The sequence below is a fragment of the Saccoglossus kowalevskii genome, chromosome 2, assembly GCF_978046115.1.
Source record: "Saccoglossus kowalevskii chromosome 2, keSacKowa6.1, whole genome shotgun sequence".
In the NCBI taxonomy this organism is placed as follows: domain Eukaryota; kingdom Metazoa; phylum Hemichordata; class Enteropneusta; family Harrimaniidae; genus Saccoglossus; species Saccoglossus kowalevskii.
In genome coordinates, this window is record NC_140642.1 from 31,318,092 (window position 1) to 31,379,039 (window position 60,948).

The 60,948-nt window shown below is 37.5% G+C and overlaps 2 protein-coding genes across 2 annotated transcripts; both read right to left on the minus strand.

Annotated features, from left to right (window-relative positions):
• Nucleotides 1-6,167: 6,167 nt before the first annotated feature.
• LOC100376903 (uncharacterized) lies at nucleotides 6,168-12,938 on the minus strand. The gene is made up of 3 exons (XM_002741136.4): nucleotides 11,759-12,938; nucleotides 9,906-10,075; nucleotides 6,168-7,708 (listed from the first exon to the last, which is right to left on the minus strand). The coding sequence occupies exons 1-3, from the start codon at nucleotides 12,402-12,404 to the stop codon at nucleotides 7,523-7,525; spliced, it is 1,002 nt and encodes a 333-aa protein (XP_002741182.2). The 5' UTR covers nucleotides 12,405-12,938; the 3' UTR covers nucleotides 6,168-7,522.
• Nucleotides 12,939-23,069: 10,131 nt separating this feature from the next.
• On the minus strand, nucleotides 23,070-59,848 carry LOC144342251 (cyclic nucleotide-gated channel rod photoreceptor subunit alpha-like). The gene is made up of 21 exons (XM_085494301.1): nucleotides 59,563-59,848; nucleotides 56,718-56,817; nucleotides 51,483-51,548; nucleotides 42,959-43,036; nucleotides 38,901-39,008; nucleotides 37,343-37,448; nucleotides 35,536-35,580; nucleotides 34,971-35,052; nucleotides 34,453-34,552; nucleotides 34,016-34,080; nucleotides 33,742-33,820; nucleotides 33,021-33,139; nucleotides 31,736-31,828; nucleotides 31,018-31,114; nucleotides 30,051-30,197; nucleotides 28,908-29,087; nucleotides 26,817-26,899; nucleotides 25,961-26,109; nucleotides 25,721-25,791; nucleotides 24,872-24,907; nucleotides 23,070-24,157 (listed from the first exon to the last, which is right to left on the minus strand). The coding sequence occupies exons 2-21, from the start codon at nucleotides 56,805-56,807 to the stop codon at nucleotides 23,510-23,512; spliced, it is 2,442 nt and encodes an 813-aa protein (XP_085350427.1). The 5' UTR covers nucleotides 56,808-56,817; nucleotides 59,563-59,848; the 3' UTR covers nucleotides 23,070-23,509.
• Between the last annotated feature and the right edge of the window lie 1,100 nt (nucleotides 59,849-60,948).

Here is a 60,948-nt window from a genome sequence, read left to right on the forward strand (position 1 = left end):
GACTAAGTATGAATTTTAATATGAAAGTTTTGACTCGAACATGATTTTTTTTCAAACGCGAAAGTGATATATAAAAGTTAATTTTAAATCACTATTACTACTAATATTTTCAAGAGAAAACAGATCTACTGTTGGACAAAACGAGCGATGTGATTAAACTGTCTTGAAACGGGAACACGCCTTCTAACTGTATTATAGTGGTATGTTTTAATGCGGTTAAGGAGAACAGTAGTGGGTGGCATTTGTCACCAATGGCCCGGGGTTCATCATGATGTGATCATGGAGTTTGCTCATATAATTTCAATTTATGCTGTATAATAAACACATAAATCATAATAAATAAATAAATAAACAAACAAATAAATAAATAAATAAATAAATAAATAAATAAATAAATAAATAAATAAATAAATAAATAAATAAATAAATAAATAAATAAATAAATAAATAAATAAATAAATAAATAAATAAATAAATAAATAAATAAATAAATAAATAAATAAATAAATAAATAAAGTGTCGTTGCTTACTTACTTGGAACACATTGCGCACTAGGCAGAATTCGATTTGGGTATTAAATATTGTGATTTTTTGTGTGAATTCGAAACATACTTATCAATGTCACACGCTCTGTTTATTTGAGATGATACTTACTGGCTGACTGACTGACTCTGACATCGTTAAGCTAATTGCGTAACACCAGAGACGTTTTCTATATCAATGTATTTTTTATGAAATATAATTTAACTAGGCCCTTTTATCTCAAATGTTTCGTGACAGCGGTTTTTAAATGAGTAACTACTTTAAAGCAACTTACGCTGCATAGCGTGATTCCGTACACTATGCCCGTGTTTATGGTACATAGTCATTCCCACGTGTTGTTATCGATATCCTGTACATGACACAGTGCGCATGCTCGAGCCGACCACCTGGCATATTACCGGTAAGTCCCGCAGGACTATCAGTTTTAGTTATTTATTATTAGAACACGTGGTCGTAGAAAATAAAACAGTATTGTACATCTTGCAATGTTATTTGTTTTGTTTTTCCTAATGAAAGACAATTCGATAGCTGCTAATTCACCAAAGTAGGTCACAAATATATAGGATTTCAGTATAATCCGTTTCTAATATAAAATACTATTTTTCATACATTATATAGTTAAACACGTCATATTTATGCCACGGATGATGCAGGATGATAGTATTTTTCATTGAAGTCCGAAATTTGTGTTAAATCTCGCAATGATGTCTGGCGATGTACTATTTTCTAACATTATAAAAAATTCACAATTGTTGTCATATATTAACAGAGAAGTCTTCGGTTAATGTTCTATTGTCGTGTCCGATATTCTAAGCGCAGACAACAAGCAAGCTAATCATATGGTACCGAGGGATTCAAGTTTTCGCAAGTCGCGTGTCACAATTCGATCGTGTGCATGTTGATTCTATTTGAAGAAGAAAAACAAACCAACACGGTGATATTTTACCGTCAATTTCAACAGTAAATTGAAGACAGCAATCAGTGTAATTGCTGAAATATGCTTGCCAATGGGTATATTACATGGCGATTACGTGGTTAAAAAAAATATGTGCATTTAATATATTGTGGTAACGTGATTACGGGCGAAGCCATCGGCATCATGATTCTGACTGCACCGTACACGAACGTAACCCCCCCCAATAAAAATGAAGCACAAAACACATCCCCGGCAATGGATGGTTAATTTGCAAAACAATGTCTCGAACACAACCAATCGTGCGCAAGGGAAAATAAACAATAAACACGAATATTACATCGAATAATACATGTATATTTAAATACAGATACAACAATTTACAAGTCATTGCATTGTCCAAGTTCACGACGTCCAACACGAAAATGTGTTAAGCAATCACACGCGACTCTACGCAAAGACGTAGCTCAAAAATATGCAAATGGGAGCTACTCGACATTCGACGTGTTATCAATGGCAATATTTCAGAAATACGAAAAACGATAGACTAATCCTTTAAGCAAACACATTTCTGCGTTCGATATAAGTACATGATTGTACCGCTATGAAAGGACGCGGAAAGAGATTTGACATAACGCTATTTTAATTCGCACAATGTAAATTAACCGTTGATAAAAATCAATGTGATTAGAACAGGTCTACAAATTGGGTACCATTCTCCATCAGCAATTTAACGTGTTCTTGTTAAGCAATTATTGACCACGAGGTCACAATTAAGTACATATCTTTTATGTCATTAATTATAAGATGCGACCCTAGTCCGGATATTTTCAAATTAGGATTAGTTAGTCTTGATGAGCGCAATTTAACTAGTTTCAAGAAGCTGGCGTATTTGGAATCTGTTTAATTTATTTTTTCTCTCTAAGTTCTTGGCAATGGTGATCCGTCGATGTAATGCGCCATAATGAATGACGGCGGTCTAACAGACATAACCCGTGTATTAAATATTCGAATATACCTAAGCATTTTAAAATAATTTTGTTAGAAAATGTGTCTTCGTGAAAACAATTCAACGTAAAACTGTGAGGCTGATTGGACAGTAAACATAGCTGTATTCTTTCGATAAAATGATGAACCGCCGACTGTGCGTGCGCTTCGAATCCTACCTGTATGTGTAGTGCAAATCCCGCGTAGTTTACAAAACTTCATTATTACGTTTTCTGCTGAATTGTGCGTTAAATCACACTCTGCTGTTTCTAGCAAAATGACTCATCAAACACGACTACTTAAATGTATGATCCACTTAGCGCGTCATCGGTACGGTTGGCGTTGAAGACGACCATCGCTGAACACAGCGCGTACGTAAATATCTAAAACCCATATATTTTGTTATTCAAAATTTAATTTTAGTTCAATAAATTATCAGTTTATTTTTTTATTTTGATAGATCATGATATCACGTATTTTTCATTAATATGAATTAAATAGTATGAAAATATTAAAGAAGATTAATTTATTAGTGTTATGATTTTAAATCACAGAGTGGTAGGAAAGTTTATCAGTTTCCATTTTTCGGAACTAAATGATCGTGCTCAGATGAGACACATGTACAAATACACCACACCGTTAAGGACAGTATAATTATTATCAACGACGACAGCCTACACGTCACACGCACAATGTCAGTTACATATATGTATATCCACTCTCACACAGACTCTAACGCGGCTGCCGCCTTCAAATGTCTGTCTGTATGTCCAGCTGTTTAGAGCTCGAAGTTTTTTTTCTGTAGACACACTCGCACCGGCATTTTAGCCCCGTGGTTGTTACGCTGTCAAAAAAGACCCAGTAATCGTGTAAATGTAACGAGTTAATCGTTGCCGCTGCTTTGTTGCTAATCATTCAAACAAATGGTTTGTGCCCCTCCCACTTTTCTTCTCAGTCGCTTAGCGACTGGCCGACATCGTGACGTCACCCGATGTCTTGGATTGCAACTGATACAATGACTAGCTATTTACTTTTGGGAGAGAGAAAACAACTCCAGTTTAAAGCTATAGAACAAATAATGCACAGCGCTTTTCGAAATCGTTGATGCAGAAGGAACAGCATGGGCTGAATTTTTTTTTTCTGGGGCCGTTAATCTCACCACCCCCCTTTTACCGATTTTCTAATGGCCTTATTGTTGCTCTTGAAAACCGACTTATTGGCGTATTTATGTGCCGCATTGAGCCCTCCTGTCTTAAGATAATTAGGCAAACAGAAGCAGCCCCCTTTTTACTAATTTGAACTAAACTTGTCTGCCGCACACAGAAGAAATAACTAAAGTCCGCCGGGCTTGTAATTTTCTCCAGGGCGTGTAATTAGGGTATCAGCCTAGAAGTCACAGGCGCTGTCTGCTGGTAATGACGGAAAGCTGTCTACGGCCTGTTAGAACTATGCCACCCAAAAGCGATGATATATATCCTATATATATATGTTGCATGTAAACACGCTTTCATTGGTACCTTCTAGATTCCAGTTGGTTGTATATATTTACATACAGAACATACAGCGGTACTTAACGCCTGTAGTGCAATAGGACAACAATTTCTAACTATAATGTTAGTATTGTATTGTCCAATTTCTAACTATAATGTTAGTATTAAAAGTACCCATTTCCTCAATTAAATCTCAATGTTTTCATTTGAGATAGCGACGGTTGAATTGACCACCACTATTATCAGTGTCATAGTTCCCCCCTAAGTCCCAGACCGTTACTCTGGAATAGTGATGCTCGTACTTAATTCTTTACATCTGTCTCCTCTCCCCTCCAACTTTATCTCATTCCTAGCTATATGTATAATAGGCTCTTTCACTGAACTCGTAAAACAGACTAAGCTTGATGAAGTTAATTTTATTTCAATGAAAAATTAGTGTGACGTTAATAATAATGAAAAAAAAAAAAACGAACAACAAAAGAAATTAGTATATTCACCGGTGGAGCATTGAGCATTTGCACTCTGCACATTCAGAGAACATTTCTTATTGAATAAAACGCGACAATATCACGTATATAATTCCCGTGGGAAAACGATGAGATTTTACGTCTAGGCCGTACTGTAGCCGTACCTCCCCTGAAAAGTTCATCTCCCCGCGTATAAACTTTGCTGACTGTAGCGGCCAATCCCAGATTTGTACCGTGATAGTCTCTTCATTGCAAATAAAATATATCGAGGTACATGCATGGTATTAATGAAACCCTATCACCTGTGTAAGAAGTTAACTCCAGCGTGCCTCTCATCCATACACAGATTGTCCCTTTTTCGTTGACCCGTTCTCGCCTCTAGGCTGTAAATCAACGACAATTGAACTGTATTGAATACATTTGAACTGAAGATTAACCGTTTTTTGTATGAAAACATACAATACCTACGTCACCATAACTGATTCGCGTTATGATTATGAATTTCAATATTTATATACTTGAAGTTATGTTATATTTGAATGGCTTTTGATACAAAGTATCGGATCTGAGTGTGGCGGGCCGGCCCTTCAGACACGCGTGGGAACTCCCCTCTGGTGTCACGTAATTAGCTCGAGTTCTTAACGGCGTCAGTCAGCCAGTCATTCAGTCTGTCAGTAAGTAACATCTCAAATAAACAGAGCGTGTGACATAATGGTGGTTGAGTCAGTTTCAAAAATCTCAAAATAAAAAATCATAATATATAATATCACCACTATAATAGTGTATAGTATGTCCTGTATCAATAATTGTTATATCGCATTTTTAACACATTTCAACTATTTATTTATTTATTTATTTATTTATTTATTTATTTATTTATTTATTTATTTATTTATTTATTTATTTATTTATTTATTTATTTATTTATTTATTTATTTATTTATTTATTTATTTATTTATTTATTTATTTATTTATTTATTTATTTATTTATTTATTTATTTATTTATTTATTTATTTATTCTAACTCAAGTGTCCGAAATGTGAAGAAGAAAACACTTTGACAGAATATAATATAGTTTTATGAAAAAAAACAACGCATTAAACACACCATTCCAATCCAGGTAGGGAGCGCGTTTCCGTTTCAAAACTGTTTACCTACATCTAGCACTAGATTTACTGCTTTTAATGAACAAGCATATATTGGTAAATTTGGGGGTTTGAAGCTACACCTCCGGCGGAGACGTGATACATCCGTATTATCGAAACGCCATCAACACCCATAGATTAATCACCAGCACTGCGTTTTTGTAACTCAAAGCGCGAACAATCACATCGATATTTATGCGCCCAAGTCCCCATATTTGACGATCAACATCCGTGCTACAGTACACAGTTCTAATCCGGAGCGGTGTGATGGACTCTCCCTCGACGTGATCGGTAATCATTTTCCATTGAGCTGATTTCAATATCAAAATCCATTTTCAAAATTGGCTGGGGACACTAACCAATTGCTCCCAGGGCTCTCCTCTCCGTATTTCTTACACACGCGTGTTTTAATAACAAAACTCGACGTCTTTTTTGCAATTATCGGTCTCGTTTAATATGTGTATTATTGTTGTCTTTTGAAACCTTTCGTCTACTGTATCTGAAGCTACGCGTCGAGGTAAGAAGGAGACAATATTTTCCTGTTCAGCTATCATTTATACATAGTACACGCAATGTACTCGCACATACTCAGTACACTGAAGATCAAACTCTCGAGGCAATTTCTGATTAAAAAGTCAGTATATATTTCTTGCAATCAATCAGAATACTAGAAAGAACACAAATAACTGAATGAAATCGCGGTATTTGTTGATGAGGCGGTCGGGTTGAACACCGAAGAGATGAGTGAGTATATACAATCAAGTGAGGTACTTCTTTAAGCAGAAAACCCACAAAAGAAAAAAAGAAAAATGTGTACTGACAAAAAAAAAAGTCACAATTTCGCTTTTATTGTGATAAGTAGCTGAAGGACGAGTGGGCTTTGAATGGTAGCTTTGTTGTTAGTGAGAGATTTCAATTTAGTAGAAGTTTAATTTAAACTGTAAGAAAAATTCTATAATGAAAGAACTCTGCGATGATGATGGTATTACAGAGTAATGCAGTGATTGAAAAACAGGGGGAAAAACGCTAATTGAAAAAGGATGTAAGCTTATACAAAAAATATTACATGTCTAGCTATCAATATGCAATGGTTCGCAGACAAGTGTATATTACAGTTACTTCTGTGGTAATATGCATCTCTAAATTAGAAAAGGTAAACTAATAACTAAAATAAAATAAAATAATAACTAAGAACATAAGGCTGTAATGTTTTTATTCTTTGCTACAACTTTTATTATTGCAAACAACCAGCTGAGTCTGAGCAGAAACAAATAAAAGTAAACACACAGACTGGAACGTGTTCCCGACGCCTCATAATATTTTTTTTTAAACTTGAAATTATGGTTGAAGAACAAAAACGTAAAAATCACACTAAAATTATAATATTTCAACACACGCATATGGATATTACGTTAAATATATAATATATCCGTATTTTCCTTAAATTGATTTCATCACGATCTAATATAATTTACAATTGTGTTTATTTCAATATCAACAAACACAACATGTGGAACGTCTTTAAAACATATATGGCTTCATCGCCATCATCGAATTATGCTGATCGTCTTCAAAACAACTGCATTGTCTGGGCTCGACATTTTTTAATTGAGACTTAATAAAGGCTAATTTTACCAGATGCACAAGTAACGAATCATGAGTCACCGGACAAAAGCTATAGATAGAGTGGGTTTGTTGAAAGAGTCTTTGTATACAATGGACTGGCTGCTGTTGATATAGATTCTGCTCACTCCCACAGAACTGTCGATTTCGGGCGGGGTCGTATACTTGGGTTGTACAGCGCGAACTAAACACGGCTGTTTTTGACACTATTTGTCCTCTGCTACGAATACTACACCGGCCGTACGCTCATATTTAAATCACGCCGGGTTCTAACCGTTCCCACGCCATGGAAACCCCCGCTTAAATTAAATCTACATCCAAGCACGATGAAAAATTGTTTTTTTCTTTATATTCAGTAGTTGTACGACACAGGCGTGAACGCTGAAGTCCCTTCCTGGACGGCTTGGGAAAACGGTGGGACAGGATTTGCACTGGCACCCTGGCCGCCTGTCCAAGGTATCGCTCGCGTGCCAGACTTCTCCATATTCTCCCGATCTCGTCGTTCTCGTGCTCGGCGGTTCTGAAACCAAATTTTTACCTGAAGGAGAAAGATAAGAGAACATACGGTTAGATACAATGATATGTATATTGAATTACATTTGTTTTTAAAACGTAAGTAACGGATAAACGCGACGAAGAATCATGACACCTGTTGCGCGTATTTACATTCCCACTACATGAGAAAACTTTTTGTTATTTTAAAAACAAATGATTAAACCTTCGATGGAAGGAACACTTTTAATTTAGAAAGGTAGCTTATTTCGAAACGTATTTCGTGTTATCGAAAACGAACATTCGAAGACCATTTCACATAAGATAATCGCTCTCACGTGCGTCGCACACGCCGACGCCGCTCGAGTAAAACCACGGCAAAGCGCTTATTTGTTACTCCCCATGACTCCTTCGAGAAACATCACTCACACAGGGGACAAAATAAAAATTGATATTGTATGTGTGCGGTAGATTAATTGAATCCACTGCGCGAAATACGTGGGAACAAAACCGTCTGAAAAAAACAAAAAAACGCCTTTATTTATTGGACTTCTGCAGAGGTTTCTGTGTTTTGTTGCGGACGGCATCGGTAGTTTGTATTTAACCTCAACGCCATGGGGGCGATGCTAATAACCACAGTGAGAATAACAATCCCGATAACAGTCGTTTATTGTGCAATTATATATTTAGAAAAATAAATTTGAATTTAATAACTTTGGATTACTGAGAAACAATAGAAATTTTTTCCCCACGATTTTTTTTAACACGAGTAAAAACAATGGAATCACGACAATACGAAATGTTTAATAAATTTATGTTCTTCATTAAGTGGGTTAATTTGTATTTATTACAGTTATTTGTGAATCAACTATCCTTGTTTTCAACACAATCATCAAATGTTCCCTCGCCGACTCGAGAAAGAGTCAAATTCGTTGATTAACTAACAACTCCGAATCAACAGGTTGCAGGGCGTCAACTTTAATGTTTCGTTATTCTGTTTTGTTCGGCCGTTTTAGTCAAAAAGAAAGAAAATGCGACAACAAATAAATAGAAATAAAAAGCACGCGCCACTTTAAATACGAGACAAACCACTGTTCACCCTATGCGCAAAATTCGCTTTACCACCACCAGCAGCAGTCAGTAGCATAAATATATCCGCCAACATCGGTGAGAGCTTATCACAGCTAGCATGGTGTATATAGTTACGCGAGTCTTTCTGTATTACATTGTTAGTAGTATAGTCTAAGTAATATCAAATCAAAGTCCCCTGCGTTAACGTGTTGTTTATATCTTTCCTCATAGATTTATAAGTTCACTGTAAATTTCACTACCTATTTATTGTTAGATCACGATTACAAATAAACAAAAAACAAAACAAAAAAACAAAACAAAAAACGACACTGTGGTTCACATTCCCGGGAACGTCATTCGAAAACTTTTTTTTTTGAAATATACTCTTATCAAATTTAGTGACACGTTTTCAGAAAGTAACAAGACTGGAACCCGATCGATACACACATATCGTAAAAAAGGGACGTAGACCTTCCCGTTACAATCAGATAATTACCCCCATTATATATCGCCATAACCACATATATAAATATGAGCGGCATTTTACTCGATAAGACAGCGGGATAATAATTCGACAGGACATCCCCGGGTACTTGGTTTCGTTACCACTAATAGTTTAGATGTATGCACTTACTACAAACTTTAAGTGCGATCAACACAAAATCAGCTGTGCAGCTGCAAGAACGCTTCAAATGCCCAAGTTGAATGCCGCATTTGAGAAACTTTTTAAAGTTTCAAGTTGTTTTAATATAATCAAGTATTTATTGAATAATGTGTTTAATATTATTCTATTTGTTTGATATAAACCAATTTGATAAATCCATTAAAAGTGTCAAAATTCTATTAAAGTACTAACTAAGAATTATAACTGTTCTTTCGTATTATTCTATCCAATCACACACAATATACGCCATGTTTGTAAATTCCGGGGATGTTCCGATTTATCAATATCGAGTTTTTTGGTCAAATAAGTTAATTGGTCAATTGTAGTGCGTTTCTCTTTCTATATATATATATACCTGTAAAGAAATAACGGCTCCAGCAAGGTACTGCACACAGACCTAACTGGGAATGTTGATTTTCGTGCAGTCGCCGGATACTCATGTTTATTCCGTGACACACACACAAGTTCGACACTGTTTCAAAGGAATATAACTCGTTAAAACACTTACCCGATTCTCACTGAGGCTGAGGGCCGCCGACAGCTCGGACACATCAATACTACTTAGGTAGTGCGTTCTTCGGAATTTCTGTTCCAACATGGCAACTTGCCCAGCTGAAAATGGTACACGGGGATTGCGTCCTAGTTTCCGTTTCTTCGTACCGTCCTTCTTCTTAACTCCTGTTGAAAGTGTGATGTAAAGAGAGAGAGAGAAATAGTCAGATGTCTACCAAGCCCGGGCTACCAAGATTTCGAGAAGGCGGTGGCTTGATTTATAGGGAATACATTCATCACGTTGTTGGTCTTTTTGACTAATCGTCTCGGGGAACGGTGATAATCATGTTTATCTCATCGGGGCACATTCACTCGGCATGTTTGGGTGACGTTGTTTTAGCTTATATTGAAAATAACTTCGAGTATTCATGTTGTTAAACATTAGAATGTCATAGCAATGACTCGATCAATGTATGAATTTACGCAACGTAATTTAACTATAAATTATTCCATGAATAAATAGTTTTACAGAATTTAATGACGTTATGGAAGTTACATTTTTACCAGTTACCGGGAAAGAGCTTAAATATCAAAATCTCCGAAACTTTTTAATCACAGTTTAGCGGATAACAAATAAATATAATGTGTTTGTGTGTATGTGGTAAAAGGATTGACGATCACGCTATTCATTCTTAGCATATATAAGTTTGAGGATATTTGTGATAACACAAACTCATTTCGGCTCAGATCAGTTAGGTTGGAAGTCATTTGAATACCACTATATCAACCGAAAACCTGTCAGATTATTTTTTTTAGATTTAGAAAAAAACTTTAACTTATTTAATCCGATTTCACGAAAGTGTTCTACCATGACTGTTAACATTGGAAAGTTCAATTATGGCAGCAAGTTTCCACCGTACAGCATTTTTCTTTCGTCTCGAAACATGAAATATTTTTTTATTAGAGAATATTTTCTAATTTTGTTTTGGTATGTACAGACGGCTGAAAAAAAAATGTTTACCATATACTGTTATTGATTTTTTTTTCTCAAAATCCCACTTTATACTATTCATTTTAAAAGTCTAAAATTACGAAAAATGATGTAATTACTTAGGGAGAGAAGAACACTGGGACAACGAATCATACAATATCCGAGGAAGGTGGAACACACCTATCGTCACCAAATTCCCGCAATACCAGGCCACGGGAGACCCCAGTGTTCCGTTTACAGTGTTGCCGAAAATATGACATTATTTATATACAGGCTGGACCCCTGGAAAAAAAACTGTAAAAGTTGTTTCCCCGGCATAGAAGAAAAAAAAAGCTGCTGGCAGGTTGAATTTTTTTTTCTCCAACTATGGTTGCAGCCATTGCTTTTGTCCGATAAAAAAAATATCGCCGAGCACCGTTACTTTTAGGAACATGAACGTGGACGAGCCCAGTGGGAGTACGTAAACTATATGTATATTGACTAAGTCACGGGCGAATATAACTTTGTGGTAATTTTTTTGTGTCCCAGAAAATATACCATTTACCGTTGTTAATATCATCGTCCAAATATACGTTCACAACTGAGCTACCGTTAACAAAGTCAGATGTAACAAGTTTTGATCCTAGCTAAATGTTAAACTCAAGAGGGGTACTTAAGAAACAAAAAACCGACAATATCAACAGAAGCGAATGATACCTTTCTAAACCGTTGCTATTTAGACGTCTGCGGTTCTCGTTGCATTCTTTTTTTACCATGATGCCACTTCAAACGAGAGTATGTTATTACCACTGATACACAACATAAAACAAATAGAAGTAGGTACAATATATACAATACATTCAAACAAAGTAAACACGCACTCATAACGTCTCACTTACTGGGCAAACGTGGTGGCTTATAACGTGTGCATTGCAGCCACGAGAAGCGAGCCATGGGATTGGAGCCATCCCCGTCATCATCTTCCAATTTGCTGCTCGAAGCTTCCTCGCTTGTGTCCGATTTATCGTTCTGTTGTTCTACAAATTCGCCGCTTTTATCGCTATCACGATCCCTACTGCTGCTGTTTCTGCCGAGTATACTATCAATAGAAAAACTGTTACTGCAGCTCTGAGACGATGTCGATGCTCCCGTGGTTGCGGTAGAGCCCGACGAAGAACTCGGTCTGTTGGACGACGATGCCGCTGCTGCTGTTGCTGTTGATGGTGATGATGATGACGACGATGCTGTTGATGTTGTTGCCGATGTCGACGTGGTTGTTGCAGCAGTGGACTTTCTGTTTTTGTCTCGACTGTTATGTGGCGGTGATTGTGGTAGGTGGTCTCGCTCCATGCTCAGACTTATGCCCGAATAGCGAGGTCCATGGAACGCCGAGGCAAAGTTAATAAAGTTCGAGGCAAAACCCGGAGAGTAAAACGGAGGCAGGGCGGGAGAAGCGCAGAATGCGGAAGGGATGATAGCAGAGCGGGTGTGATGACTTTCGAAATACGCCAAGTCACCAGAGAAGGTTGGACTTAGATATGCCATGTAGCCGACTGTGTTCCCGTGTACTGGTCGTCGATGTAATTTGTAGTTGACAGGTCTCCAGTTGGTTGAAGGCGAATGATAGATGGCTACTAAATGAGACAACTTGTTGACACCGACGTTGTTCTGAGCCAGTCCAGATTTAACAAAAAAAAAAAACGAAAAAAAAACTCGATATTGCCTCTACTGTTCCCGCTCGCGGAACGCAGGTGAAAGAGATATGCTTCACCTTTTTAAGCGGAGATTCTTTATGGTTTCCATCCGGCTGTCATAACGCAGAACTTGTCGGACACGATCGATGCTGCAGTAGACCACACCTCACGTACGTACCCTGTCTGTAAATACGTTGAAAGGCCGGTAATCAGAGATTAATCAAGGAAAGGTCTGTTGGGACGAAATTGGGTGGCGTCACCAGTAACGGCCTGCGTTAAATGTTGGCACTGAATTCCGACAACCCGGTGATTCGTCACGGCACGAAACGCAAACGTGGATCTCTCTAAGGTTTCCGTCTTTCCCGATCAAACCCGGTAAAGTGTCTCACCCAGTAGTACTCGGATTATGGTTATTCTGCGGATGTAGTAATGATATGGACCCCCAGCAGAGAAACATCAATATGCTGAGCCGACTTTCAGCTCGGTGCTACCTGAACCTCGGTATGGGTGACACGCAGTGGATAAAGCAGCAGATCCAACACTGGGCGAGATGATATGGAGGTGGTGTTTCCCACTCAGAATGGGCTGTAACTAACGTGTGGTAAATTGAAAACAAAGAAAGAAAACTTTCCCCTTGAATGAGTACAAATAAAACAAAGCTTCATTCTCTTAAAATAAATAATCATACAACCGACAGTACTTTCTCTTTAAAACGATGTGCGCATGTCGTGTTGTCTTCCGGCTGGTATTTGTGGCGTTCATTGTCGGCATGGTGGGATGGCTGTTCGATTGGTACTAGGAATTGATTTGGGGAAAAGCTTCTAAGCCCCATTTACATATCGCCGCGTTGAGAACCCATTCAGTAACACTCATTTGCTACTGGTGCCACGATCGAATTTACCTAAATGGTTCGACCACGCCCACAATTTGCTAAACGACAACTTAGTGCGGCGGTGTTTTTATACTATTGATGTTCTTTTGTTCGGAACGTAGGGGTGTGCTGCGATTACGAAGTTCCTGCATGGAGACGCAGGACTTTTGTTATGAATTGGCACGTCCTGTAATTGGAAATAAAAAAAAAAAATGCCTGTTTTATATAAGTAATTAATTGCTGATAATAAAGGACGACCATGCATACGGAATTACTTCACATAAAATTAATTTGTTTTTAGTGGAATGCTTGTACAATTGTATGACTAATACGCACGAGATTGTGTGTTGAATTATAACTGAAGAAAAGACCACCGAAACCAACACTTTCCAGTTGATACAATGTGCTACGTACAGGGCCAGGGAATCCGAAATCCGCAGCTTAATACCATGCTTGTTTCATGCCTGGTGATACAACTGTATCCATTCCCTTGGCTCCAAGGTTGCTCTATTTTTCTGCTCAGAAAAATAAAGAAAACAGTGACAATGAGTATGTTTTTCTGTCTTTCGGGCATACACATAATTTAACCCTAAGTCACTATAGATGAGATCCATCGTTCACGTTCCCTTTTTTTTCACAATATGGGTTACCTGTGATGATTGTGTGTAGCATTGGCCCAGCATAGACGCGAGTGCATGGACGGAGAGGGGATAATTTCAGTTTCGCGAACGTACAAACAGTACTCTAATATCGTAGGTTTCGCTCGGCTCAGCCAGTAGTTTAAGCATTATACTGAGCTTTGTTTTCTAATTAACCAGATACGAAATTCATAATCAAGTGCGAATAAGTCGGGCCCAGTTGCCATAGACAGGGAATCGTTAAAGGTAGATGTCCTTCATGGATTAAGCACTCTGCGGCCACGTGAGCCCTCGACAGACTCGGAGATGCAGTTTCTTGAATGTAAGCCATGTTTAACTGAAACAGACATTGCTGTTGAGAAGTCGGGAAACTGCAATTTGTATCAACGTTTAATGTGTTGTAATTGTGTTAACAGCTCAGTATGTATATCTATGCGTTGGAATATCATAAAAGGCGACGGTATTGAGTTGTTATCACTTCCCCTCCCCAGAATAGTCTATGATATGAAATCAGCATTCCATATAATTATTATCCATCCATTGTTCAATGGTATCCAGGCAATCCAAATATATCTGTTACATTAATCACATCGCAGTAAAAAACAAACAAAACAAAAGAAATAAAATAACTTAGCATAAATTAAACAAATGCAATAAAATAAAATAAAAAAATAAAATGATGGCGATGTGAAACACACGGATCGTCAAATTTGTAGCTTAGACGACTGTGGCGTGAACGGTAACGGCCGATGCTTGGTATAGGCCAGTCGAGTCACCCAAAGAAGATAACCTTTGAGATCAAATGGCTGAAACGTGTGTGGGTGCGGTCGAAGGCTGTGTGTACCACCAACAGCTCTGTATTTGTTTCATTGTTAGAACACTCAATAGCAATATAACACTATTGGTAAATCTGAACATAAATATATATATATATATCGTATATAAATATTTATAGTGTTATTATTGCTTTCTCCTTCTATGCTCAGACCACTAAAAGAATCCTTCTATCTGTCTTAGTTCTATTCGTTCATGATAATCTGTGACTTCAAACTTATGCTGTATTTGCCATGCTATACTACGTTTAAGAGGCGGCTTTTAAAATCGTGATTATGGATGGTTTGAATACATGAATAGTATATACTCCGTAATCCGTGTTATTTGAATGTCTCCATGAAGTATGGATCCACTACTTAAAACTCAGAAAACACGGGCAACCGCGAAAATGAAACACAATCTGAACATCAGTTGAATATATAATAATTATATTCCCTTCCTGCTACTACTATTAATCTGAACTCAAAATTCGAGAACCCCCCCCCACCTCCTCATAATACGCCGACGAGAGACAGCGATTCGGCGAGTCCTCAGGGTATGATGTTAAGGTGGGCATTTAAGAACAATAAGAAAAGGATCATCAAAACATGTTGCTGATTACCGCTCATTTTTCATCTGATTCATCTTACGGACACACACTAACACACGACATAGCATTCGTATGGTTTCTCGTATAATCGAGCTCCTCTTTTGCGAGATTATATTATCCTCCGAATTTTCTTCGCATCTGGCGCTTTATCATGCCTCCGGTTATTAGCATGCACTTCGCAAGTGCAATGAATAATACTAATAAAAAACGCCCGTAACATAACATATAGTTTTGCATCTAGTGGTCAAATAACAGACATTGATTTCGGCAGAGAAAGATCAAACAACTCTAGGTAATCAGTGCATCAACGATTTTAGACTTATTAACCACCCCCTGAATCGATCATGAAAAGTGAGCCTCATTTCAAAAACTCTCTATGCACGGTTCGTTACATCTAATTTTGATGGGAAAGTGATTTGTTTCTACGGCGAAATAGACAAATTTGTAACGAACATCCTCCCGGGTTTCCACGGAAACAGATAAACGAAACCAAGCAATCCATTAAAATCTCGTTGCTATCAGCAACTCATTCCCGTATGGAAGTAATCATCCAATCGTTGGATTTCGTCATGTGTTCTGTTTTTTCTAGGGGCGCGGTGGAAGACGCAGAAAAGTTGATTGTTTTAGTTTTTGTCTCTATCTAAGGTAATTTCCTATTGCCATCTGTGACGTTTTTTTTTTTCCTTTTTGATTTCCTATCTTATCCAGGTAAGACGCACCGCGGCGAAGGAGCGATCGCCACCTGAGCTCAACTACACGTAGTTTTCGCCACATGTATGATTTCCTTTTCTGTTCAGGAAATCGCACACGCAGATCACCATTTAATATCATTTGCACTGAATAGGTTGAATGTTATTAGAAACCATTATTGTCTTATGCACTTCCCTGTTTTTTCTCTGATTCAATCAAATTAACACATTATAATATTGTACAAATTTGACAGAGTGTATGTATGTGTTTGTGTGGTAATGTAATGAAATGAAATGAACTGAAATGATGCACAATCACATGCACGCATAAGTCTTCCCACTTAACAACAAAACTTGATAGAAAACAAGAAACTGATTTCCTGTGAAAAAAAAGAAATAATTCCCTAGTTTTTAGTCTCACGCAAGTGGTCCGAACATACCCCGGACTGAGTTCTAGCGGTCGAAACTCTGCGTGGAAGGCGAATATACATGGGCGTCCTATAAGTATTTCTGTTGTTATATCGAGACGGCTGACTGGGTGGGGTGGCTGTGGCAGATGATACATTTAATTAGCTCACTTCATTCGAGTCACAAGTAATCAGACTAGATCACCGTGTTATCTTTCACCAAACTCGTTATCACCACGGGGGTTGCCGATTTATCCGGCAACATTGCGTTTATCGGGACCTCAGTTCTGTTATACCGTGACCGATCCTGAAATATGGTGGCCACTTTTAAATCACGGTATCATTGGCGGATATATGTACAATCGTTTCCAGTTGAGACTGACATGAATCTGCTTTATGGTGACGGTGACTCACTAAACCGTTATAGTATGTTTATTTATTTATTTATTTATTTATTTATTTATTTATTTATTTATTTATTTATTTATTTATTTATTTATTTATTTATTTATTTATTTATTTATTTATTTATTTATTTATTTATTTATTTATTTATTTATTTATTTATTTATTTATTCATTCATTCATTCATTCATTTATTTATTTATTTATTTATTTATTTATTTATTTATTTATTTATTTATTTATTTATTTATTTATTTATTTATTTATTTATAAGTATGTATTTGTATTTGAAGTGCCTATGAATTAACCATACGGTGTCAACTTCTTCGAACAACTTCGAAAGCCAGGAGTATATGCTTTCTATTACTATTGCTAATTCTTCTTCATGCACACAATCCGGGCCAAGAATTCGGCGAGTTCTCCATTGTCAAAGAATTAAAACACACACATACCATATATCCCAAAACATTAAAACGAGACTATGTCAGCTTTCAGTCCATTAGCACGGCAACATGGAGGTGTGTTTGCTTTGAGGATGGGAGGTTATTTACATTTGTAATTAGGTCTCTAATTAGATAAGTACCCTGATTCTGTTGTGTTAAGGTTTGTCTGCTGTAAGAACGTAATGATGTGGGAGGGACTTTACCAACGATCGAGACACTCTGGCTAGCCCCTATTGAGATTGGCTAAAGACCCAGAAAATGAACACTGCTGCTCCCACATGGTTCGTTGGTTTTTTTTTTCAGCCTGACATACTCCCAGAGTTTAGTATAACACCACAGTTGATGGTATACTCCGGAGTCGAAACAAAATATGATAGAACTATTTTTCTTTTAAATTCTACCATGAACTTTAAAATAAATGCCTTGTGTATTATTTTTACAGAGTCCGTGATTACTGATTGATTGTGCTGAACCAGAGGTTTATTTTAGTGGCATGATGAGAGATAGAGCGATATGATTTGCACACGGGTGCAGGTAATTGGACAGCTACAATCCATACTTTGCCATTTCGCGAACTGTGTGGTCCAACGCAGCCACTGTGTAATCATCATGCGGCTGTCATCAAAACGATATTATTTAGAGACAGAAATCGGGCAGGAGCTTTTTAAGGATCTTTCAACCTGATTGTGTGTTCTTGCTGCATTGTGTTAAGGTTACTCCTCCTTTCACTCCCCTTTTTTCTCCCCCTTTTCTTTAAATTCGACAGCAGACAGTGAAATCAGCATGCTAAGTAAGTAGTTTGTGTTTGTGGGGGAAAAAACAACTCTTGTCATTCGTATCAGCGCAATCAAGTCGTAATTGTTATCATTATTCTCCGGCGGGAAGCGAGCGCTAAATAGAGACGAGAGACTTATACGATGGAGAAGACGAGGCCGCATCAATTGGTAGATCACATGAAGGATAATTACCCGCTGCCTCCATGATTCTACGTCGCGGTCATCAGCTTATAACAGTGCTATTTATTCGTTGATTTCAACTTGTGAGATGCGTGTAGTCAATTTTGTGTGTACTTTAGATCGAAATTATGCCAATCGTTGTTACTCTAAAATGATTTCCGGTGATACTGTCGATAATGATCTAAATGAACGACTACTGCAAAGAAAAAAAAGGATCGTGCAAAATGCACCTTAAACGGAAGGAAATGTTGAGCGCATGCGCGCTCCACGCGTTGTACTGATGCGGTCTTCAGATTGCATGTTTTTTTGTTTATATGCTTATTGTATTTGCATTTGTTTAGCGTTTTATTAAATAAATGAATTAATTAATTAATCAAACACATACTTGAGCGAGTCACAGTCTAGTAAACTTACTAACTAACCATGCGACGTACTAATGAGTAATGTCAGTGCTGTGTGAGTCGCGACCGGGTATCGCTACCCAGGAGCAAATCACACACAGGGGACTCTCAATATTGACACGTGTGCCCCAACCTGATTGTATTCTCCCTAGGGAGTAAGGATCATGATATTCCAAAGTTTGGTACATGTATATGGACAATTAACTCGGCCAGCAAATAATGGATAGCGCTTGAGCATGGCGTTGTCGTGAGGGTAAAAGCGACGATCTGTGAAATGTTGTATGCGTATAAATAAACAAATCTACTTTCACCACCACCCCTTTGAAGTTATAAGATAAAAGAATCCGGTGAAACCATAGTCACGGTGTTCCAAATGTCATCCATCACAAAAATGTATCCAAAAATACACATCAGCTACAAACTAAGCAAATATGAATAACTAAACACATAATTATGAACGAGCAAACAAACAAACAAACAAACAATTAAATAATTAAATAAATAAATAAATAAAAACATAAATGAATAAATAAATAAATAAATAAATAAATAAATAAATAAATAAATAAATAAATAAATAAATAAATAAATAAATAAATAAATAAATAAATGAGGGCTATAGAATATCTAACATTCGTAAGAGTCGCCGGAATTCTAGTTTGACGAAGTCATCTTCGCTGCAATGCAATTCGAAAAGGGTCAGTTTTATTCTTTTCTTTTACAACCCTTTTATTGGCGGTACAACAAATGTGAACAGTTTCAGACAAGTGAAATGAAAACTCCCCATCAATGTTGCCGACTCTTTCTTAAGCAAGTGTCCCCTTAGCGGCTAAAAGGTTCCTTTTAATTGTACCAATAAGAAAGACAGGCCCATAGAATCGGATTGGGGTTTTACACGCCTAATTAGACAATACATTACCATTTAGTTTTGCGGCTCTCTCTCTCTCTCCCTCTCTCTCTCTCTCTCTTCCACAAAAGAAGACAAAGTTTCCAGGGCGCAAAGCGGAGTGAACGGGGAACAGACACGACAGGAGACGCATGTATAATTCCACAACAGCGCACAATACGATATACTTTGGAAATTAGCATAAGTAGGTAATTGGATAACTAGCGAACAAAAGCGTATTTGTGTAAAATGTAATGGCATTAGTTCAATGAAGGGTGATTCCAGAACGATGTCGCCATTTAAACGCTGTAGCGTCTGTGGGTGGATATCTGCCGGGGCCAGCGTCTGTGAAGAGATTTGTCGGCAAAACCCCCACTGTTCTGAATACGGCCGAGGCGTCGCGTGGTGGTCACCCAGTGGTATCGTGAGAATACGAGCCACTGCCACTTAGAATCACGGCCCGTGGAATTTACGGTCGTAAGTTTTCGTTTAAGCACACGATCGCAACAAGAAGAGGCCAACGCTAGAGAATGGCCGATACATGTGAGGGGGGGGGGGTCACGATGTTCGCTCTGGAGCCAAAGAAACTTTCACTGGGGCAGGCTGGGAGATTAAAACCACTGATACGAGAATTGGCGACTCTTCGTCTTAGCGTGCCATTTGTTAATGCACTCTGGCTGCCGGGCGCTGCTAACTTGTTTCTTACCTATCCGACTCTAAAACACCTTTAATGGCATTTAAATTGGTCTAAATGGGGTCTGAGCTTTACATGCTAGGTGTGTGGGCAAACATGTAGCGTTGTCTTGGACACCACTATTAAAGTTGCGACCATGGACGACAGCAGCGATTATTACTGCGGTTACCAGTGCATAAGTAGTTATACAGTTCGAGTCAAGTCACGTATAGGAGGAAGTGGCGTAATGTTTTGCATATTTATCAGGTGATATCAATTCCGCTGCTCCTGCTACTGCTGCCGCACCCCAGGTAAACATTCAGTTGCCAGGTGTCTGCATGCTTCGAATACTTTCACAATTAAATTAAACCCTCGCTATTTCCGACCGCTTTCGGAAGTCTGTAAGTTCTGACAGCGGGCCATTGTTGGCCTGAGATGGACTTTGGAATTTGATTTTGGTTGTGGGTCGCAGTAAAAATGAAAAGAATTATGAAGAATAGTAACAACGGCTTAGTAGGATAACAACTTTGTTGAATGCAGAATTGTGAGTGTCCATTCCAGTCAGGTTACTTGAAGGAAGACAGAAATAACTAGAATCGAATTAAAACAATCGTAACAACAGTGAAACAAGAAGAAAACAAGAAGACGACCCTGTGATCTAAAAAAAAAAAAAAAAAAAAAAAGAAAAGAAAAGAAAAGAAATTTTGACATTGAAGTAATCGAAAAGGTTAGTTTTGTCTCCATTTTCATTGTCGAATGAGGCGTACCCCTTTTGTCTGATTGTCTCCACGAATTTATGATTCGGGCCGTAATTACGGTAGTAGAAAAAAAAAAACTTGCGTCCGAGTTAACTTGAATTAATTAGCGAGTACCTCGGGCTATACATGATTTACCTCATAAAAAAACACGAAGAAATGTGAATCATGCACATTCGATGTGGAATATCCAAGGCCTAGCCCCTTTCAGTAACGCAACACCTAATTGTATTTACGCAACCTTGGTACGCGCACTACAATTTCAATGCTATGCGATCGTGGTAATTTCTGAGCCCACAGAATTCGTTCGTGGGACGCCGAGTTCGATCGGCGCAACAGGAGGAATGAAACACCGCGGGCAGATATTGGTCTAACATCGAGATTTGAAACGTCCCTCTTACGTCAGTTCGTGTAACAGTGATGGTGACGCATATATATATATATTCGTAACACGGTGCAATACATAATCGAGGACTAGATATGTTAAATTGCATAATTTATTTAAATAAGCGACTCACATTAACAGGTGGGCACTAGATGCGACAGAGTGCCGGTGATGGAAACAAACGCGCCAAGGGAACAACTCCCGTTCTTCATCATTGCAAACACGTCCCTCAAAGAATCACGCACAACATTCTAACTTCCTTTCTTTCATACTTTACAAGGCCTATCTCTGACTGTTCATAGTGGGGTTATTTTCATGATTTTTTTTAGAAAAGTAGAACGTCAGCCGTTAATTTTAATATTTTAAATCCCATCACCTTTCTAGATATAAATGTTGGGATGTAGATGGACCATTCTAATGTCCATGGTTGAACATAAGCAACTCATTAACTCGCCTTGAGACAGATAGTAGATAATCGTTTTCCTATTTATTTATTGTTTACTTGTTGAAAACGCCTTAGCAATTAGTTGTGGTTAAACACACTCTCGTTGGTACAAAACAAATTTGGTAAATGTAGCTGCTATTCAATTCGTTGTTTTGTAAATCACCCGTGTATGGGGATGATAAATCCCATCATTTCTAGCGGAACGCGGTGAGATGCGAGTCTACAATTAGCGTTCCACCATTCTGTTTGTTCCCATGATTTGTTGTTCACCGCGATTTGTTAAGAATTAAACCAATTAATGCCCAATTTGGTTAATGGCGAATTAGTGTCTACCATCGGCGCACAGTGGACACATTGATGGGCATAATTCGGCTAATTATTGGTAGTTTTATCTGAACGGGTGGAATAATTACATGAAGGGATACAATGTCTTTCAACAAAGGAACTCAGAAGAATATATATAATCAACGAAAGAAACGTTGCGATATACTAGTATTACGGAAAATGAATTGTAAGCCACGGTCGTTGTGTAAGTGCCGTTTACCCCACCGCTGTGAACTGACACTCATGACACACAGCACTGTTCTTTTCTAATTAAAACCACTCTAGAAAAATGTCTAAAACACAAATAAACAAAACTATCGCACCTTCATATCATTATATAAACGAAATCATATAATTAGTGACAGTGTGTCAAATAATAATAAAGAAACATACATTACAATAATGTGTGAAAATTTAGGGTCAGCCTTAAGATACAACCATGACGTACCCAGCGTGCATATCAAGTAAAATCAAGTAAAATAAGTCCTAATTTAACTTTACATTTATTCCCTCATTCTTTCCCACATATGAAAACTTCCCGGAAATTGACACTACGCGCCCCGTGTTTCATTTCTGTTCCCGACTCCCACAAACCTGTAATTAATTTCAGTATTGTGAAATTAACAAGTTGATAAAAAATCCTTTTAACGAACGTTCGTTTAATAAATTCCTTGTGTACTGAGAATTAGTACACGCAGTTAGTGGCACCATACAGTTCTCTCTTGAAGTACCCAACACCCACAGACGAAAGGTTACGTGGCAGGTATTCCAAAACTACAGCCAAAACGGTATTATAAATACAATAAAATATAATATAATATTTAGTTTGTTTTTTTATTATTTTACATAAATGTACATAGATTTTCTGAAATGCCTAACAAAAAGTTAGATTCTTGCAAAAACCAAGCACAACAAATGACAACTGTGTCTTATCATCACTTTCCGATAAACCGAGAAAGTGGAAGTGAACTTGGTCAAGAATTCAGAGCAGTATTCTGTGATTCTGACCGTGGCACTCAAGTGCAAATATAACAAAGTTACCATCGCACCACTCGTGGTGTAATTATATTCTAAGCACGCATGGTACTAAGACACGCGGTTGAAGTTGTATTACACCCCCCTCCCGCGCCAATAAAAAATAAAAGCACGTTTTTTTTTTCCAACCGGACAAAAACATCGACGGTTACACTGGACGGTATCTAATGTTTTGTATATTGTTCATAGTTTTCACATTTCCGTGAATTTAGCGTTAGAATTAAAAGTCACTTTCGTAACTGGCATCACTTTGGAAAGATCCCAAGTCACTTATGTCCCCGGTACGATCAGACTCCACGTCTACCGCTAAGAGAAGCATATTCGACATATACGAAGTGTCGGATATTTCAGAGTACTGGTCACATACATCGCTTTCCGCAACAGAAATTGTGCATGACGACGGCTCTTGGTGCAATACGTCGTTGATGCATATTCCCGGCACGGCGACTTCCATCGTTCTCTTCACACCGCCATCGCCGTCGTTATTGGCAGGTTCAATGTTAAGTTTAGGCACATTTATAACACTTTTCGGAGTTCTGTTCACATTTATGTTCCCATAGTGGTTGCCATTCATCATAAACTCTGTACGTTTTTGGCGGTCAAGTCTTCGTGTACGCCTTGGCGACGGCATACCGTGCACCCGGTAATAAAACGATGGAGATTCATCACTGCTGATTCCATCGGCACTACGGTGCCTACTTCCGTTACCATTGGGTAATTCGCCGTTGTGAAGTTCGTAACTCTTTGCAGGACACACTTTCCCGTTCTTCATTTTGCCGATAACTCTCTGTTCCAATTCGGAAATTCTCGAAAGCGCTCGCCGTAGCTCGGAGTCTCGCTTGTGCAACAAGTCGGTTAAGACATTACACTACAAAATAAAAACAAAATGTAGAAACATTGAACTTAATCGAGCGAGCGATTGCAACCACCACAATTCCATCCGTGCTACATTCTCCTTATGAGCCTTACTAAATACGTAACTTATTTTTTAACCGAATTTGACAAATTTCCGAATTAAATTCGTTAATTGTTCAGAAACGGTTTCTCAAATACCGAGTTTTCTAATCTAAAAAATAAATGTAACACATTTTGGTTAAATCACCGAAAGGAGCGATCATTCTTCTGTTGGTGGTTGCATGTATATGTTTGTAAAGTTCACATGACCGTGACAATTAAAATCCCATCCTCTGCATTTCTTGTCATTTTTTTAGTATTTTTTTTATTTATGTAATACTGACCCAAATTTACCTTTGCGATTCAAAATGGGCACACGTGGGGTTGGCTTGTTTATGATACGCACCTTCACTGCACCTAGCCAGATTGGATGAAAGAGTTGGTTGTCGAACAAAATACAATTTCCAGCTCAGGCTGTGTGCACGATGTTTGGTGCCACGTCACACAGGTAATTCTGACTCAGTATTCGGTACAATTACAAAAATAATACAGAAGCATTGTTTGTCTAAAATAGCCCGTATTACTAACTTACTAACTGAACTGTTACTTTCTTAATAAACCATTTATATAGAAATTCGACAACATTTATTGCTCGGTGAAGATACCACCGACTATTAAACGTAGTTACCTTTTCTGCAAGTTGTTCGACTTTGTGTTTCGTTGCCTGTTTGAGAAAAATCAAGAGCTAAGTATTTTTTCTTCTCATAAATTGAGACTGATCAATGATGTATTGACAGAACATCACACTTGTTGACACTGCCATCGTTTAGTAACTTTTGAGAACGGGATTTGTATGAACCAACTAACAGTCTGTGTTCTATTTGGTGAATAACATCATGAATTGCTAATAACATTGATAGCGTTCGTAACTTCAGTGCCTTTCTCGTTCTCTGGCATATCCCAGATCACTATTTGTTTATGTCGAAATGGTGAACAGGGTAAAAATAACTACAAAGGGTAAGAGACTCAACTTTTCTATAGTTGACGAAATAAAACCTTGTCATTTCATTTTGTGAAATTTTATAACTTTTTGTTTTTTATTTTATTCTATTTTTTGCCATTATGCCGATATCACGTCGTTTCGTTAATCCCTCGTACCAATTGTTTGGCAGTTCCCAACCACACATTCAACGATTTGGAATGGACAAACAGTCCTATGAACCTATATCAGAGCAATGAAAACAACATATGCTACTCGCTGTGTCAGTATACATGTAGAATCCCGGCGGGTGTAAAGAAGAATGTACCTTCGGAGAACACGGTTCACATCAAATAAATGTATTGAATTCCTAATGGATTTTATTTACTTGAAGGATATGAAATTTTTTTTTTTTTATAAACGCCGCCCAATCTCTTCATATGGCTATATGTATATATAACTGACACCCATGTGTAAGTGTTGTATATAGTCTATTTGAAATGAACAATTTTATTGTTTTATACAGCGCGACTGAAATGAACAAATATAATATATTACCTGGCTGTCAAATGTACGAAGTTCATGAATTATGTGTCTTAACTCGCTCATTTCTTTTCCTATCTCCTTGCCTGAGAAAAAAAAACACTCAGTATAGATGTAACGTGAGCAGTAGAGTTAAATATTTGATAGTATTTTTTTAAATGCACCGCTTGTCAATTATATTTATACAAATCATGATCACGATAAGTATTTTTTGCAGTGGAAATGTGTTAACTAGACAAGAAAATATGAGCATACCTCGCTCTTGGATCGTTGTTTTCTGTCCATGTGTTGTGACCTCCGTCTTACTTTGCGCCGTGTCCTGGTGAGCAGTGTCTTTTCTCTCATCCTGCGATTTGAGGTAGCCAGGAATCTGGAGCAACGCTTCAGATTTTCGCCTCTGTAGCCTATACAAAAACAAAACAAACACAAAAAATAGATATGGCTATAGGGTGGCGTGCAACGCTGCTTATACAACTATGTCGTTCTTCTCCCGGTTACCCACCCGAGAAAACTCATACATTAAAACAGTACCAACACCTGCCAACCGAACAACCAACCAACCAACCAACCCAACCGGCAGATGACTTTTATTTTAATTATGTCTTTGATTCGTTAGGATATATACATATAACATGGCAAAATATAACAAGAAATGAAGGATGATCAACGATACGACCGAGTGACAACGTTGCCATGGCAACTCCATCGTTTGGGGAACTTTAATAAAATAAAATGACAACAGGTGCCGTCTTATTTTCGTATTCTCAAATGTGTAATGTATGTTGATGCCCGTGGCAAAGGCGTGTATACAGTCAGCCATCTTCTCGTCATTATATGAAGCAAAAATGTATCAAAATTTACGACGATGCTGTTTAAATTGCGGCGAACAGGTCGTCCACACATACACACCAACACACTAGTACACAACCGCAAATATGAGAACCGCCTCTCGTCGCCTACAAAAGTAGCATAGTTTCATTTCGCAACAGAAGGCAGATTTTGTTTCTGATCCCATTTTCGACTAATGTGTTAATCGTCAAGTAAGTTCAGTATTTACTAAGTTAGATATCTCGCGGTAAGTAATAGATCGCGTTGTCTCTCATTCACTTACCTTGCGGCTTCCTTATTTTTCTCCATTCTGTCGCGTCCATGTTTTTCTAGGACTTTCTTAGCATCTGGATATTCGACCAGCGCCTGTCAAATAAGGCCAGACCAGAAAGCAAAAAAGAAGTGTGGATTTGTAAAAAAAAAAAGTATAAAGACGTCTGTTCAAAGTTTTAGAAAAAAGGCTTTGGTACATTGCCGTTGGCGTACTGGCGTTCTCACCGATATCAAATGGCGACCGCAGATATATGTAAACGACGTGACAGGGTCACGGAGTACGTGGTATTTGGGTTTAATTATTCTGTTTCATACAGTAAATACAAACTAGGCGTAAAACGGTTTAACAATGATAACAATAATAATGATAATAATAAAATTAATAATAATAACGCTTCCATCGTCACGATAGCTTTCGACGTGTTTCAGCTTTACTGGTACCTTCTATATTTAAAAGAGTTGCGTACTGGCGGCAAAGCGTTATCTGCTTAGTCGTGTTTACACGAACCATTAATTAAAAATTTACGCCAAAATATTATTTATTTAAGGAAGATTGTGAATACCGTTGGAATGTACACACCACGCCAGTACCGTGACTCACTTCCAGGTTCTTATCATTTATAGTGGAAGATATTCGCCTTTTTGTTGTAAGCGCAACAGGTGGCCAATTGAGAATTGAAGTGATATCCCGGATTTTGCGTTCGCCAGTTACGGTTATTTTCGGTGATATCTATTTGTATGGTTCGTTTTATTAAGTTTTCGTTTATTTTGTAATATTTTATTTTTCAGATATTTTGGTATTCGCACACGCATTCCACGCCCGTGCGACAATCGTTGTCGGTCAACATTTTAATCATTTCCCCGGTAACTTGTTTTCACATATAACCTTGTTTTCATCTAGTGGTGACTGGAATTGCACACGTGTCGTGGTTGAAACCACGGTCAGCGGTAGGGGGGGGGGTGTTGGTAAAAAATCACTGTTGCCGCAGGATCACTTGTTCATCATAATCATATTTTTTATGGAACAATTTAAACAAATTAGCATCTTACCGAGTCCGTAATTACAACATATGGAAGATTGAGTAAAAACGAAGTTTGTCCGCATCGCGAACAAATGCAACAGAATTTAACTTTGAAACGTATGACTAACGATGTTCAAAGTATATTACCGTTGTTACATTTCGCGAGTAATTTGTAGGGAGTTGAGGACGGCGTCTCGGGAAGGTTTCTCTCACGGGAAATGTACAGAAAACGAACCACTATGCCCGGCTATGATGGAACTTTAAATATCGTGCAGCGTACTATCTACACTATTGATCAATACACGTTTCAAAAAACAAATCTCGATTGTTTTGATGATGGAGGAAACCAACACACCGTTTTTGGTGAAGGTCATTTATCCTACGAAGATACCAGCCTGAGACGAAAATTACTTTTATTAGCTTGCCCAATTCGAATATAATTTGAGCCTTAGTTAAAATAAATTACTGATAGATCCGACATGTTTTCGTTATTGCAGGTAATTCGTTTATTAGCGATTGGTAATTTGTAGGATCCACACGGTATTTGAAATAAAAATGAATCGTGATTGGAAGAATATAACTTCAACATTAAATATATTACACAGTCTTGCTCATTAATTCCTTGAACATGTACGATATCAATTTGCCTTTTCCGCTGTTATCATGTTTATTTCATTTTCATCTTTTGGGTTAAAATAGACTAGAAATACAATTCTGCAGTGTCGCTGGTCAGATTGGAAACATAATTATCTAATTAGCAACTATAAAAATATGTTTCGCACCGAGTCACCGGTGTAATACACGTATTTAGAATGCAAATACTTGGTTTATTTGCATATCAATTGGTTATTTAACATAAATAACACAAACATACCTTTTGACGCAACATAAATTATGATTATAATGAAAATCATTTTTTGTTACAATAAACTAGGAAGTATAATCTATGTTTGTTTCTTTTATTTTCCCAGACTATCTTCCAAAATGATAGGTGAGATGTCGAGGGGCAGATATGCCGATTTACTGGGACCTGCTCTCAACTGTCGCCGTCACACGACACTGGCACACCACATTATTACCTGCATCAAGTCCTTCTTAGAAAGGCACAACAACTCCGAATATCCTAGGGACACCACGTCGGCAGTCCGTCTGTTCTGTCCTTCATCGAGCTTAAGTAAGCTGATCTCGCCAAAGTAGTTTCCTTCAGAGAGAGTCGCCACCACCATTTTCATCCCCGTCTGTGGGTCTTGCACAACAACCTGCCGAGATGTTCACATTTTATTTATTTTTATACTTTAATCTCTTTGTTTTTTTGTTTAATAATATATCTTTGAGAAGAATTAATTTACCTCCGATAATAAATCTCGATTTAAAAACAAACAAAAAAACAATGATGCCGTGTCATAGATTTTTAGTTTACTGTCAGCGAGGAGTCAAAGCAAGGTTACCTACTCAGACGACGTGTATTTTATTGTCTTTTTTCGCATAGGATAAAAGCAACAACTTTAAGTCGTCCACATTCTTCACTTTAATACTCTCTTTTTTCATTGTTTTAATTCTGTTTGTAATCAAATACTGTAACAGTTCTTAGCAGCTGCGCCCGATATAGATGAAAAGATGGATAAATTATAGAAAACCACGATGCACCGCCTTGGGTGAAAATCGACTATACTCGCCACAGTACAACATCTCGGTAATTTAGAAAGCATGTTGATGCAATATTGTGGTTTGGATAGCATGGCGAGACACGCTCCTTTCTCCAGTGTCTCCGTTTGAACCTGTGTTCACACCCCTTCAGGGTCAGTCTTAATCACAAGGGAGGCCACGACACGTGTCAGATAAACAGATATTTCGAACGAACGAGGTTATAGTACTCCGATTTGCACGGATTTCAAATATGAGAAAGTGATCTCAAAACAGATGGCGCTGGAGATTTACATCTACACTCTACATGGTATGCAGGCCAACAGTGCTACTTTGCCGTATCGCATGTGGGTGGGCTTGCTGCAGCCAGGTTAAAATACAACGCAGCAAATTTGGCGTGGGGTTGGCGCTGAATAACAAAAATCATTGCATCGAATGCGTGTGTCCGCCATCTCAATATCTACATTGATTTATATAAATGCAAATATGAGATCAATAATTTTACACGAACCGCAGACGTAATGCATGATACCGCGGCGAGCGATGTGTTTACGTAATTGAATGATTAATATACCCACCTGCACTTTCCCGTGGTTTATGATGTACATTTCACGTCCTATCTCACCACTTCTACAGATGTAATCGCCCGGTGAGTATATCTGAGAGCGCAGTTTCAGTACAAGTTCACAGAGGAGACCCTGCTCACAGTCTTCGAAGATTCTCACCTATGCAGAAAAATTCAAATTTAAAAGCGATCCAGGAGCATTCAGGTGCATCAAATATATACATATGTAGATATATATATATATATTGTAGTATACATGTTTATTGAGGGCAAAGTAATATAAAAAACATGTGTATAATATAATATAATATAATATAATATAATATAATATAATATAATATAATATAATATAATATAATATAATATAATATAATATAATATAATATAATATAATATAATATAATATAATATAATATAATATAATATAATATAATATAATATAATATAATATAATATAATATAATATATGTGTTATTACGGATTTATGCTTCGTGAAGATCGGCCAAATATTTTTCCAAACAACAACAACAACAACAACAACAACAACAACAACAACAACAACAACAATAATAATAATAATAATAATAATAATAATAATAATAATAATTGACACGCTCCCTATAGTAGTATTACCATGAAAACGAAAATTTCATGAATTTTCTCCAAAAATACCACATTGTTATAGATGTCTGCTCCGTTTAAAGGGGCCGAAAACAAAGAAAACTACAAAATCGAATCGCCGGTAGGACACGTTACTTCAAAATAAAAACTTTAGCTGACAAACACGAACGCGAAGCATACCGTGTTAATTCGACGGGACGGTAGGCTTCCCGTCGATTTCTAACGAGTACGGTGTTTGTTATCCCCCCTCTCCCGACAACACACCGCTGTAAGATATTCGCCGACAACTGTCTACTACTTTTCGAGGTAATCTCAGCCCCGCCACACTATAAAGGTCATTGTTGAGTAAATCGGCTTACCTTTTTTAAGGTCTCCAAATGCACGTGTATGGCGATTTCAGCCCTTAGGCGGTGGGGTAACATTTCCAGAAAATGCTGATCGTCCAAGGCTTGGGTTCTGTAAACAAAACAAAAATTACGCATGGCTGGTAGTTGTATCATGGGAGAGGGCGTACAGCAATATGGAGTATGGTATCGTGTTGCCAAACAATCTGTCGTAACGTGTCGCCCGAAACCTACAGAGGACTTAAACTGGAACTCAATATTTGCAAATTTTATCTCACAATATGGTGATTGGATTCAGTTAATAGTCCGTGACTTTATTGAGAAGTTCACTAAACTTATAATTCAATTTGTGACGATACCATAAAAACACAAACAAAATGACCATAACAGAAATAGAAAAAAGACATTGAATTCGAGTAAGTTATTCACTGACTTCATACAAAAAATGCCAAATTTCTTTTTTTTTGCTAGAAACTAAAAAAAACGCAGACTAGAATTATGAACAGTAATTTTCATAGTTGTTCAAATAAACGCCCAGTGTATTGCGTGACCGCTTCATATTGTCGCGTTGAATCCCTGTCGAATCCGATGAACAGAACTGGTTTGGAAAACCGTAATTCATCATATCGTTAGTGTTATTACTTCTATTCTGCAAGACTTGGCCGAGTTATTTCCGCTCTTGTTGAAAACACAATCGAAATATTCTCATCACGCTATATACATAACCATTTACCTGTGCCATGCGTACTCTGACCATTTCTTAACACGGCTTTGTAAACAGCTCGGTACCTGACGATGATTCATGTAAAATTTAATAGCATCCATTCTGTGAATAACAAAACAAAAAAAAGGACTGAAAACAAATATTAATTATTTCAAAAAAGAAAAAAAATGTGTTTTTATGTCGGGAGCCAAAGCTTGACCTTGCTAGTTTTGTCTTTTGATGGACTGAAAATTCACTGAGTTGCTTTGTAACTTTGCGTTACTGATGAGCGACTAAAGTTTGCAACTTCAAAACCTATTTTAAATGCGTCTTATTCAGTAGTTCACATTAATGGATTCAATGTGAACTTGCATAGTCTATTGTTTTGTATGTCAAGTTATTCAGTAGTAGTAAAGAGACATGGCGGATGAACGCGACACCACTTCAATATGTCACGTAGTGGAAACACTTTGAGAATTCAACTGTGATTCAGGATTGGAGATTCAACGTGTTAAACTCCAAACGACGTAAAAAACAATACAAAAAAAAACAATTTAGACGACTTGAACTAACTAGCTAATCTTAATACGATTGATTGCAATAAAAATAATTTTTATGAAACTTGAGAAAGCCACATCACTGAGTGCAATTAATTTACAACCCCATTTCTGCACTGTATTACATTAACTGATTCACGCTCTCGGGGGTTTCGTCGAAAAGCGGTCGATGCGCATGTTAGGCTCGTACCTACTGTGCAATAGTTTACATTTACACATGACGGACAATCAGGGCATTGGTCTTTGCAGTTGGTGGTCTGGTGAGGGGAGAGTGGGGGGGGGTGTTCCACAATCTCGAGTTGACATGCAAATCACATCTCCGTCGTATGGCTGAATGCCCCCCGCCCAAACAACGTTTAACTGAACGAAAATCGATGTGTTACTAATGAGAAAATGTTTTTCTCTATGTTTGCAGTTTTTAACATAGTTATGACAATTCAAAGCAGCATATGCCGTTCCCCCTCCCATTGTTTAGCAGTTTTCTGAATCTAAGTAACACCGCGGCCACCAATCCAACATTAGTCATGGCTAAGCGTACTTGAAACGCACGGAGTACAATTGATATACAGGTAACATGCAATCTAGACAGCTGGAATATCAAGTCTTGTCAGAACAATAGTTCACTTCTAGTAATAGGTCATGTGACCTGACGTAATCGCGTGTATATTCCATTTGATGCCACAACATTCTTTTGTTCACGTGACAGAAAACCACAGCCCACGTCCTCTTTAATACAAATTAGCGCAAGAACTACTAACTTTGCTTGGAATTCCTGTCTGGCAGCATTCATATTGCTTATGACGTCACCGACGTTACCGACGACAGCGGCAAACAAGAAGACGCCAATGAGGAAAGTGATCCCGGTGAAAACATACTCCTGAGAAGCGAAACAACAAACAATTACACATGCCATTGTTAAAAGACAATGATTCGGTTTTGACTAGAACTTGTATTGCGCAACAACAGTAGAATAATTTACTTCGATTCAGCTCCGTTCGTGTATCTTCAAGTTGCTTTACGAAATTACATTTTCTGAAAAACACCTTTGTTTTCTGAGTTTTATCAACATTAACATTATTCAAGTAAAAATTCTAAATCAACAACAATCGTTGCTGATGTCCCCGAAGTGCGCCGTCTACAAGCATATTGTATCAATTATATTGTATAAAATCATCATTTGCATAATGTTTCAATAACCAACTCGAACCTATTTAAGTGTTGGACGAGTGCGCCCTCGCAGGTGAAATTGGACATTTTACCCCCTTATGTTTATATTCGGGTTAGATCCTTTTTGCTAAATAACACTACATACAAAGCTCCATTACATACGTACTCACAATGTTGGTCAAGGGACCGTGTGTTCCTCCGATTGTTGTCAAGGTAACAGCTGACCAATAGAGTGACCGGATATACTTGCTGTGACAAGGTGAGGAGAAAAGGGAGAGAACACACATGTATTTAAAAGAAGGATAAACTTACGATATCGGTTTGGGGCACTGCTGTCTCCCCTATGGTTGTCAGTGTCATTGTAGACCAATAGAAGCAGAGTATGTACTTCCTGTGTGCGAAGAGTAGTAAAAGAAATAACTAACTGAAACAGCGCCACCATCCGTTTAATAAAAACAAAAGAATGTGCAATTATAGATCACAGAGGGACTCGCATAAGGCGTTACACCGTGTTTCAAATGCTTACGGTTAAGGTACTGCGGCGTTGGATTTTACTCGTATTTTACAGAGTGTAATCTACACTTACCTTAAAAGTTTTCGATCCTCTGGGGTGTCCGGGTAGACCCATTCGTTTGTGCCGAATCCTTCAGCCTGATAAAAAAAAAATAACGGGAAAAAATATGGCAAACTTTGACATTCATCAGTGTGTATGCACTTCCCCGCGTCAGAGAGGTCACGCTGAATGCAAGGTGCTTACGGTCTCGTGAAACAGAAGCACTGAGAAAATGTCTTCTTGAGAGTAATAAAAATAAACCGAAACTTAAGCGCACTCCAGAGACAAAGTGCTACCTATGATCTGTTGATCTATTCTAAAATGATGGAGAACGACTGACCGACACAATCAAGGCTGTCAATGCGAACTCTGAACTTTGGCGTCACCCATCCCACGTGGATGGGTGACGTCACATCGCCGTGCTCATGTTTGGAAAAGTGTGGTGTTATCTTGCTTGGACAGAAACTCACCTCGGAGAGCATGTAATAGAAACAACCGATCCAATGAATGACCACAGCTAGGTAGAGGGATAGCTTCAAGGCACGGAGACGGTTTGGATTGCTTGTACGACTGTAAAATCACAGGATCGGATATTGTGTTATTATTCGGTTACGACACAGAGGGACTGTGGTTACGACTAATGAAGTCAAAGAACTGTAGTTTACAGCGCGCCCGCTATCGGTGGCACGACTTGTAAATTACCCCCATAGGAGTAATCCGTCTTTTAAATACATGTGTGTTCTCTTCCATAGGACATGGTCTAAATCACTCGATAGGTTTGATTTTCGCTTATTTCGCGGACAGCAAAACGCGCTGATTTAAAACAAAATGTATTGTTTTATTCACAAACCAGTGAATTTAAAACCTAGTGAATATCCTAGGCACAACAAATCTGATAAATTTAAACGCAGCGAATATCCCCCCCTTACAATACGACGTACTTATACAATTAGGAATAATACAAAACTTACTGCGAAAACATTCGTACCTGTCGGTAACTTGGAAGAATGTTGACATCGTGTAGAATTTCAACAGCCGGGGAAGTCGCAAAATTTGAATTAGCGCTGAATCTGCAATGCATTGAGAAACACAGAAAAAAACAACAAGACGAAATCATGAATTCAAGAAAAAGAACGCCTGCATGGTTGTAATGACATAGCATTACGTGGTGGGAGGGGCAACATACGCCGGGGTTTACGGGCGTGTTTGGATTGACTATCCATGCAACGAATACCCAGTATTTAAGTTCGAGATTTAATATCGGTGGAACGTAACGCTGCTGTAAATGCGTTTGAATGACTGAAACAATGTGATCATTAATTATTTTGACTTTTTTTCTTCTAAACAAAATCTATGAAAATTGTGCGTCACAGTGTGGAAAATAAACTCCTTAATCTATTCATTTTTTAGAACGTTTTTGGCCGTGTATTACATGCTAAAGAATTGAGTTAACATTTCCACCAATTGCATAAAATGTGACTAGATGTTATGAAACACGTGCTAATAACGAATTAAATCTGCTATTATCATTTGTGGATAGTATATTCACTCACCAGAATCCACGCCACAATCTGCATAGGTGAACATGCTAGCAGCCGCTGTATAAAAGAATACGTAACAATTGAAAGAAAGAAAAAATAGAACCGCATGATTGTGTATGCGATTTCTGGATAATCCTATATGAATTTGTATAGCTTACAGAAACTATGTTTCGTTTTGTTTGCCACGTTCGTTTTGTATGTTACATTGCAGAGATTCATGTAGAATACGCGCTTTTTTTGTAAATGCAGTCACGACGCGATAGTGTGAAATAGGAAAGACGGATTTGTTTTCCTTTAAGCTACTATAATACGACTTCCTGGCGTTTTTTTTTATTTAAACGCACTGAATCACGCAGCAGATAACTCTATTTCAGTCAACTCTGAAAACACGAAGCTTGCGTACGAAATGCTGAATAGCTTATAAGATGTGGCAGACAGGATAAACGTAATAGAAATAGAAGACGACGGGCGTGATAGTCTGAATAAACATAAACACATGGCTAAAAAGTCAGTCATCGAGAGCGACAGGAGATATTCTAGACATGCTATCCCCCATTTGTCCGTCGATTGTTGCGAAAACGATTATAATTGCCTCCGGGGATGCGGATTTCAATTTCTATGCAGTTACTATGGCCACCATTGAGGCAGCGGCAACCGACATCACCATGTTGATTGGCAAAGATGAGTGTAATTTCCCCCCCAGCTTTCGTATAAGGTATAACTTTTCATCGGCGTTTTTCAGGCTTGTCGATGAATGACGATTGATTCTACGGAACGGAGATCATGTCAGATTAACACCCGAAGATTGGATCACGACCTGTTATTATAACAAATATGTATTATTCTATTTAGAGACCCATATTCGTTAGATGAAAATACGAAATACTGAATTAGCGCTAATATAAATTTACTGTTTAGTACTGTCATTCTGACATGTGACGAAATAGACTACTGTATGTCTGTTATTTACCCCGCTCATACACAAGAAACATACTAAATAACCCAGCGGCCATTTTGTTATATGGTTTGTGTGACAATACCCGAAAATTGGATCACGATCTGTTATATGTATTATTCTATTTAGAGACCCATATTCGTCAGATGAAAATACGAAATCCTGAATCAGCGCTAATATAAAATTACTGTTTAGTACTGTCATTCTGACATGTGACGAAATAGGCGACTGTATGTCTGTTATTTACCCCGCTCATACACAAGAAACATACTAAATAACCCAGCGGCCATTTTGTTATATGGTTTGTGTGACAACTTGTTCAGAAGTAAAGTTAGAGTACATGTCACGTGATTGATCGACTTTGAATACGCCGTAACACGAAGTTAACCGAATTCGCCGAGGCCGCTCCGAGTCAGATCATTTTCGTAACATGCAATCACCTCCAAAGCCACAATCTAAGACCCCGATATCAAAATACAAAATTATTACATCATACATCACAAAACGTTAAATAGGCTGTCGCGATGATTCGCGATCGATATAAGTTAAGTATTGCCAATCGTCGATCAGATGATATATGATACTTAAAGCGCGGTGTTCGTCGCGCAGCGCGTGTTGGAATTTCATGTAAATAAACAATGTATTTTACACGCGTTATATACGTCACTATGAGTCCCATATCGAACAAGACGCGACACGACGACTGCCGCCCTTTAGTATAACATTATTCCTAACTATCAAAAAAGCGTGTTTTCAAAGGAAAATGTGAGTTTAGAATGTTTTACAATAGTTTAGATCAATTTCTATTTTTTCAACTAATAAATACTCAAAGTGATTGTGAGTTTCCCCGCTGACTATACATACCTGCTGTCATCTGGGCGATCAAACCCAGTGGCAGAATCGAAAGACAGTCTAACTTGAAGAGAAATTTCTTTCTGTAATTTTCGTTTAGCTTGACATGATCTCTTACCTGTAGGACAAAAGACAAACAAATAGATAAAAAGAAGATATGGTATATTGAATGAATATTGAAAAGAAAACGACAGGCGACAATTTTTTTCTGTGACCCGATGGCTAAATTGAAGAACATAATACGATGTTCTGGTTGAAAAACATCATAGAGATTTTTCAATACTTTTCACCAGAGAGAGTGATTCATTCCTATTAAAAATGACAGAACAAATATATGTATTCAGATCATGTATTTGTTGTTGCATCTTGTTGTCGTAAGAAAAAAAATATTTTTTGGAATGATGTAATATGGTGGAGGAGTGCTATTACTGGTGAACAACTGACATGGCATGTTAAAGATATATTATTTGGAATAATGGGCACATTATTCTGAATATCAACTACATGTACTATTGAATGAATTAATATTCCATGCCAAATATTTTATTTATAAATGTAGATGTAATAAAAATCAACCCTACATTTCATCTTTTTCTTATTTATATTAAAGAATTGTTAAATAAAAGGTAAACCATATTTTGATAAATTTGCTAAAAAATGCCAATCGTGTATGTTATATTTTGAATAGATGCCATCACTCTTCTTATCTTTTTGTGACTTTATGATTTTTTTAATACTTGTAATGTATTGTCTTGTTGAAAATAAAAAAAAAATAAAGAAAAGAGAAAAAGGAACATCAATTAGCTTGGACTTCCTTCTAGGTTTTTTTCACAGTTGGATTAAGAAAACATGTGCTGTCCAGATAACTACTAGTAAGTCACGCGCCAAGAAACCCATACGGATCCTTACAAAGTGACTACATTGTGAATTTAATTACATTTCAACATCACTACGATGTCAATAATTTGGTTTTACTCTGTTACAAATCTCTCGATAATTCTGTGAGTTGTCTCTATAACACTGACAGCCGACGACATTATAACGACCATCGCGAAGGGCAAAGAATTGCCCGGGCATATAGAAAATGAAAGGATCGGAAGCTTTTCACGATACGATTAAATACCAAATTGGCGCTCATTCCCAGATTTTCTAATCCCTGTATGAAAGACTTATTCGCAGCCAGCGGTTAATGTTATAGTGATTGGAATGGAAAGTGAACAAATGAGGTGGCGATTGTTACTTGTCATCTGGGGGTTGTGAGGGAGAGGTGAGCGCTGATAATACGATACATACGTGTTTGGAGTGTATCATTATATTATCACAGTTCTTGAATCTGTGTAATTTGCCATGCGACTTGTATTTAAATACCACAACACCGGAAATCACGCAAATTTAAGCGAAGGTGGTTAAACAAATTATTTTTCTCACCCGAATTCAATTCTCTTAGGATAACACGATATTTATGGCACCCATAACAAAGTGTCGACGCGGATTGCCCGCACTAAAAGGAATGCGCCCTCTTCAGTGTACGAATAATTACACGATATCATAGTAAACTGATTTCACTTACAAGAATGCCGTCTTCAAGGTAACCGATTCTAAACTGCACGAAAATATCCACAGTGTAGACGACGTCACAAATGAAGTCCAACGTACTGAAGATCGAACGATAAAAAACCTATTACAAGGAGAGAACAGAATGATCAGCCACAACATACATTGGCGGATTTAGATGGGGCCGAGGGGGCCGCGGCCCCCTATTCTTAACAACCAACAGGGCTTCGCGCAATCGGCGCTCGCGAACTTGGTCTTAGGCCAACTTATCGCCCCCTCCCATTCCAGAATCCTAGATCCGCCCCTGACATATGAAGAATATAAGTAGAATGAATAGACAACCGGGAATTAATGAAAGGCGACAACGGCAAGCGTTGCACTTATAGTGTACGCGATATATGCATGTCTGGTTTAATGGCATTACTGGCCGAACAGTACAGTTCTTATATCACGCTACTAGAAGTTAAATTGACGTAATTTTCTTTTATTCTTTTTTGCATATTTATTGTTATAAGAATGCAGAAATAAAATAATTTGGCCAGCGTACACATTCCATTCAATATATGCACATATCAAAAACGGAAAGTTGGAGGTACTAGTAAGTTGCTGAAATAGTACTCAACGTGGCTAATATTGACGAAGTAAATCTCTGTACAACTCAGCTTTCACGTGATATAATTTGCATATTTTAACCCAGCAGACACGTGAGGAAGCTTAATACATCTAGCTGGTGCAAAAAATGATATGAATTAATTTCCATGCTTATGAATAATAGCGCATTATTCCAATGATAAAATCGTAAATTTAAAAATCACTGAATATGCCTGAAATGCTAAATCAATGAAATTTAAACCCAGTGAAAATTAGCCATTTTACAGTAAATATCTGAGTCCACCATATATATTAGCAACATTCAGCTTAAAAATAGATTGTATAAGAAAACATATTTACATCGAAATAACAAAACAATGCTTTTCGAGTGACTTTTTTTCTGTTATTAAAAACAAAAACCTGACTTATCCAACTACAGCCCCTTATCAATCATCATTTCACCAAAGTTGAATATGTAACTGAATATATTAGCGCCCCCTTGTGACGTTTTCGGGACGTGCAACGTGTCGGAGTGTCATTCATGTCACATCACTGGTATTTCGAGGCACTATAATTTTTTTGAAACAAATTATGACGTGGAATTAGTCACAGATAAATCATTCTTTTTACAAATATTGTAACAAACGTCATGTGTCACGTCACGGAACGTAACGACTTAAAAGGAATAAAAACAGTCGCCAATATTTTGCTAAATTGTCATTATACTAGATATCCGTACGTAGATGCGACAGAAACAGATTGAATAACGATATTATTTCATTTCAAACACTCTTTATACTTCGCACATTGATTAAAACTCACACGCTGCCATTTGAAATTACGCCCCACCCGTTGCGATAAGTTTGCAGATACTCGCTCAATTTCGAACGGAGTGACATTTTCAACCGTGGTTATCCCGCGTTTATTTGGGAATCCTTGAACAGTATACTAATTTTGACGCGCTATTTGCAAATAGAAATCAGGACGAGAAACAGATCACGAGCCATTACTTAAGTTAATTGCAATCACGTTACTAACGCAGAGAGACCTCGCCTTGCTCAACGAGCGTAGAGTGGTTTTCCATTTCTCTGTGTCCAAGGCTCGCCGCTCAACATTCAGATAGACAGTTTAGCAATTGACTAAACTTCCGTTTAATAACTGTAGTGGCGATACGGGCGCGTGGAATACCATTTCGAAGGCAGTGTAAATAATTGATCATTGCGACTAAAAAGATTCAGTGCGCAATACAATATGAACTGTAATCCGTTAATACAATATGATTTTTAAACCAGGGTTCCATTTCACGATTAATTCACAAATATATATAGTCAGACAAAAATAAAAAAAAAATGTCGATTTCATATTGCATTGCGGTCAACTACATGATGTACTGTGCAGCCCATTGTGCGCAGATTTTTTTCTTTTGTAAAGACACGCAAAACCGACGAGACATCGGAGGAAATTAAGCGTATCAAATTCATATAGCGATAAACGTTAGTTGGCCACGAATGTTTGAATTCATGTCAGAATAAGAATAAATCAATGGCAATTGCATTCATGATTTTCTGAAATGCATTTACCTATAACTACACATATTTGATCAAATGCAGTCATGGTGACGCAAACAACTTCCACAAAATCATATTATGGGTGTTTTAATATATTTATAATACATCCGAGGATAATAAGTTTCGAAAAAAAAATTACATTAAAAATAAATAAACCACGTATACGATGGTCGAATTGGTTGTACGTACTAGTAACTGGTTGCATCTCATTGTGTGATTGTACGAATTACAGAAACAATTCATTTTGCTCATGATATTTGCTTTTTGTAAATTTGCAAATCCAGTATCCGTAAATTTGCTATCAGAGAATGGTTTCAGATTACATTTGTCAGTGGAGCTTAGTGGAAAACAGTTCTCGCATCTAATACACGACGAACTGATTGATATGTGATACGCTGCACGGATGAGTACAATTTCAATGTGTTAATATCGAGATACGTCACGCCGCTCAGAAATAAATAAAACGTCTATGAGAATGGATGAATAACTCCACAGAAAATCGACACAATGTCTTTGCACGTGGGGCTAGCACGGGGAGATGGAGACGGAGCGTACTACACGATGTTTCCAAAACGGGGGTTACCGAATGTGCAATGAGTAATTGGTGGTGGTGGTGGTGGGGGGGGGGAATTGGGAGTACTTTCGAGATTAATCGCGATATTTTAATCAAATCTAGATTTAAACTGAATGTATCCTTTTTTTTCTTCAAATTTGTTTTTGCTTCATTATATAATATCTCTCCATCAATATGTTTGATAGTTGTTCACTTGCGGGTAAGGGGCAAAGTGTCTTTATGTTGATCACATTGTGCTTGTTTGCTAATCTTGTGCGGCATAATTTGTTTACAATTGAACTAGAAAAAACATAAATGCTTTTTAAAAATGTGCAGGTTTGATAGGTTTGGGGAATTATTGGCCTGGTTATAGCCATCAGAATTTTCCTAGCAAAAATATAATATAATGTTAATATAATCAGCATGCATGTCTACTAAAATCTGTTCCAAACTTGTAGGTATCACGTAGAACCCCCATTTCGCATTTATTTGAGCGAGCAATGTTTCAAATTTCACAAATAACACACCAATACACACATATGTACGCACGCTTATACCTTTCGTTTCTGTTGCACACTCGTGGGAGCTCTTAAACACGGAAAATAATGATGTTAAGAGCTAATGTTGAATTGCTGTATAAGTCATTTGTCAAAATGAAAACTTGTAATGTGACGCGAAGTTGCCGGCACAATGATCTCAAGCTCTGCTCTATTCTCATTATATACGTTGTTAGTGCTTGATAAAGGAGGGTGGTCGTCGCGTCGTCTTCGATATAAGGACCTCATTTCTCGTGATTCGCAAATGGTATTGAAGGCTTTAGCGAAGCCGTGTTTCTCGTCATGCGCAATTTGTGATTTTCCATTCATTACTCTTAGAATCGTAGAGGTAGAAGACAGTCAACTACCGGGAACGCGCATACAACAAAATAGCATGAAGGTAGAATAATGCATCTTACTACCCGAAGATACTCTTGCATGCATGGCAGCAACTCGTTGTTATTGGAAAGGTGCATCATCATCGCCAGCAGTCATTTCATCACCTGAGTTCAATTTGTTATTCAACAACCCCATACTATCTGCAAATTGCGTAAGACGTCGTGAAAAACAATTCTATGATTACAACATTACCCGGGGCCATCTAACATCCTATTCGAAATAAATATATTATACGCTTGAAATTCTGTTCCATTGAGTAACACGTGAATAACAACCAGGAGATAATATCCCGAACATTCATCCCCGACGACTATAAGCAGCTCATTAAGAAAGCCCATCGTGTAGAGATGGACCTCGATCTATCTAGGTGCGTGGTGACGAGGGAACGCGGTGAACACCAAGAGAGACGTGCCTACTTTGAACTTACCTCTTCTCTCATTTCGCGGTATGCAATCCTCATTATGGTCATCCACAGATTGTAGCCAACAGCGATCGTTACCAGACCCTGTAGAAGACAGTAGAATCAAGGAAGTAATCAAGAATTCACTGATTTAATACTGAGTTGCGTAATTACGTGGATATGAACATTTAATGGCGCTCTCAGGTCTCCGCATTGAGTTTATTATTAGCCAAATTAGAGTAATCCGTTTCATCATTATGACGATGGATGTTCCGTTCACAGGGAAAAGTTTCGCCGGCGATGCCCCGGGCGCTACTCTCACAGAAGGTGAAATATTCACTTGGTTTATTTTTGCTGAGTGCACTTGATGTTGCATCGATATTCACTAGACATTATATTATTCATTATGCAAATAAACCGGTTTTTATTTTTGCGCATTTTGCTATCAACTAAATTATTAATTAATTAATTTAAAAGAAAATGAAATCCAGTGTGGAATAATTAGGCTTTATATATTAATTAACACGCTCACAACAGCGTGTTTTTTAGCAATGGGGCATACATATGGCGGCCACTAATTCACTCGTTTATTCGCAGTAAGTAATATTTCATTTGAGTCTATTTTTTCATCTATTTTTCCATCTTTTGTGTATTTTTTTTTAATTTATTGATGACCTCGACGCAATTGAGCATCAATGATTGACAAGTTTTGGGCAAGTTAAGTGTCCTAACAATATACCTTTGTATCCACGTGTTTGAGAAAAGCAGCATATCTCGAGTTTAGACAGCATGATTGTATAGATATAACTGTCTACAAATTCGATATATATCATGAACATCTATTTTGAAACAAGTTAAAATTACTTTGTAATTCGCTTACAAACCCGTTGCGAATGATCGCCGAGTGACGACCGTCCAATCTCTAGGCTGTCCTCACATATATTTTCACGCCGGGGCCAAGTGTTACGCAATAGTCAGGAGGGTACTGTCCCATAGAGAGTCTAAGCTTTCATATTTTAAGACTGTTGTACGCTATTGTAACGTGTTTCCCCGCTTTTCTTTTTTACGCCACAGCAAGTTAGGCCACAGAGAATAAATACTCGGGCACACACACATGCAAACAATGTGTGTATTAGTCTAAACATACCGGGGTCCATTATTACCTGTATGTGATAGTTTTGTCCACGTACGTCATCGAAATCTTCGTGTTATTCACCCTCGTTCGCAACATGTATTGTTACAATAATCTACTATAGCGTAACCTCGGACGAACCTGCGAGTAGATGTGTAATAACTCGAGCAGGTTATCACGCACATTATAAACACGCCATTGGTCTATTAAACATGTTCTTGAAGTGAAGAATTACTTTTTAGTAGAAGCGATACGCATATATATTCCTTTCCCTACAATACTCGATCCAATAATAATAGTCTTACGATGGAAATAATACGTTATAACCGCTTGCGGCAATAGAAACAACCCGGAAATTAACCATCGAATACTAACAGTCAATAGAGCACCATACACGAATCCGTCAGAAATTGAAGAGGCATTCTTTATTTCGAGAGAGGCACGACGTACTTTGAAGCAAACATGACGCCATTCTCGTTATTCTTACGTAAGTGATGCTGCGAACGAAATTGATGTGAAATGTTGAGTGTCGAAACAAGAGGTTTTCATTTCATTTTCTTCATTAATTTGAAATTTCTCATTAACAGTGTACATTTCTAGAACATTCCGTAGAACGACCGGCACACGCACAAATTTAATAGACTCCCTCTCAAAAATAAATAAACTTCTAAAACGAATAACTCGTTATGAATGGGTGATATTTCTCAATTTATACTTTGCGGTGCTTAATCACGCGAAAGTAATCACTTCGTATATTGGTTTAGGACGTTTAATCGCTTACTCTATACGTCGTCAATGCCATTCAAAGACCGAGCAGAACTTGAAGACAGTCACATACACATCATGGCTAGCCAATTTGCGGAATTCATAACACCAGTGAATTGTTTTCAAATTAGTCGGTGAAATGGCGACCAATTGCCGTTATAATCGACTTCGTCTGTGACTCGGAGAATCATCGCGACCGGTTTCTAACAACTCAGGTAAAGCATGAATACAATGACCATTTTTCAGAATGTCACGGTGTCAAACGCGGAGATTGAATAAACGCCAAATCATTTTACGTTAAATTAGCATCCTATTCAGCATTGTCGTCTGATATTCACTGATTCTCACCCAATTGATAATCTAATTTGATTGACTGGCTTGTTACCAAGTTGTATTATTGCAAAACATACCAATTATGTTTTCGTCCTTATTGATTTACTTATACTTAATTTGTTTTGTGCATTATTTCTTAATCTATGGAAGTTCACAAGTAACATCATTGTGAATGCGGATGTTATAACATGCACATAGATTCGCGGTTAGAACATTGTACTCGTTGAACGTTTTTTTTTATTAACACCCCTGGTTAAAATACTATTAGTCTCTTGTGCACTCTTATTCCAGGCACTTCTAAGTCCCTGACGATTCTCACTATAAAGTAACTGATTTGTAAAGAACTAGAGGAGTATGGAGTTGTCTTACGATATTCCGTTAATTTTAAGTGACGTATTCACACGCTCCATTGGGTAAATAGTTGAGAATAAAACGCGGGAAGCAAAACAAAATAAATGATCACGCTTGTCCAAGCGTTCATTTTGCTAAGAACATAAAACTAAATTTGCTGAAACGTAATTGATTGGAAGGCGGCAATTTCGCGCGAGAGTTCACATACAATGAAATAGTTGTATTCTATATAGTAAAAGTCTGCGTTAAAGTTGCAATAATAAATCCAATGTAAACCTCTTAAAGGGCGGCAGTCGTCGTGCCGCGTCCTGTTCGATATGGGACTCATAGCGACGTGTACAACGCGTGTAAAATTCATTGTTTACTTACATGAAATTCGGACACGCGCTTCGCGACGACCACCGCGCTTTAATTTATCTCAGGTATGCATATGTAGAGTTTTCAGTCAACTATCAACTGTAATATTTTGAATCAGATTGCTTTCACGTTCAAGTTGACATCTCTCAAGAGTTTTTTTTAAGGCAAATATTGAATTTGTGAATATTTTTAGATATCTCATTGACATCATTGATAGCAATCTCATGACTCCATTGATACATGCACTTGACTCGCATATATTTACTACGTATAATGGTATGAATAGTCACATGACTATGCTTTTACCCTAACCTTTATTATAATTATTAACACTAACATTAATAGTACTAATAATAATTTGCACAGACAATTCGTGAAAATTAATAGCCACCAATTAGTACAAACACCTTATTGAGCAGCCATGCTACATTTGCTCCACATGGACCATTTTATGATTGCAATCCACACCGATTCCTGTTTCACTTCAACACGTGGGTCATTCAATACATCATGCAAATGCAGTCTCTATGAGTATTGAATGTATTCCCTGAAACTGTTCGTAACATCAGTACATCAGTTTCTGTATTTAAAATTTCATTTCAAAAAATGAACCACCGTGGAGTTTCCATGGCTGGATAATACATCACTGCCCGTTTTTGAATACCTCATAACTGTGCCAGTGAAAGACTTGTATGCATTATTTTTTCTTACTGGAGGGCTTATATCATCCTTGTTCACAGGTGGTACGCCGTAGTCACACAGAATATTCTGACGGGGTCTTCAAAATGGCGCCCGTAGATAGTTAGGCCCATAACAATTAAATGGAATACAGAAATTGTACGCGATATCAATGAGGAAAATAGCACGTGAACAGCACGTGGCATATTTCATTTGGGTCGAGGCATATATACAAGGCAATATTTGATACGCTGAAAAAAAAACTTTCAACAAACTAGCTGTTCTCTGATTGGTCAGAATATGTTAGCCAATTGGACATACTCTTGAAAGTAACGTCGAACTGATTCTAGACATATTATACGTGTTTCAATTCGTATTCTTATGAAGCTGAATTCACGCAACCATTATACTGATCTGCAGTGGCTGGGAATGTATTGGTTCAGACCAATATGGACTATCATACCCAAAGGTTAGAATCAGAGATTATGTGCCAACCTTGCGAGCCACTGCAGACGAGTTCCAACCATTAGTCAAATTCATTTCAAACAGAGCTCAGATTAGTTAAGCAAGTTCTATGAACGACTCTGAAAAAAAAGATTATACCACACATGTTCTGTTTGTCGCCTAATTACTACATTATCTCTAAGTAGTAGAAGTCTAATTATTAGTCAAAACTACGTCTATGCTACTTTCATTTTATTAATAAATTTTATGAAATTATAGTGACAGATACAATTCAACAATAAAGTCGAGTGTATAATAAAACCACAATGGAGGTTAAGATATCTTGAAGTCAAACTGCATTCTGGATATTTTTTTCCGATCTGACGAAAATTCCCAAGCTCCGAAAACTGCGTAGCTGGTCCACAATGAACAAATATCAGAGATTAAAATGATAACAAATCTGCATTCTCCCTGAAGAGATTTCCTTTAGAGCTCTCAGAACTCTCTTACTCTGTAACGAGCTCCTGCACCGTAAAACATCAAATATCAAATCTTACAAACATATCAAATATCTCATCACCATTTATGATTATTTTTATGTTCTAATAAATTAAATTCATTTTCACTGTCAGGCCAATATGTAGGTGTGGACAATATCGAATGTGCGCAATTATACAGAGAATTCATTATCGAGTTTCTGAAACGTAATTTAAAATGGATTTTTTTTTCTGTAGAAACTGTTTACGTGATATTTGGCTGAATGCTCACTTCAATCAGGAATAATGTTGAATCCCAAAACGCTATTATATATTCATTTTGACGCTAGTTATTGTCATGTGATGTTTTATTTTGTATTCGAGTCTTATGAATAAACTTCCACTTTGAAAGACTGTTCGTTTCAAATTCACTCATAATTATAAAACCGAATACTATGTACATGACATAAAGACAGACATTTGTGTCGTGGGCCACTATTACTTAGTATTGTTGTTGTAGGACACATTACTGAAGTCTAAAATCAATAAAGATGATACTATCGTTTATTTGCGAGATTATAAACAATGATATTTAATGTAGAAAAAACAAGACTTAAATAATTCCGAGTGACAGCCGAGTTGACTTTTAGAGGGAGGTATTAATTATTCAATGGTGTGAAATATCATCCTTTTTTTTCTTTTATGCAACTCCTTTATGTTTGAAAGCTTATAAACAAGACTACGCATTCGATTCAGTGACCGTAATTAATTTAACGAGAATTGTCGAAATCTGAAAAGAAACTACATGATTCCAACTACAGGTTAATCTACATCTGAGAGGATTAGCTGGAATGCTTATTATAGAGGGCACTTGTGTGATTAACGGGATTAATTGCTAGGAATAAAATTAAAATAAAACCTATTATATTATTATTTTAGTATGGCAGAATATCGTAAAAATATTTATTTAAATTTTAAGTATTTAAATGTGTTGTCTGTTGTGTTATCTATCAGAGTTCAATGACCAGACACCCCCGATAATATATTATTAGTACCCACTGTATTATCTCTAAATTTTTCATCCATTAGGCAGCATTATTTGATGACATAATCCGCCGTTAATCATCGGTAATATCTAAGAATGTGTTAATAATGTTGTCTTGAAATTGTGTGTGCCGACGCATAAATATCCCAAGCCAGGTTTGTAATGCACGTGGGTGTTGTGACAGGCGATACTACCGATGAATATTTATGATAATGTCACGCGGAATCAGTCACTCGGCTGTCAACACAGAACCCGCGAGAGAAGATTAATAATTACAACTCATCATGTGTCATTTGTCTGCAAAAATCGAAACTGTAGCAGTGTTGAGAAATAATTCTAAATGAATATAATATCCACGAAATTTGTGAATTAGGAATCATATATTAATCTAACCTTTTTGATTAGGTGACTGACATTTCTCGTTTATGAACTGTGACTCGTTGCTTGCACGGTGACAAGCTAATCAAATAACAATGAATATATAAACAATGATTTGTCGGAAAGCCAGTCTGGGTTATCTTGAAATGTATTTTGTCTATCAAGGCGACAACGAGATCCATTAAATTTACTTCGCCGATTGGGACTCGACTATAATTTAATGCATATTCGCCGGTGCCTAATCGTTTATGAGGTTGACCAATGATAAATAGATTTGTTAAGACAACTACAAAAAGCCCAGAGTTGTGAGGCTATTTCATACTCAGTGATGTATTATGATGTAGCTGATGGAACACGTACTGTGTTGCCTTATACGCGAATGTTAGAATCTCATCTCAGGTACGTGTATGTCAGCTGCTCAACGTGTATTAAAACTAGATAAGCTTGGCAATTCCTTTTGTTCGAAAAGTCACTCGCCCCGGGCCCATGAACTGTATGATCGACGGAGAGAGTTATACGCTGTCACAACGCTAACAAAATATTCATATTTCAATGTATTATTAACTAGAAGTAACCTGATTTCTTTGAAAAAAACATTTTTTAATCACATGTTATAATATAAGTAATGCATCTTTTTTTGACCCTGGACACATATTTACAATGAAAAAACGTAAATCGACACTAACCCTCCAGCGGCACGTTAGAACGTGAGTATCGAGAGATTTATGTATTGAAGTACATACAAGCAATGTGCTTGATCCTCGTGCTCTTCGCCTTAACAGAAGTGTTCAACGCAATATCACGACAGGAGAGCGAGCAGACCTAAAAGTATTCCCTGCGCGTCACGAAGAATAAAGCATGGGTGGTTGTTTGACCACAACAGGGGAATACAAACTAAACAACACAATCAATTCGTCGTCAAAAATCAAATATACTGATAGAAAGAGGCGCTCCTGAAATTATTGATATGCAGATTGTTGACACGTTTTAAAGTAGTTAAAAACTATATTATTGTTATATTAAACAAACCCATTAAACCTTGTAATTAAATTTATGTAAAATATTTAACAATAATAAGCAACCGTGATATCCACCGTTTTCGTTTTGTTTGAGAAAGGGTCTTATAACGCGATATTTGCACCAGGTCACGTGACTAACAATAACACCGAAGTAAAACCCTGAAATAGCATCCTCGTTCTAGCAACTATAGGTGGACATTATCATATTGACAACGGAAATAAATTCCCGACTCTGTTTTCGACAAAGGATCTTCGCTAAAAGTGCGCACAGTGAGATGTCGTCGTTGTTTATAGTTCAACATACCATAGAAACGCCCTCGGACGATTCCATTTTCAAATGTAGATATTTTACCAGGGTGCGTATTCAACATTTTATACAGATTTTAACATACAGAATACAATTTTCCCAGAAAAATAGTATTAAAATATTCAACATTAGCTAGTTTAAAACATATTCAAATTGTGTTAAGTTGAATATTATTGGATTTATTTCTCGAATCAAATATTTATGTAATAGTGACCACAATAAACAAGTGTGCGGCTCGTTACGTAGATAATGCTCTCCGGGTCCGCTGCTGCTTGGATTCTGGCTTTACTACTTCCTTACTGGTGCAATTGGACGTATGATAACGAGGATATCCTCGGCGAAAACCGGACATAAGTGTGACATTTCTCGAATCAGTATTGATTTTGTTATTTTATAACAGTACTGCTTATCAAAATACTACACATCATCCCCGGTATTTTCCGTGAATAACCTCAAATTATTATATAAGAAACGGTGATATCCGCGGCGTTCTAATGTTTCAGGCGCGGTAATATTTTTGGTTTTTCGACTCACATCACGCGATATTTTTTCACCTGGTGTTGTTTTTTGCTGCGGGGGTCAACAAATAATAAGGCGCCAAGAAGTACCTCTAATTATTATACACCCTAGCATTGAGCACAATAAAATGTATCGTTTCGAAAAAAGGCCGTATCTGTATCCGTTTATACAATCGTCGCATTTCTTTTTTGCAGGTATTCTCACACCATGTTGAAGAGTTTTGGTAAATATAATCAACTTGAACAAAATATACACCTCCTTTTTTAAAAAAAAGTTGAACTTTACAACACACATATTAAATCTATGTAATCAAATTGAGTTATATTTTTCGAAATTTAAAAATACTATATACGACTACAGAATATACAGATAAATTAAAAAAAAATCAGTAGAAAGATACATCGTGAAATTATGAAGATTTCCGACAATTGATGCTTGTGCTCCAAACGAGCAGGACAATGTTAACGTAATACTGGGTAAAAGTTGCAACAATATAATCGCGTGACTATGTCCAAAAGCAGAACTCGATTGTATGTCGATTTCTAGTCTATTTTCATACTTCTCGCTTAAAGAAACTATATCAGATTTGATAACAATGTTATCTCAATAATATTTCTTTGTTGTAACGATAGCGCATATACAATACAGATCAAATATACGAACTTGGCGTCTGTGGCATTAAGGGAAAGGTGATGATTCTTCCCTCGCGTAACACATGATGTCGTAAAAAATAGCGAATACACTTACCATCCAATAATAGATGAAATCACCCTCGGGATCAACTACAAATCCTCCCAGATCTTGAGATTGTTTCTAGAGTCAAATCAAAAAAACATATGATCTTAAAACATTTTGTTTGCATGCATTTATTTATGAATTCAAGCATACTAAACATACATTGCAATCGACCCAATGTCAATATCACCATTATAACACATTTTTACATCTCGACACTAAATTGACATATTAAATTACAAATGGGTCACGTCTCACGCGACAACGGTTTGGCGGTTCCTTTTTCACTGCCGCTCAGCATGAACTAGTGACTTATTAGGCATGTGGTTCTGAATGAGAGTTTGATTCCCCCAAGGCAGATAGCAAAGGCAATTTCAAACGCAGTATGTTATTTTGTTAGTATAACAACAAATGCATTCACAGAAGAACAACGGTTACCGAGAATCGTAAATCTACGGGCTGCCCACAAAGAGGGTAATACGTGCGCCGACTAGCCAACCAATGTATCGGCGTAAAGTCACTAAATCAAACATAGAGTGAGTCGATTTCCTTTTAAATTAATTGAAGTGATCGACGGTAGAACAATATACTTGTGCATATTTCTACATATATTACGAAATTTACATATTACTGTAGCAAGATAAGGGTACTAGGAATGCTTGATTTACCCACACGGGAATTATTTATATCAGATTCATATGCATTGTATAAATGATAAACTGAAAGCAATATCTGAAAACGATTAAGTTGAGAAAAAAGTAGACCCCAGTAGACTTGTAGAGCTGCATTATTTGATCATTGATGCTCAGCGCCGATCGGAGTAAATGATGTGACGTCACCATAACATGTTTTAACGCACATATACTGAAATATATACCCTGTACCTGCTCCGAGACCACTTGCTGATAAATGGAAGAAGCGGATTGGCAAAAAGGAATTCAATATCACGTGCATTTCACATGTTTTTCATTAAGACAGCTAAGAATTTTACAATACTAGTCCACTGTCTGCGGCGTATACAAAAATCTGGATTTAGAAATAAAAAAGGGACAGTTATGGTTTTGTAAAACGTAGTTTTATTAATATTATAGTATCAACATATTTAGTGCCAACTGGTTACGTGGGATGATATTGTTTTATGACTTCACATTGCGATAGGCGAGTCTATACATTATTTGTTGACGATCCACGACGCCCTGGCAAGGGACTTGGAGTTGAGAGATATTTCACTTCGAAACCTCAAACCTTTATCTATTTAGCATAACAACTCTGTGTCAGAATTGCAATTATGTATATTTAAATTGTTGATCTAATGTACAGAGGCCTTTTCTTTTAAACATACGACTTCTTCTTAGCAGCCGCTCTTAGTTGTCAGTGTTGAAATCAGCAGAAACTGCAGATTATGATGACACGTGACATACTCAGTCGAAGTGTCAGCGAAATCCAAAAATAAAGAACAGATAAGCAATATGAGTAGTACATCTTTAAACCTGATTGGTATCCTAAAATCATGTAGCTATTATTAATTGCTCGCCCTGACCGTGAAACCATTTGCTCAGGTCAAACTAGACTAGAACGTCAGTCAATTCTTTTTTTTTTGCTTAACTTTACCCTGGGGCAATTGCTAGAACATAAAAATCACATCGCGCCTGAGACGTCAAGCTCAATTAAACATGATTCGTTTATTGAAACTGCAAATTTAAGAACGCAAAGAAGCTACAATTGAAAGGCACATCTCCATATATAGTCAAATCAGCCATGAAGTGATGCCTCATGTGTTTCACAAAAACGGTCACGGCCACATGCGCCAGTCGCTCAGCTGATTCTGATTACAAGACATAGTTCATGTTGGTAGGTCATTATAGTCTACTTGTATGTAACATTAACAACATCGCCATATTTGACCCTCATCACGTGAATTAAACAATTTTTGTAGCAAAAAACAAAAAACACCCGATCCTGTTCGATTCATGCCTCTGAAACGGACTCATATGTTATGCTAAAAAAGATCATGACACCACTCATATGCAACCATACCACTTTATATCAAACAATTGTATCACGAAGGAGGGTGACATCACATAATAGACACTGGTCGCCGCAATGTAATCCACCCACCTTTGGGTATGCCGTAACGGCATATGGCTTAATTACCAGTAAACAGAATTAGTTACTATTATATATGATAAGGATCACTCAAGTAATTAAAGTCCATGTCTAAGATTCGAAAATTCACCGAATATACATATATAATTAAGCACGACTCAATTTTACTCCGTCATAACACTGGGGCGGATATGGCTTCTAGGTTGCATACAGAATTGCTCTGAAATCTACAACCGATGAGACACGTAATCTCTTTTCAGTAACATTATACAATATCGGCAAGTATGTACAAATGAAACTGAATAAAGCGAAGAAGAAAATACCAAATTATAGTCAGTGCGCACGTAAGTGTCAAGCTAAACCATAGTAACGGAACAAAAAAAATCCCATCTACATGTGAGCAGTCGTCTCTTGTTTGCGAACCGTCAAGGAGTCGCTATTGTCTAGAATTTAAATTGGCCGCAAATTGAAGTTATATCCATCCACAGATACATGGACCACCTAATACGAATTAAACAGTTTCTGAGGAATCACTGATGGGAATTTTTCGTCAATTCATCATGTCGCCTACGACAATCTAGACAAATCCAAGTCTTCTATTGAGTTTTTCGCCGAGGCTTACAAACGAATAACTTATTACATGTATCGAATTCGACGAACATTTTTTTGCAACAAGCGAAAGTATGATGAACTATTAAAGCTATAGTAACAGTATATGATCGAAAAAAAAAAACGTACACGTGTAGAAAAAAAAATCGTTCGCATAGTGGTAAACTACGTAGTTAACAAATGAATTTTAAATGTGTGTAGCAAACATATACGCAAAAGCCAAGAACATCAATTCTCGAAGTAATGATCCCAATATTTTCCAAGGACGCTCAGCCATATAGCAACGTACTTAGCTGTCAGGTCCTGAGTTATTGTTATACTGTTTTCTACTCTGACAGGTCTCAATAGATACTGGTGCTTAATTAAGTAGTAGATGACTAAAGCTGTCGATCCGAGAAAGATATATTTATATATTTGACCGTAGATCTAATTAGTCTGCTCATTATTCTCTTTATGTGGTAATTTCTCAAACATGTTGTTACAAGACGGAGCTCTTTAAAGCTGTTTCCTACTCCCGTGCGACGCAAGCTAATGTTCTAATTGCTGCGACATCAGACAAAGAACAAACTCGGTTACTTAGATGACGTATTGAAAACAAGATCCTTTGTAGAAGCGAATCATATGGTTCCGTTCAGTTAGAACGCTTGATACATTTTGCTAGCGTATAATGTTAACATTTAAAAAAAAAAATGTTATTATGTGGGGATGTGAAAAAAAGCTCCTTTTGATAAAATATATTTATATATTTTTACTTATTAGCACACATCCCTCATTAAGTGTGTAACACAGAAAATCATCGGAAGCTGTATAATTTTCTAGTAATGTTAACTCGTTGAAACCGAAGAAATGCGAAATTCGAGCAAAGCACGAGTTCTGCGGAACGCACTCTAATTGGCGTGATATCTGGCGAAACTGTGACTTCCCTGGTGGACATATTATTTCTAGAACGTATTGGAACAAATGCATTTTGAAGAATCGGCACTGTAAACCAAAATACAGTTCTCCGTGTACAATATACAGTGATTTTGCGGTATAACATTTGAATAATATAGGAACTGTTTTTCTGGGTGTGATATTTGTTATCAATCTGCAAGGAAAACGTTTGGATAAATGACAGAAATATTATTAATAGCCGAGATAAATAAAGCGTTAGTAGCATTTTTAATGGACCCTGTAAGGTATATGATAAAACTAAAACCTAAAATGAAAAATCTAGAATCAAAAGTAAACGTATACTGCGTGCATTACCGCACGTATTCCCCTCGACCACCGGGCATCCCACAAACCGAGCGTATTCCGGTCGAACAGTTCATGAAATTAACACAATGAAGGAAAGTCACTGTCAAAGATAGAAATTACGCAGCTTCCCTAAATATAGGTGCATATTACTACGTATTTTACATAATTAATTTGACGTATTTAAAATGATTGCCCAATGTATTTACACATACTAAAAACAGTATATATTAAACTAGAAACAACATTTGCTCAGATATTGTTTCCTAGGAATTGAAGAAATTATTCTGTCAACTATATATTCGTAATTGGTTAATTTACACACGTTCAAATACATGTATGTAAATGTATAAATTCGTGTCTTATAGCGCATGCGCATTAATATTGGTAAAGTCAACGGGGTAGAAGGACTGTGGTAAAACGTACCATCATCGTGAGTCAGTGATGATAGTAGCCAGAGGCCGCTAAATTTTCCAACGATAATGCGATACTTAATCAAGTGGGATCTATATTCAAATCACGTCCGAGTCGATTTACGCAAATATATACGCTCTTCTATGAAAATCTCATGGGCGTGAATGTTGTAATACAGTGTTAAGAGTAAAATGTGTATGAGAAATCCGCCTTTTCGAAAGATATGTTTGTTTTGAACCAAAATAGAATTGTTAAATTAATTTTTTTGTTTGTATACTGAATTTTAAACATATAGTCATGAATGTGACGAACTAATATGAGCGGAGATCGCTCCCAGTCCACGAAGAAGCAACCCTTCCCCATCTCCGTGTTCGCTGAACAATGGGTGTACAATGAATCATTTCCAATGTCTGCCTCAGTCCACAATTTGTGTATGTACGTCAGTTGTAATACGCTAATAATATTATGGACTTGTATACGTATGTGTGTTTTTTTTATACACCGTAGTTCGTGCATGGACCATTATCGACTAATTCACATGCACCATGGCTTACAGGTAACACTGAGTCGCATCGCTCACGAAGCGTTAGTCAGGTGCATTGACATTTCGTGATTAAATACTACTGCTTCCAGTTGTCTTCCATTTCCCCGCTCAGTCTACTTAGACAGCGCGCTCCAGGCAATGTTATTAGCTTATACTCATACGATTTTTTTTCTACGACATTCATCTAAGTGTTGCTACTAAAATACAATTAAATCGAAATAAATCCAGCACGTTCCCATAATTTTGGATACAGTGGATCAACTCCTCTGTCATGACGATGTTTTCGGAAATTTGTCAAACGAAACAAAAAATAGGTTAAGGTTAATAGACGCACATACTTCTTCTTCTTCGGTGTCCGCCTCGTCCCCGGATGGTTCATTCGGTTCATCATCGTCGTTGCCAGGCTTCTCCTCCATAACCGGTTCCATATCTCCCCTACTGAAATGAGAGAACGTATAACAAACAAGCGTGAAACATTAACAAGTGATGAATATAATTACGTCTAAGATAATATGGCGTTAACTGGGCGACGTAATATGAATACTCTTGTCAGTCAGTACGATTCTTCTTCGCACGTCAATATATATTGAGAGTCTCGGGTTTCTCCGGCAACGGTCGAGGCCAACCGCATCTCACCGTTGATTGACTGGATTGTTAGTCGTTGATCAGTGTGCAATGGAATTCACATTTGAATGTACTATAAAATATATAAGTAAATTTGAAACCGAGTGAGCTACATTATAAATACCAGTGATCATCGAACACTTTCATGGGAATAAATGACATTTAATTTACTGAACCAACTCAGAGACCTATAATTTGATGGTGAACGTTAAAGTGGCGAATATTCAGAAGCAGTTTTAATTTACTCGGATATCGCTTCGAAAATGTGTCGTTGTAACCGTCGTAACAGAGTGCAGTAACGTGGATTGTCGATTAACACGACATTCTGCGTGGCAAGCTAATATGATAACATGTTATATTCTTATAGTCCTTGTTAATACAGTCCCCTCGCCATTTGTTTTGATGTTGCCATGCGTTGCCACGTGTTTATATTAAAAATAATAATGAGGTTAGGGCTATCTTCTTTGAACGCGCCTCTCCACAACGCTCCAGTCTGAACACCAAGTTTTTACACTAGGTGACTATTTTGATATTTAGCTTACGTGGTCTTGTTAAATATGTCATGGCTCAGAATACGGCATTTCTGACTCAATGGCTCGCATTGTGTTTCCATAGAAACCACACGCGTTGTCTCGTGGTCGGTCGAACAGTGCGTGAGTTCAGACTCGTACTGCTGTCCACCGTTCAATGTCGACTAATTGTTGACGTCGATCGTTATAGACGCCCGCGTTGAAACATTACTCCTTCCCCGTATATTCTATATCACGCCCGTTTAATACCGATTACAGCATGCAGCTGCGTTCACGGTGATTTATGACGATGGGTTATTTACTAAATACGGTGTAGTTCATTAATGAATTAATATTTATATTTATATACAGTCAGCGTGACGTAGTCAGTCATCGATAGCATGATATCTAGTTCCCACTATTCTGTCCATCTTAACATTTACTTATACTAAGTTCACGGTGTTTACGCCCTTTGTAATGCCATTCATAGAAACTGACACAGTAAAAAAGAATCAAGAGTAGTGAGAACAAAGTAAGATTTATAATATCAGCTAATGTATACTAATGGATTCGTTATTCTGATTCACCCTTCATTCAAAACACGATTCCAGGGCGGCCAGAGTGTAGATGAAGGACTGTTCTGATGAGACACCGCGTTATTGAAGTTTTGATGTATGTTGCATCTTCTTAATTATCTAGATACGTAATTGACAAGTGGTGATACACGTGATACACGTGTCTGACACATGATTGGTGGGTCTCATCATCCATGCTTTTATTGCTTATAAATAATGATATGTAATTTCAAACTAGTGGCCCCAAAACCGTCAAAACATTATAATATAGGATTACATCATATACAATTGTACAATACAAGACTCGATTTCTTAGATGGCTCACAGAGGTTGACTCATGGAACAAATGACGCGGTACTGATTGTGGATAGTCACGAAGCACAGCTACCATGTGGGAAAAGAAAGGAACGAGATAATGCCATTTACTATTTACAATATTAATACTTTCCCTATAAGGTGTGCGCTCAACTATCGCTGTAGCCATTAAAAACGAGGTCTGCGACTTTTGCGCGGTTGAGGTTGCCAAGCAACCGCTAATACAGATCACATAGTGAATGATGGACTCCCCTGAAGAGCTAGCCTGGTCACTTAAATTGGCTGGCTTCCACGGATAAGAGTCGCAAGATTGAGGATCTAGGCAGTCGTGCACATGCATAGACCGGGAGCTCTAGCAATGTTCATTTTACAAATTGATTTTGTTTCGGAGTTGATTAAAAATGTGCTTGTACTGCGGTTTGCCGCATGATCGGGTTGAAGAATTGGTTGAAATATATCTAAAATAAATAAAATTGTCCCTGTCTTGCAAAGGACGGATATTGGTTTAAAGTTGTTGTCATTTTTATTTCCACTCTTCCATCCTATATGCTGAGTGTTTTCTACTGAATTCTAACCATAACATTCATGTTTGAAGATATACGCCTAAAGGTTACGTGGAAAAGACTTTCAGTGCGCACAACGTTCTTCGACAATGCCGTAAATGAAACAGCACAGCACGACACGTCGTTTCTTTGTCATGACGTTCATCCGTATAGGATGAGTTTGATGATTTAATCAGACATTATACTTGTGACCGAGGAATAATAAAAAGAGGCATAGCGACTCCGAATTTCAGAATCAAAATCAACGACTTGAGTTAGCGAATATCACCCGCGATTTTATAACGGATACAACACAGGCGTGAGCACCCCACGTTTATATCCTCCTTGAAGTTACAACCATTGAGGTAAGATCGCGTTATTTTCTGCACGTTCCGTGTATTCTCCAGTGACAGCGAGTCATCCACCAAAAATGAACAAAATGAGTTGAAGCTTAAATCGAAAAACGATAAAACATCGATTTGTCACAATGTACTGTCAATATTCCTAACATACGCAGGAAAGGCCGTGCATCGGCAATCAACGTTGTTGCCGGCTCTTTCACACAGACATCAGGAAGAGCTCGCGAAATGATCAAATTATGCGTACATACGTACGTACCTGTTGGTTGCTTAGTATCCCCGGTAAATTCTCCCGCTGTGCGAAGTGTCCACCGACAAAGTCTGCTAGTCCATGTCGGGAGGTAGTGTCGACTGGCCGTGGTAGTATTACATGGATGGATAATCGGCTAATTCCCAAAACGGACCACCAGCAACGCACTTGTAACAAGCCCCCGGCGTCATCCGCGCGGAGTCAACGACGGCGGTACACCCGACCATTACCCAAACGCTGAGTGGCAGCTGCGCGTAACGGCGGACTGTTGAGATATGCTAACCGTTATCTGTACACACGCTTAGACTAATGCATTCAGGCGTGTGATCACGTGATCTACCTGGGATTACTCTATTGTATACATGGGGATCAGCAGGAAAATGTGTTACATGCGACCGCCGGGAGCACGTACGTGCGTGTATGAGTTACCTTGTTCGCTTGTTCACGAAATTCGGGTAACAGCCCCGACTGTCCCACAAATGCCTGCTAATTACTCAAGAGAATTATCTAGGTAATTAACGCTAGTGTGGTATGATCATAAGCTTCGTCATTACTCAAAATACCTACCCAATATAGAAAAATGTAAATAAAAGTGTCATTATATATTCATAGAATAGCAATCTGCCGTTAAATAAATAAATAAATTCATATATAGTCTTTCCATTAAATCTAAATGATAATGTTCGTGTTGCTTTTTTTATTTTCATTTTGTAGCTGGTATTGAAATTACGTTTAATTAGGACGAAGGTTTATGCATGGTATATTCGAACCAAACCAATCTGTTGTTTGTTTGTGATTTCCCGTTCGTCGTCTCGGTATTGTCAATTTCCCGCGAAGCCATACACGTTCGATTCGTGATATAACGTAATTACTAGTGATTCGGGTCCGCACTGCAGCATTTGTTCGGATTCGTCTCAATGCTGTTTTCCGAAAAAATCAGAAAACCACATAAATTTTGATATATACGGGGGGGGGGGGGTAATTCGGCATTTCACTCGCTTAAACTGCGGTCATCATCATATCACCATGTCAACATGTTCAAACACAGAATTTGTGGTACGAGTATAATCACAGAATTGCCGTGCGCCTGGCATAAATGAACTAATTATTTATCCCCTTCAAACGAAATCAACTTAATAAAATAGAAAATCGCTTTCACTCGCAATGGCCTTTCTTTGTGGATAAATTGCTGAATTTTATTAGTCAGATAAGTCACGTGTTATATCTGACACACTGATATGTCATACTAATTATGGACAACGCCAACAACTCTTTGCCAATGGCGTCATAAGGCAAGACGGTTTAGCAGAGCGATTTATAATATTATAATCAAATCCACGCCTAGTAATGCGATAATCACACATCCAATCGACGCTAAGCCAACGTATATTTGTA

Coding starts and splice junctions, on each gene's coding strand:
- LOC100376903 (XM_002741136.4), bottom strand. CDS start 12,404: ATGGCATATCTAAGTCCAACCTTCTCTGGTGACTTGGCGTATTTCGAA. Junction 10,076..11,758: donor TAAGCCACCACGTTTGCCCA/GTAAGTGAGACG, acceptor CACTTTCAACAG/GAGTTAAGAAGAAGGACGGT. Junction 7,709..9,905: donor TCAGCCTCAGTGAGAATCGG/GTAAGTGTTTTA, acceptor TTTCTCCTTCAG/GTAAAAATTTGGTTTCAGAA.
- LOC144342251 (XM_085494301.1), bottom strand. CDS start 56,807: ATGGAACCGGTTATGGAGGAGAAGCCTGGCAACGACGATGATGAACCG. Junction 39,009..42,958: donor ACCGCGAAATGAGAGAAGAG/GTAAGTTCAAAG, acceptor TCCTTGTAATAG/GTTTTTTATCGTTCGATCTT. Junction 26,900..28,907: donor CTAAGAAGGACTTGATGCAG/GTAATAATGTGG, acceptor CTTATTTGACAG/GCGCTGGTCGAATATCCAGA.